Raw genomic sequence first — 68,002 nt, 5'->3', positions numbered from 1 at the left:
GATGAGGAGATTTCTTAAGAATTCAAATGGACACCCATTGAAGAGCCAAAAGATTCTTCAATCTAATGAATTATCATGTGATGCTTGCTCTCAAGAAAAATTAATCAATAAACCATCACTAGTTAAAGTGTGGACTGAATCACCTACATTTTTAGAATGAATTTATTGTAATATATGAAGACCTATTAACCAACTAAATAGACCATTTAGATATTTTATGGTATTTATAGACGCATCCAACAGATGATCATATGTGTGCTTATTATCAAGTCGAAATCTTGCATCTACAATATTGTTTGCTCAAATAATTAAGTTAAGAGCACAATTTCCTAATTATACAATGAAAACCATTCGTCTTGATAATGCTGATGAATTTACATCTCATGTTGTTGATAATTATTTGATAGGAAAAATATGCATAAAGTGGAAGTTAACATAATCAATAAGACCTCTAATTATACTTAATTTGAGTTACAAAACGTATTTAAACAGTCTTCATAAAAAGAGAGTTTCATTTGTGTATACATTTGTAGAAACACTCCAAATTCTTGTTGAATTCCACAAATTAGATCTCCAAAACTCTAATAGACCACCAAGAGAGTCTTCTCTACTATCCCAACCTTAGATTGAGAGGTAGAAACTCTAAACAGAGGGAGATTTAGAGAGTTTTTAAAGGGTTTGAGTGTAAAAGGATTTTTTTTCCAAAAATTTTCACTAATTTTCAATTGCATGAATCTCATAAATATGAATTATGAAGTATTTAACAAGCTTAAACATGTAAGCACTCATACATTCAACCAATTGACACCTCAGCTAACACTAAATGAGTGGGTAAGGTGTCAAAAAGTGGAAAACCCCACTACCAACATCAAATGTTGGATTTTTCCACTTTCAAATTCATTTTTCAAATTAAATTAAATTTAACTTAATTAAATTAAACTAAAATTCATTTTTCTAAAAATAAATTTTCTAAATTTGAATTTTGATTTAATTTAAATAAATAAAGAAATAAATTTAATTAATTAATTAATAATAATTTAATATCAAATTAATGAAACACTCAATTCAAACATGAATCTTATTCATGTGATTGATATTTAAAATACTTTAAAATCTCCAATTATGTTTATTTCGATATATTTAAACGTTTAATTATATCGAATATAATTATCCAAACTCTAAATTGAATTTGAACATTTCAAATTCAAACCCTAATTTCAAATTTGAACACTCCAAAATCGCTCAATTTTCTAATCCAAGGTGTAATGTTTTACAAGCTAGTAGATGGACCTTATGAACCTACAGATCATGAGCTTCAATGATTTAAGATTAGTCGGTTAAACTCTTTAACCTAAATTAATCAATATTTGTTAACCACCAAGACATACTACTATAACTCGATGGTTGCACTCTCCTCACTCCACTTGATTTAACCATAATCAATAAGTCGATTCTTCACAGGTTGTTCGTATTTACAATTGGGTCAAAGTTATCGTTTTACCCCTGTAAATACATTTTGCTCCTTAAGCTCCCACCGATCCTCTATTGAACAATTGGTTTATAGTCCAACCAGTAAACCATGTCCCTCTCAACCATGAGAGGACGTGACCCCTTTGTTCAAGACCACGAATCAATACTTAAGGGAACAACTTATCTGTTAACCCTAAAACCGGTAGGAGTGAATTCCAATTTCTAGGACTATGTCCCCAACTATCTATATGGTTTTATCCCCAAAATGGGGAGACTTGTTAAGCAGTGCTATTGAACTACTCTCACCTATGTAGATCAAAGGATAATCCTGAATAAACAAGAGTTCATACTTAGCTCAGGATTAAGATCGAGTTACCTTAGGTCATCGAATTGAAATAGTCAATTTTAACAGTAAACGATCGTTATAAAGAAAAAGTGACTATTTTGTGGTTCGATTTTATGCAAAACTCTTTTTCATATGATGCTTCTACTTGCATATCTCCACATGAACTATTCCGGGATCACGTCGTTTGTATTAGTATAAAAAGTAGGTTACATCCATAATGTCCCTAGAATGAGGTACCCAATCTCATCCATGTACTCACAGACCTTTTTGGCTATATACTATAACTTGATCCCCTTTTATGTCTTTACATAAAGTTATAGTATTCATACTATACCCATGGATTCGTTGATTGGATTTTTTAATGCAATTTCAATAACATTTTTATTGAATAAATGCTTCAATAATACTTTCATTTATAAAACAGAATATGTTTCCATGATTACGAACTGTGAGTTTTAGTACATTTCCAACATTATTATATGTCAATTGGGATAAGTGTTGAACATCTTGTAGCTCATGTGTCATACACAAAATGGTTTAGTAGAATCATTCATAAAACGTTTGCAGTTAATTGCTAGACCATTGAGAGCTAATCTTCCTACATCTGTATGAGGACATGTCATTTTGCATGCAGCGTCACTTGTACGCATTAGGCTAGTATCTTATCCTAAGTACTCCGACATTACAATTAGCTTATGGTCATAAGCCAAATATTCCCATTTAAGAATTTTTGGATGTGCCGTATATGTTCCAATTGCTCCACCACAACATATAAGATAGGTCCTCAAAGAAGGTTAGGAATATATGTTGGATATGATTCCCCATCAATTATTAAATATCTTGAGCCCCTAACGGGTAATGTATTTACTGCACGATTTGCTAATTGTCCTTTTAATGAGACAAATTTCCCAACATTAGAGGGAAGAATTAAGAAGTTAGAAAAAGATATTATATGGAATGCATCGTTACTGTCTCATTTAGATCCCCGTATAGATCAATGTAAACTTAAAATTCAGAAAAAAGGATCAAAATCTTTTATTCTTGAATATATAGCCTCTCCAAACAAAGGTGAAGGATCTCTTATCGAAGAGTTCCATGAGTGCGTTCGGATCGCTCCGATCTCACCGTGACTGAAATACATATTATACATTCAAATGCACAGTTATGCAAATAAACAGTAATTATCGGCATGCTATGAACAAGAAATAGACAAGGGAGAGAGTTGTCATACCAGTTGAAGATAATCTTCAATATTCAGAACTCAACGTAGCGGAAACCTCCACGCGATCTACCAACACCCAGTAGAAACGTCGACTGCAGCAATACACACAACCGCAAGATCACGAACGCAACGGGGACGATACCACCAGAAAAGAGCCTCGGGTATTCTCGGAGTGAGAACCCAAAGCGTGGTCTTTGGTGAATTTGGTAGAGGAAGGAGGAAGACAAGATCGTGTAGGCGATAAGCAAGTGGGAGGGAAAAAGGCGCTATCGTATATCAAAATGCTTATCGTTTAAGAGAAGCTACACGATCGTGTAGGTTTTACTGAACGATCGTTTAGGAAATTGTATAAAATCGTCTAGCAAACTCGAAACGAGGTTGGTCGGGTGCTTTACCGTTTCGATTCGTCACTCTTCCTTTCGAGGGTTGAGTTGTTCAAGAAGTTTGATTGCAATGAAGCGAGATTCGGAACTCCTGAACCTTTTGTTACAACGAAAAAATCCGGGTTTTTGCAATTTAACACGGACACACTACGATCATTTAGGGAAGTTATCCGATCGTGTAGGAACTAGTGTGCGATCGTTTAGGCACGAGGTGAACGATCGTTTAGGCGGAGAGTGACTATCGTATAGGCTCTCGAAATGCTTAAGCGATCGATTAGCTTTCACCAGTGCGTTCTCTATCTTTTTCCAGATGACTTGACGAACCATTCAAAAATGAAAACGATTTTCATTTTAATTCATCGGTTACAATAACCGACGCTGCCCCACTAACCCACGTCCGAACGTGAAAAATTGGTTTAATTATCATATAATTAACCAATTAATTAATAATAAATATAATCATATTATATTTTTATCCTATAGTTTGATATCACATATTTACTATAGTATTTTCTCCTCTACTTGATATAAATCATATTTATATATAATTTCCTCCAAAATAATGTATCTCATATATTTAGCTAATTATATCATATATAAATAACCAGTCTAATTATATCATATATAATCGAACTTCCTCTTGTCAATTTGAACATTTCAAATTAACCCAAACACTGGTTCTCGACTTTATCCAAGCTACCCAGGGGACCTATTGGACCTGTGGCTCGAATCTCTAACGGTCTGTGAATAGCTGACTAAACTCTTTAGCCACGAGATCCACCATCTGTTAACTGTCAGGCATTCCACTAAAGACCAACAACTGAACTCTTCTTATCACATATGTATTTCTGTGTCCATCGGATATAACCAATCATAAGTACGATGACCCTTCACAAATGCTCGTAAGTACAGTTGGGCCAAATTACCCTTTTACCCCTGTAGTTACATCTCACTTCTTAAGTACCACTGATTCCTCTAATGAACAATACAACATAGTCTAACTATGTGTGAACACCTCTCGGGCCAAGAGAAGGTGTGTGGCGCCACATCGTTCAAGCCCTAGAATCACCCTTAAGGGAGCTATCTATCTACTTACCCCTGCCTCAGGGAAAGAGTGAATTCCATCTTGTATAGCTGAGTTCCCAGCGTCCAAATTAGACGAATCCCCAAAATGGTAGGTTTGAATCGGCGACCTGACCACTCACACCCATACAAATCAAAGGACCACCCTCAATGGCAGGAATTCTCAACTCTCTCAGGATTGAGATCATGTTACCTATGGTCATCCTAGTGAAATGAAGTCTCTGTCATGAACGGTGTTATATAACGAGACGTTAACACTTCGTGGTCAGGTTTTATACAAACTCTTTGTATAGGACACCCCCGCTCATATGTCCCTAACACGAATGATCAGGATCAGACCATCTGTGACAAGTCACAACACTTGTCACCATTCCACAAAGTGGGCTGCATCTATAGCGTTACCATGATAAGGTTTCCCTCCTATATCCATATACTACAGACCATTTTGGTTTTCACTCAAGACATGATCCACTTGTATGTCACCACATGCTTGAGTCACATACAGATAACTAGGGATTTTATGTTTATTGATTTGTGGTAAAGCAAATAAAACAAGCAACTGAGCAAAAATACAAGATGTGAAGTAAATATCATATATTATACAACACAAGCATTCGTACAAACTGTTTACAAACTATAGGACACGAGACTTTAGGGCATCAACCCTAACAAAAGGTTCAAAATTTGTTCCAAGCTCCTTATGACCATTAAATGACTTCTTTTGACGTCGATATGGATGATTGCATGCTAGAAATTTTTGATGTCCAAGGTATGCCATTTTCTTCCCATATTTCAATCTTATAGAAGGCGTATTATCTCCACAAATTGGACATGCCTTATACCTTTTCACGCTACATCCACTAAGATTTCTGTATGCAGAAAAATCATTGATTGTCCATAACAAAACTGCCCTTAAATTGAATAGTTCTTCTTGATAAGTATCATAACATTCAACACCACCCATAAGAGTTTTAAATCTTCAATTAGTGGTGCTAAGTACGTGTTGATGTCATCCTCTAGTTGCTTTGGACCCGATATTAACATCGATAGCATCATGAACTTCCTTTTCATGCACAACCATGGGGGAAGATTATAAATAACTATCACTACAGGCCAACAACTATATAGAACTCATTCGCTGTATGGGTTTATTCCATAAGCTGACAATGCTAAACAAAGATTCCTAGGTTCATAACCAAAGTCTGACCATATAAAATCTACTAAATTCCAAGCTAGAAAGTCTACACGATGTTGTAATTTACCATCTACTTCTCCCTCATTAGCATGTCAAATCAAATTTTTTAGCACAGCCAATACTTCTAAACAACCTTTTAAATCTTGGAATTGGTGAAAAATACCATACAACTTTTGCAGGATTTTTTTTTCTTCTTTTGTTTGCATTCTTAGCATACTTCCACCTTATTTCACCACATTCAAAACATTCGATTACATTAGCATATTCTTTTCTATACAAACAACAATCGTTAGCGCATGTATGAGTCTTTTAATAATCCATTCCTAGTACACCTAATGTTTTCTTTGCATCATACATTGATGTTGGGAGTAGGCAAAATTTCCTTTAAAGTTTTGAGTAGTTCTGAAAAACTAATATTACTCCATCCATATCTAACTTTTAAATTATACAACTTGACCAATGTAGATAACTTGTTGAATTTTTGGCATCCTTCGTATAATGGTTTTTCAACATCATTAAGCAATTTCTCAAATTTATTTGGGTCTTTTGAATATTCCTCATGAACAACTTCAATTATTATTTTTATACTTCCAACATTGTTCTCTTCATACATGTAGGTGTCAAACTTGTAAGATTCCTGACGTAAGGATGAGGTAGGTAGTTGTTCATCATGCTAAAACCAAATCTTATAATTTCCATCAATTCCATTAACGTATAAATGATCTCTAAAACCATTGCGACTTTGGTTTTCACAATTCTCACATTTCAAACAAGGGCAATGAATAAAGACATTATTTGTATTAGAAAAATAAAAAATTGATGAAGTTTTCTACATCCAACTCATAACCTTTTGGCTAATCTACTCTTGTGCATCCACAATTTATCCATAATTGTAAATCTAGTAAGAAAATATACGACTAATGGTTAACTTTCGATAAAATTATATCATTTATATTAAAAAAATGACACTTATTAATTGTCCACAAATAAAGTGTGGATAACTAATTAGGTAACAAATTTGACCAAAGTCATGTCCCAGGTGATGACTACTATAGATAGTGAGATTTGTTTACCAAATCACATAGAAGTTAGAGATGTTTAAACAGATTGATCATTTACTAATTAATTTTCCATTCAAACATTTACATAAGTATCTCTGGGTCAAACATTCTATCAAGTTTTTAGCTTTCAATGGGTTCCCAACATAATATATGCATAATTCTAGTTAAGGGTGAATCTACAAACTACAATGTAAAGTTTGTAAAACTAATCAATTGAACACATTTTAGGACCAAACAAATATTCTAGTAAAAAATAGAGCAGAACAATGCCAAAAATCTCCAAATAAAACATCAAATAGGACCAAAATGTGATTCACATTTAAGAAGAACAACACCAAAAATCTCCAAATAATACCAGACCAACCAAGAAAACAATGACCAACAGTAGAAGAGAATCAGAAAAAACCACCAAGAAAATAGAAACAACCATCCGCCAAAGAGAGCATCATCTATTACAAAGAGCTGAAAACCCTAAATTACAGAGAGAGCACTGTCCATTTTAGGAAGAAGAAAACAAGTGGAATCGAAATATACGAATTGAACTTATAGGGGGTTTCCATCGGTAATGTCATCAATGCAGCAATGTGGAACCACCGACGGAAGCGTGAAGGGAACGATTGTATAGCAAACCCTAACTTTTGGGAAGAACTTTGAAGACGATGGGAAGATGAGCGCGCATGTGTGTGTACTCTCTGTCGATCAATATTCTTTCCGTAAACGAGGGAAGCTGAAATCGCACACAAAGATTTTTTAGTTTTTAAGAAAATTAGTTATACTTGACATTTTAAAAATGACAAGAAAACAAACTTAAACTCGATGTTTTTAAACTATCAAGTACTTAGTCGGCGTGAAAACAAAATCGAAAAAAATCGTCATCTTCCGCCTTTTTTTCATTATTTTTGACATTTTTACATATTAATTGACATTTTTTCATAAAAGAATTAAGCGTTAAGTACATCTAAATTGCAAACGTTAAATAATGTTGTTTTTGTAATAGTGATAGAACCTCCCTAAACCACTGCTCTGATACCATTTTAAATCAGCAATTGACTCAAAAGTTTAAGCTTACCGGCGAAGTTAGATTTAATCCTATATCATCTAATCGTTAGTTTATCGAAATTAATAATACAATGAAAATGATGATTCATAAATAGAATTTTCAAAAGTTTGAACAAAACACATCTAATGAGTATAAAATTTCTGAAGCTAAAGTGAGATTTAAATCTTATTTTTTAAAAACATTCCCATTTTTACTTGCCTATCAAAACATGATAACAAATCATAAGAAATTATTAGGAGAATAAAAAGTGTTTACAAACCTAAACCAAAAATTAAATGTAATTTAAACGGGATCTAAAAGAATGATTATTATTATTATTATTATTATTATTTTGGCAAATATCCTTGTAGATTGAACAAAAGGCATCAATAGGCAGCAAAAAAAAAAAAAAAAAAAAAAAAAAAAAAAAAAAAAAAAAATACAAAACCTTAATTTTTTTCTTTCAAAATAATAATTTTACCACATGCTTTATGTTAAAACAAAATGATTGTCATTTTACACATGTGAATTGAGAAAGAAGAGAGAAATGAAACATAATGACCAAATGAACCTCACTCTATCCTTCCTTATGTTTACAAAATTGACAACAAACCTTATATTATTTGATTTGATATGTCTTTCATCCATTTTGTTTCCCATCATCTATTTCACTCTCATTTCTACACTTCACACTCCTTTTTTTAATACCCAATTTTTTCTATCAACTCAATCATATTTTAACTCAAAATTTTCACATTTATGTTAATCGGTTACTTTAGTCTTTCAGATTTTCTTTTTTAACATATAAGAGAAGAAAACTAACTCTAATATGAAATAGACAAAAGTGTCATGTCATACTTCAACTTTATTTAGATCCGTCCCTGAATATTACGATGTTGATTTATTTTCATATTTCAACTATATTTAATACCAAATCATCCTTCAATCGTATTTTAAAAGTTTTCATTTATTTTCATAATTTTAGTTTAATTGTTTGTAAATTACTTAATTAATAAAAGTAATCAATCCCTTTTCAACTTTTATTTGAGGGGATGCACTCTAGGCTGTGAATTTTTTAAATTATCTTCTTCACATAGATTTGTGAACCTTTTTTTACGCAAGAGTCGAGAGAGTTTGAATTCCATAAAACAAATAAATAAATATAAAACAATTTCTTTCTTCTTCTTCTTTTTAATATGGAGGACAATAAGATATTTGTAAGAGAGTTTAGCTGCATAAAATGTCTCGAAATTGAAGAGTTGTATCGAGAACTAGAGTGTCCAATAAATTAATACAAGTGGAAGCATGTCTTCTTTAAAGACAACGTTCATCAACACGCCACAATCTAATAATTAACAAATTTTCTAAAATCTTATTCTACTAATTAGTAATTTTATATTTGTTGGTTGTTATTATTCCTTACCTATTTATTAATTTTTGCTTATTAGTCCAACAAGTAATAACTACATGAACATGTAAACTATATTATAAAATATAGATTAATGAATAAAACCGTACGCGTTGGTAGTAGTGGATGAATCAAAGATAATAATTAATAATTAGTTAAATTATAGAAAAATCGAAGTCAACCCTTGTAGTAGATGAATCGTGGGTCGTTGTACTCGTTTTCTGATTTATTATTTTTTTTTTATTTTTCTTTTTTATAAAACTTATTACTTTTTTTTATTTGTAATTGTATATTGTTTTCATTGACTTTATATATTATTTTTTCTTTATTCTTTTTTAATATAATTGGGTATAGAGATTCGAATTATAGATCTACACTCGTATGCCAATTGAGATATATTTTGTTTAACTTTTTCCTTATGCTATTTAATTCGATGACACGTAGATTTAAAATTTAAATCTTTAACCTTTGAATCGAAGATATATACCTAATTTCAAATATTCATATTGGATGAAAAAATTCTCTATTATTATAATTTAAGATAATACATTGCATTTTATAATATAAACTTTACAATTTTTACTCTAGTTATATCTCATAAGAAATTATTAGGAGAATAATAGATTGCATTTTATAATATAAATTCTCTATTATTATAATTTAAGATAATACATTGCATTTTTACTCTAGTCAATTTTAAATAAATTTATGTAAAAAAAAACTAATAATTAATATTTTAACTAATTGAGTTACGTAAAATGAACCCAATTATTATTATTATTATTTTTTTTTTGGGAGGTATGGAGAAAATTCATTCGACTAATAAGTTTTATTACCGAAGTTTTTGATGTCATATTTTGTTAAAGTATCTTAACCTGTTGTTAGGTGCTTCACACGATTGAGTACGAGATTTTGTTGAATTCGTATTTGGCATATTTAATTATTTATAATTTAATTACGATTATCAACCTAGGGTTTATAATGGTGCAATATATAAAATTTCTACGTTTAAAAACGTCTATTCTATAACATTATCTCTAATAAAATTGTTCTCTCTGTCTCGTTGACGTAACTTATACATTATTAATGAATCACGTATATTTATGTATCGATTCTCCCCATCTTACGTTTTCTATATTCTTTATTTGTCGATTTTCCAATATATTTTATCACAAGTTCAAATTGATTATTATTTTAAGATCTAACTACTTAAATCAATTACTATTTAAAGGAGGAAAAATAAAAATAGAAAGACACGTGATAACAGATTCATAAATCCATAACGAAATAGTGTCGATGTATTGTAACAAAAGGATGACACGTGGCATTGGCCTTGCTGTACCTTTGGAGTACCGCTTGGGGTCCACGTTGACAAATTTATCAGCATTTACTTTAAAAAAAAAAAAAAAAAACATTTTTTCATATTTTATTTTAAATGTTCTTTTAACTAATATTTCGAATTAATATATCGGGATTAAAATATATATACATTCGGTTGTCAAAAGAAAAAAAAAAAAACCTGCACAGTTTCATGAATTTTAAAAAATATAAAATGGATCAATAACATATTATACACAAAATTAAAAATTTGAAAATCTATTAATTAGAAAATTGAAAAGTATTAAACCCTTTTTCTTTTAATTTATAAATTCATTAGTCATCACCATACATTTTTTTTCTTAGTTTAGGATTTTATTCTCCATGACTAAATTTTTATTTAATCTAAAAGTTAAAATAATTTTTTTTAAAAATATATTTATGTGAAGTTTAAAGTAAAAATAAAATTTAAATAAATTGTGTAATTGTAGGGTAAAGAAAGTATTAAAAAAAAGAGGATTTTCAAAAAATAGAAAATTAAGAGAAAATATTTACACAAATAACAAAATTTAATTATAGAAATCTATCATCGTCTATCAGTGATAGAAACTGATAAAAATCTACCACTGATAGACGTTGATAGAAGTTTACGAGTGTCTATCAATGGTAGGAAGTGATAGAGACTGATATACATCTATTAATGTTTATCAGTGATAGAAACCGATAGAAGTCTATCATTGATACTATCAGTGATAGAAACTTATATAAGTTTATCTAAGATAGAAGTTAATAGAAGTATATCAATATTTTTATTTTATTTGTTATTTCTATAAATAGTTTGACGTTTTTCCTATATATGAAAATTTCTCTTAAAAAAATCTTGAATTGATTTTCTTTTAATGAATCTTTATATTTGTTCTATCTTTATCTTTAAACTTTCAATGTATCTATTTTAGTTATTGAACTTTTAAAAGACAACTCAATTCTTTGAGTCATGTATTTCATATGTTAATATGAACACGATTTAAAATTATATAGATTAGAAATGAACAATGAAAATTAGAGGAAAGAAATAATATAATAAAGATGAAAATTACAATTTTGGATTCTAAAGAAAAAAAGAACAAACATCAAACTTCATTAACTAAAATAGACTTTTTTTTTTAATTTATGAATGGTAATAGAACTAACTTAATTAAAATGAGATCTAAATCTTTATTTTTCTATTAAAATCTCATGTTAAAAATAAGTTATTCATCCCTGCACGCATTCAATCATAACTATAATTATTTATTTGTTTGGATTTTTTTTTTAAAAAAAAAAAGAGAGAGAGAGACATATCATTTTCAAATAAAATTCAATTTGATCAAAACAATTGCCTTTCTATGTGATGGTGATTTATTTCAAAAACAGTAAGAGCCGTGGAGAAATAAAATTGAGATTCTTCACTTTTTTAATAAAAAAGAAATTATATATAATCTTTTGGTCACAATGTTTCCTTTCTAATTTATAATAATTTTACAATAAAAAAAGGAAAATCATTTCAAATGGTAAAACTATTGAAAATTGTTGTGAAATCGATAATTAAAGGACACAAAAAAGGAAGGAAGATCGACACACAGATATGTGTGTTAGCTACATCCATGGGAGAGAACAATATTATTTGAGATAATATTTTCAAATTACATATGCCTCTAAGGTTAGAGAGTTTATATAGTCCACTACTCTAAACCCTAGGGTCAAAATCCTAAATAACTACAAATAAATAAATATGTTGAATACGAAATCTGAATAGGTTTTGGGGGCCCGTACTTGGTTGTTCGAAGTGCCAACAAACAGATTCAAGACATTTCAACAAAAATATTTATAAGATATAGCAAAATTTTAGAACTATCAATGATAGACGTTGATAGACACTGATAGAAGTCTATCGATATCTATCAATGTCACTGATATCTATCAATGTCACTGATAGTCTATCAGTGTCTATCTGCATCTAGCATTAATAGTTCTAAAATTTTGGTTCATTTTTTTATATTTAAAAATAATCATTAAAAAATTAGCGTTAATTCGAGCATTTTTAATTAAATAAGAAATCAATTATTATTTTAAAATTTTAATTTCTTTCACAATTGCTAAACCAAAAGAATTACACATCATGTAAACATCGAGTATGTATATTAATTAATAATTTGTATAATGATTCATTACAAGAATTTAAATAGTCTTTTGGGTATATTACATGAACTCAAATAAAAATATTTAATATTTTTTGAAAGTTTTAAGATACGTTTGGTAAGCAATTTAGATTATGTTTCATGTTTTCAGATTCACTGAATTTAGCAATGTGTTTGATTGGCGGTTTGTATTGTATTTCCTGAAACTGTTTCTGAATTTTATGATCTAAATGGTTCAAATTTTGAAACAACATTTTTGTATTTTCAGTGTATCTAGATTTTAAATTTAAAATTTTAAAATGCATAATTATATTTAAAATGATAAAACAATAACAATTGTACTATTTTCATATTATAAACTCAATTATTCTTGTTAAATTTAAAATACGTAATATATTATATATATTATATGATATTACAAAATAATGATTATACAAAAATTTAATACAAAACAAATTCAAAAATTAGTTATTAATGGTTTATATTCAAACTTGTATTTAGTGAATAACTAAATATATTTCCAATCACATTTTGAAAATTTGTTTAAATTAGAATTTAATTTCAAAATCGGCTACCAAACACATATCTGAAAACATGAAATACAACTCCATTTTTATTGAATTCCTTGTTTCCAAATTTCTGTTATCCGATTGTCTACCAAACATGTCCTTAGTGATTTAAAAAATCGAATAAGCATGAAAATGAGGAAGTGCAGTATTGACTGTACCTAAATCTCACGCTCCCCTTCCTCTACACTCACTAAAAAGTAATTTTTCAATAATTATTTTTTAAAAAATAAATTATCATGTGATTAATTTTTAATTGGGTGTGACATGGAGTGCACAATAGATTGGTGCAACTTAAATTACACCCTTTTTATTTAAAAAAAAAAAAAAAAAAAAAAAAAAAAAAAAAGTAAAAGTGAAATTAAATTAGCATATGATTATATTTTATTTATTTAGAGTACAATATGGATTCTATTTAAAGTTTGGCATTTTCTTCTCATTCTTCTCCTCTATCACTCTTTTTGGGAGAATATAAAAGACAATAGATTTATGGGTGTTGCTTGAAAATTGAGCAAAATGACAATGATGCATTTATGGAATTATGTATTTAATTCATATACCTTTCTTGTTTGCTACCCTTTTTCTTCTGTTGAAATGTTCAAAACCTATTAGATTTTGGAAGTTTCTAAGAGAGGTAGCAAATTTTACTCAATCTAATATCAAATATTTGGATCACTTTCTCTCATTTGTTCTTTTCCTTAACTTTTTGTCTTTGGCTAATTTTGTATAATGTGAATTTTTTCTAAAAAAAAAAAATTTAGGACTATACCCAAAACGTAAATATAAATACCAATTTAAGCATAGTTAAACGTTTAACTGCGGTAAAATTGAATTATCGGTTTTAAGATTAGATGTTCGATTTCTACTCTCACATATTGTCGGGAGAAAAAAAAACCTCATACGATAAACTTTAAAGACTAGGTTGTTGCTTGAAACTTCTTTTTCTTGACTTTTAATGAAATTATGTCAATTGAAAATTAAATTGTAAAAATGAATAAGAAAACTTTGTTGAGACTTTCGGGTATATTGTTATTTTTGTACTTTAATTATTGAAGTTCATGCTCAATTCGTGATACTTATTTTTTAATTAAAAACTTTCAAACGTCATAAACTTCAAATATTATATATATAAAAGTAAACTATTTGAATGGAATAGAATATCCTTACTTTTTAAGTTACTCTGTGATACTAATTAAGAAAATTTTGTGTTAATCTAAACTTCACATTTTTCTATATCTAAACTTATCAACAAAATTACTCAACTCGATCTAGTCATAAAATCAAGCACGTAAAACAACATTAGCTCAACACTAAATAATACTTAAATTAAACTAGAGAACATTGTTAATACAATTTAAAGATCTAACATCCACAAAGCGTCTAGAAAACTATAAATCTAATCAAGTAATTAAAAATTCAATTAATGATGTAACAAATTTATCTAAGATATACTAAAGTAAGTTTAGTTAAACGGTTATTAACATGACACGATTGAAGGTTCGTTTATTTGTAAATAAAATTATTGTAAATAATTTTTATTATTTAAAAAATTTGTCATGACATAGTGTGGATTGATTTGTCAATTGGGATGGGGGGTTAATAATTGTGACCAAAGGATAAAGCAAAGCCTATAATTAAAGAAAGAGAATGGCCTAAAGAAAAATTATGTTTCCTTACCAAAGTAGGGAGCAAATCTTATGGATGGTGATGGAGCTTTCAAAAAGATTTTATCCAAATTGTCTTTCATAAATATTAATAATAATTAATAATAAGAGTACCTATCAATATTTCATGCATATATATATATATATTATGATAATAATTGATACCATTTTTAGTTATTAAGAAAAAAAAAACCCTTTGTTTTCTTAATCAAAATTTAAATTAATACTCTTGGATAAATTAAATTAACTTCCATTTACTTCATCAAGAAAACTTAGGCAAGGGTAAAGAATTTTTTGTCTGAAATAAAAGTAATATATCCTCATAAAGGATATATATTTTGCCCTCAAAGCAACCTCTTTTTGGATTTGTATGGTGATTATAGTTTCTCAAAATATTTTCTTTTTTGCTTTTCTGATATAAATTAAATAATGTGAAACCATATTTAGATAATTTGTTGTATGACTTTGTTTTCACCAAATTGGGCACAAAATGGGCACAAAATCATTTTTAGAACAAAACCCCCAAATTGGGCACAAATTTTAATCCAATCAAGAAGAGAACAACTTCAAAAGAAACCCATGTTGCATTTTTTTTTCTTTTCTATACATTAATTGCAACATATATTTGTTCTTTGCTTCACTTTGCAATCAAGTTTGGAAAAATGGTATGACAAAAGAGAGCATAGAGTAAGATCTATAAGAGCATTATTAATGGATTAATTTACATTGGCTTTGGTCACACCTCCCCCACTCAACATATGATTTTGAGAATAATTTGCATGAAACCATAATAAGTCAAAAAAAGAGCCCCAACAAAAAAAACTTAAAGAAAAAGCAAACTTAAACATATATTGGCTTTTGAGTAACCTAATGAATCAAAATCACTTTCCACTAACCTTCTTCCCATTGTATTTAGGAGACTAAAGATGAGGAGTGCATATAGATATATTTATTTTCTTATGCTTCAAAGTCATAAAGATTTGTTCTCAGTCATTATGTTAAGCATAAATAATTTAATATGATTTCTAGAGAATTTAAAAATATATTAAACTATCTGATTAACAATAAAAGAAAATTAAAATTAAATTTGTTCAAATGTATTTCCATTTTTTAAAGTTAAGATAGTACAACGAACATGAATTTATTGAATTTGATAAGTTCTATGCATGTGATATTTATATTGACAAGATGATCGAGGTTTTAAGGAAGAACAACTATATATCCAATGGTATGAGATCTTTTAGATAAAATCAAAAGCAAAATCAAATGGACGTATCATATCATTGTGGGGATATTTGGAAGTTCGTTATCCCTAACAGATTTGTATCTTTTGATAATCAGGTGCATATTATTATTTAGGTATAGATTTGAAGATCTTATATTCAATGATGTATGAGATGACAACTAGAAACGTTGTCCTTAAATTTAGGGGTTTAGGTCCAAATTTTCTTGTTGTCACACCATGAGAGAAAAAATGCCAAAAGAGTTGAGTTGTGACTTGTGACTTGTGAAAGATAACATGTGAAGGTTTATGTTTGTTTATTACCAAATGGCACTTCACATATAGGGCTCCATTTGAACCTAATTTCTCTATTCAACCTTCAAAACTTGTAAAGAATCCCAATATTTTCTCTCTAAAAGGAAGGGGCTTATCATTATTTTTCCCATTGAATAATATGTAAACAAGGCTAGTGGAGCACTTTGATTTATGTGTCCTTTCTTTGACTTTCTTCCTTTAATATTAGCCCATATATGGCTAAGGCTAATGTTCCCCCTCCATGGGTAAAACTTTTCAAGGAAGACTTTTAAAAGGGTAACAATTGAAATCCTATGTGTCAATTAAAGTTGGGAGCTGTCTTAGGTTGATTAAAGCAATAAATTGAGAGCTTAAAAATCAATTTACGTCAATTTAATTTCTAAACGTAGATGATAGTATCTCAATATATAAAGATAGAGAGACCAAAATATTATTTTTAAGGGTTAAATTATCGGAAGTGCTCCTAAACTATGAGGTTTGTTTCAATTATTACCTTAAGCTCTGAATAGTTTAACTTTAACTCTTTAAGTTTGAAGTTTGTTTCAAAACGACCTTTCGCAAGCTTTTGTTGTTAAAATTCATAGACAGGAGAACTTTTATATGCTTATGTGAACAATTCTAAACGCATTCTTTGTCATCTTCCTCCTTTCAACTCCACACCTCCAATTTTCTATTATTTTTTCTTAACTTTTGCCGATAATCTTAACCCTAAAATTTACTTCCAGTATGTATTGGAATTTATCCACTTAAGTCATACATGAGCATATACAAACTTTTTTGTCCATGAATTTAACAATAAAGACCTTTGTGAAATATTTTAAAAATGAAAATGAAACTTTTCAAAGTTCTAAAAGTAAAATGAAACATATTTGAATATGTTTTATACTATTAAAAAGATAAATAATGTTTGAAAAGGGATTTACTCAATTACAATTCATAAGGTCAAAGAATGATGAAAACCTCAAAAGAAAGGGGGTATTAATCAAAGCATATGATAATATAAAAGGTTCCCATATGAAAGCCAAAGATGATGTTAAATTTGAAACAATTTGATGATTTAAAAATTAATTAAAGGAACCCAAAGAAAATAGAAATGGGAAAAGAAGAATCTAAATTGATAAATGGAAAAGTGGGTCCCTCATGAAATAGCTAGCTAGTGTGGCTAAAGAATCACTCTGTTTCTTTAACACTTGTCCCATTCCCATTGGTCAATGTGCTGCAACTATGAAATCCAATAACTTTTTTTTGAAAATCTATGTGTGAATGTTAGAAGATGAAAGGAATCCAATCATTCATTACTAAGAAATCCAAAATTCTATGATTTTTTAAATAAAGTGTTTGTCTTTGTTCTCATGATTTTCTTAGAACTTGAAAGAGATCGGAGAACAATTCCTCCACATGTTCATCAAATTTGAATTTTTAAGTTCATTTAACAAAATATCAAAATTATATGAGATTTTATACGCTAATGGAGATCTTTATGTTCAAATTTGACAATTTATGACAAAGATCACTTTTATAGACGTGTTCGTATGGTAATTTAGAGTGATATTCTATTTTCTTTCATCTTTCAAAGTTAGATAGTCTTACAAAAAAAAAAAATTATTTGTTACATAGAAACAACGGTATTTAGGAAATCAAAAAACCAAATAACTATTCTGTTGTTTTAAATAATTCACATTTACTTTTGCATAATTTACCGAATGAGCTATAATACGTTTGAGAGTGATTTTTCAACACGTTTTAGATCATTTTTAGATTAAATAATAAGTTTAACTCCCAAACTTTTGACTTTGCATCTATGCGATCCACTAACCTTAAAAAGTACCTAATGGGCATCTGAATTTTTAAAAATATCTAATACATTTTTAAACTTTTAACTTTGTGCCCAACGGGTTATTGACGAATTTACAGACCAACTATACACTAAATGAAAAATTTATGATTTGATTAAACATAAAATTCAATTTTATATATAATATACATCGATTAATTTCAAACTTCAATGACTTTTTTAAACGAAATTTAAAGTTTATAGATTTATTAAACACTTCTCAAAGTACGTTGATGAAACTTTTATCCAAAAGCTTCAAAGTTCAAGAACTAACCTTATAATTTAACATTTACTTTGATCAAACAAACTATTTTTATGATGACCTTTTGATTATTATATTAGAAGAAATTTTACAAAAACATCTATAAGAAACCCTTTGAAATAATGATGATTTTTTTTTAATCTCTATATAAGAAAACAAATTTTTTACGTCTTAACAATTCCTCTTTCTTTGCTCTAGAAATATATTTTTTTCATATAACGTTCTTCCTTTTATCATGATGATGAAGTTAGGGGATAATTGGTCGTGGTGTTTCTACTTAAGTTGGTGTCTTAAAAAAAATCTATAAATTTTATATCAAAATCAAAGTGATAGAGTCCCTAATTAGCATAATATATAACAATTATTATTATTATTATTATTATTATTATTATTATTATTATTGTCATTATCATTATTAAAAAAAAGAAAAAAAAAAAAGAAAAAAGAAAGAAAAGTTGTTGGTACTCAATGAACGATGTGCCGCAAAAAGGAATGAGAGAATATTATGGTTTTTGTGGGTTTTGTCAAATCCATCCCTTAGAATATAAAAACAAATTCCATAAACTGACATTCAATGGACAAAGGAATATTATTAGCATTGACTCATTATCCAAAATTATTGGGTGTTGAAAAAAAACATTGGTCTCACAAAGCCACAAATTCCTTCCAAGAAAATGATCCATTTTTTTCATGTTTTTTTTTTTTAAAAGGGAATTTTTAAAAATCAAAAAATAAGGAAAATTATTTGTACAAAATAACAAAATTTTAATTTTCTTTGATAGAAGTTGATGGAAATTTATAAATATCTATCAGTTAGTAAAGTCTATCGATGTTTTTTTTTATTATTTTTGTAAATAATTTACCATTTTTTCTATCTGTGATAATTTTGAAAACAGATTGATTGGTTTGTTTTTTCTTTTATCCAATTTCTTGAAGGCACTGTAAGACTTTGAAGAAGGTTTTGTTGCCTTTGTCATTGCTCCACTAGCAACCCTTATTGGTTTCTCACTGGTTTCAGTTCACTTTTCAAAGTTTTCAACTTTTTTTTCCCTTTCATTTCAAGTCATGATTTTTAAAATGGAGTTTTTGTTTATTTATTTATTTATTTAAGTTTTCAGTATTGACCCACTTTTGTGTACTCTTCTAAATTCCATTCACACAAACATTTGGCTTCATTTCTTCCCATTTGTCACTTCCTAAAATGTTTTGATACCAACTTCTATAGACTCTTATTCAAAAATTTCTATGAATTTCTAAGAAGGAACGGTGGTCGTTTTTCTAGTTTTGTTTAACCAACGTTCATTGTACCATACGTAGAATATTTTAGTTTTCTTTTCTTGGCATACGTCAGATTCATGGATAATTAACATGTATTCACTCCTTTTCAAGTGTTTGTAATCTTTTCATTGTATTTATGGTATTAAATTTTCGTTAAAATGTCGATATTTCCATGGCTCGATACCAACATGATGGGTGAATCGATATTTCCATTAATTTGTAAAAAAACACATGAAACACCAAAAATAATCATCAAAACGTCGCTAATATAAATATAATATAAATAATATACATATTATTTTGTTTAGAAATCATTAAATGTTTATTTATTTAAATTAATTTTTTGAAATTTTTTTTTATAGTTTTTTTTTTTCAGAAATATCCATCGAGATCAATATTTTATCGATATTTCTAACTAAATTTATGTAAAATTAAGACGATATTTCCATAGATATCGATATTTTAAACCTTGATTGTCCTAAAAGAAGAAAAAAAAAAGTGGCATGTGTCGAACATTTCAACTTCTGAAACCACTCTTTTATAAGCTATTTGATTGAAAATGTTCATATAGAAAGTTGATGGGCTAAGATATCACATTGAACATGAACATAGGCTAAGGAGCCCACCACATGTTTCTAAAATTAAGGCCAAGTATTGGGATAGGATAGGTATTGATGAATGGTCTTAATTAAAGTATAAAAATTTAAAGTAAAAAAATAAAATGAAAGCATACTTCTAAGATTATATTGATAATGATAAGATTGAAACCTTATTAAGGATCAATCAAAAAATGATTGGAATATAGTACAAGGAAACTCTGCATGCAAACTTCTGTGATAGGATATGCATAAAATAAGGCTCAATGTTTAGATAGAGTTGAGCTATATGCTCATATTGGCTGTTCAAAGTCTTCTCAAATTGATAAAATCAAGTGTAATAGATAAGTAGGTAACTCTAAAACAAAATTCCTTGTGCGTCCAAAAGTTGTTAAAGAATATATCTAACAAGAGGCATTGTTGAAAAATATGCCCATCTTAGACTACATAGAAGAGTTGGAGGGGAAAAAAACGAAACAAGTACAGAAATTTCTCAGATGAGAGGATCCATGCTTTCTGGGAGAAAATTTATGTGCCGTCTTCGAAAGTAAGTATTGGGGTTAGAAGATAATGTATTCTCCAACTCCATCCTACAAAGAATCTTATCGAGCCGTATATCTAATTAGAAGACACAAAATGCAACTAACATGTAAAATATGTCACTATGGTAAGAGCCATCAGTCTGGTATTTGAAAGCTGACAAAAGCAAACAATGGATTCTTTCATTTAAGGAGAAGACTAATAAATGCTAGATTTCCCTCAGAACATAGATCTCTCCATCTTCTATAGGCAGCTATAAATAAAGTAGGGAATGTAGTTGCAAGAATGTCGATGGACAAGTTTTAGGCAAGCACAACCTGGATCACAGTGAAAGATACCAGAAGATTATGCTATAGGGCAATTGGCTACTGTATAACACTCACAATGAAAGATACAAGAAGATTGTGATAGTGTGACAGGCCACGGTATAACAGTATGAGAAGCATCTCGAGTCGAGCTGTAGTCCAATTCCAAGCATAGCAAGCCATATGCTAGAGAGCTAGAGCTCCTGTAGCACAAATCAATTGTGATATTCAGATTAGCTCTGAAAAGACCATAGAGGAGGGTTTTTTCCCAAGGGTTGGTTGCCTTGAGAAGGAACAGTAGTCCCATTAAGCTTATGGGGGGTGGGGACATTGGTCAACAGCACATTCTCTTCTGTCAAATACAATACTACCATACAGGAATTAGCAACGTAATCGTAAGTGAAAACGTAAAAGTAGATGCATGTACCATGCGACAAATGCAAATTGAAACAAAAATCTTGTTGAATTTAGATTTGGAAATCGGCAGTGTTAAATATCCGAACCCATAAATTATATGAAAACACCATATTCAATATAACTATTTTGCAATATCTAAAGAAATTACAATATAAACAAGTGATTCAAGGTACTTGCATTTTTCCTCTTGAGATCTCTCCCCAAGTCCTAATTCACTCACCAAATGCCTAACTCCATCCCTTTCCACTCTCTCTATTTATAACTAATCTCCCTAACTACTTTCCTAACTAATTACTAACATACAATTGTAATATCCAAAATTGCATTCCTAACACAAGAGTCAATGGTCACACTTAGATTAACTAACCCTATCCTTGAACCGATATCTTTTTTTTTCTTCTTTTTTTCTTTTTTTTCTTTTTTTTTTTTTTTTTTTTTTTTTTGAGAAGAAACATCCTTGAACCAATATCATTCTGCATTTTCATGAAAGAAATTGAAATAAGTGGTAACTGCTGGGATTGCGTTAATTATACTCTATTTTGAGAAACTCTTTGCAATCAACTAGATAGAGAACAAGGAAAGAAGTGCTTACATGTTAACATATGGATCATTCAGAACCAAGACCACCAAGAAGCTTTACTTGTAGTGAAAGATATTCATTGCCCCATCACGAGACATAATTTTTTAAAGACGGGATCCAAAATGAGCCTGAATAAGCACAAACCTTTGGAGTTATAAAAGTGTTACCAAACAGGAAAATTGTTTTTCATAAAACAAGCAAGCAATAACAAAAGAAACAAGATGAAATTCTCAGTTTAAATTCGTAGTGTGACAAATTAATAAAGTCTACCTGAAGAATTGAGAAGAATGGCTTGCACTAATGAAGACAGAGATCCCTTGAAAAACCATGCTCCCAGTGGCAGCATTGTGAATATTCATTCTTCCACACGAGGGAAGTGTTTAAGCATCCTTGTCAAGCCAAGTTTCACTGCATCCAACCAATAGGATAAAAGGTATGTAAAAGGGACAAGTTTCAGTATATGACAACAACATAAAATCAACTGGAAGGAAAAAACACTAAAAAGCAAGAAATGTTTCCACAGAACCATATATAGGATAGAACAATGAGTGACATGACAACGCTATTTACTAGACCATTATATCACATTACATGTAATCTAAAAAATTAGTTGTAGGGGGATTCGAACCTACAACATCTTGGAAGAGATGGTAATGTCTTACATGCCAAGCTATGCTCATGGTGCTGATATGACAACATTATTATGATCAACTATTATGCAGAATCATAAATAAGCACCAATTTACCTCGTCGTCTCTACCGACAATCAACTTATTCTCCAATCTTTGAGCAGCCTCGGTCATGCCTTGAGCTTTTAAGGCACGAATCATTGTAGCAAATGTAATGCCATCAGGCTCACATTTATTCTCCTTCATTTCCAAGAACAAATCTCCCATCTTTCTCACATCACCAGCCTGGCCATACACATTGATTAGGCAGTTAAAAAGAGGGGTATCTGGTACCACATCAGAATTTTCAATTTGCCTCAAAATCGAATCAACTTTCTCAATATTACCAGATTTACCATAAGCATTAACAAGGGAACAGAAAGTCACAGAGTTGGGCTTCATTCCCTGAAATTTCATTTTTTTGAAGTATTCTTCCATCTCCTCAATATTTCCAGCTCTTCCAAACACATCAATGATTGTATTCATAGTAACAATTGTTGGAGAGAAAAAGCGCTTTTCCATGAAATTCAAAACAGACACCATTTTGTCATACATTCCAGCTTTCCCATATGATGTGATCATAGTATTGTATGTCCAAATGTCTGGCTCGATTCCCATCAGCTGAAATTCATTATACCACTTCTCCATCTTCTCAATCTGCTCACTATTTCCGTAAGCTCTGATAAAAGTATTGAATGTAATCAAATCTGGAGGGCAGCTATCACTTTCAATCATTTCAAGTAGCAAGCTTTCCATTTGCTCAAACATTTTAGCCTTTCCAAATCCATTAATAATAGTATTGTAAGTGACCGTATTACATGTAATCCCCAGATAGGACATATCAGCAAATATCTCCTTCAGAAGATCAAAACGACGGTGTCTTGTGCAACAATCAATGAGAATTGAATATGTACGTACATCTGGCTTGCAGTCAGAAACCGATTTCATTTCATCTACTGTTGAAATGGCCTTGTGAAGGAGGCCACTTTGACCATAAGCACTAACAAGAGCAGTATAAACATCAATAGAGGGTTTCAACCCCTCAGAAAACATGATCTGAAAGAGCAAGCTTGCTTGCTCGGGTTGCCTGCACTTACTAAGAAGCATCAACAATTTTGTGTATGTTTGGCATCTTGGTTCATACCATTGTTGCTGGCGAAGTAATCCAAAAATCTGAAGAGATACCAAATTATTTGGTCATAACTCTCATTGTCAAAATCCAAGGGCAAAATCAGTTCATTAGTCAAAAGTTTCTTCATTTTCAATATGGAAATGCTGTATCAAGATTTTTTTTTTTTTTCCAATTGACTTCACAAAATGAAGAAAATGAATTTCTGAAACCTATTTGAGCTAAATTTGGATTTTCGGTTGTTTGGTTAGCTGATACCTTAAAAGATTTTGTGATAACCCCCTTGAATGAGAACCTCTTCAGATGGTCCTTCTGCGAGAATTGTCTTACATGGGTTTAAAAGATCACTAACAAGACAGGGTGGAAGGGTTCTGATTAACAGAAATAAAGAAAACATCACAGTGAAGCAGTCTAGGAGTTGGAAATAGCAGATACAGAAATACTTCTTTTGAGTTTTAGGTAAGAAACCAAACTTTCATCGAGAAAAATGAAAGAATGTACAAGGCCATGCAAAAGAAAAAGCCAACAAAAAATGAGTCCAAACACTATCTAAGGGTGTGTTTGGCCCAAGGAGTTGAGAAATAGGAATAGGGAAGTAGGAGTTTGTGAACTCCACTCTTTGTTTGGCCCAAGGAGTTGGTGGGTCCCACACTAAAAACAACAATTTTATATCTTATCAATTCCTTACACTGTGGGTCTCAGGAGTTCACAACTTCCTATACTTCATAACTCTCTACTCCTCACTATTCCCCACTCCTTACCCCAAACACCTCCTAAAGAAATAGAGTTAAATATAAGAGGATTAAATCAAGCTTATAATTACAAAAATGAATCAAAGGACGCATTAAACCTACTCTACTACCTAGCAAACTCTCAAATTTCCTCCCAGGATCTCAAAACAATCGTAGAGGATCTTTCTTGGGGACAACACCCTACCATGACATATCATCTCAGATATAAAAGGGATTGATAGCCTTGATTTTTTCATCAGAGAAACTTCAGGTAGAAGAAGCTTTGGCAGTCATGTTGAAAATGCTAAAACTAGAGCTTTGTACAACTTCCAGTGCTAAATGATTCTGAAAGTATACTGACCACACTTAGAATTTTTCAGCATTCATGCATGTTTGAAACTAATTTTAAAATCATTAAAATCACTTTTATCATGCTTAAAATTACTACAAAATATAAATTTAATCATTCAAAATCAATTCGATGTTTAATTGTACACTTTTAAAGTACATTTTTCATATTATTAAAATTGATTTTGAATTATTAAAAATATTTTTAGAATGATTTTAACCATTTCAAAATCACTGCAAGCATCTCAAAACCTTTGAGGCATGGCGTTGGAGTTGGATGAGTGCTCATTCCTCAATGGCAGAGTGGAAATGGTTCGTTTTAGCCACAACTAAAATGGAATTTATAGGACATTCATGATGGGATTATCAAAGTATCGATAAAAGAATAAATTTACACTAACGCATTAAACTTAAACTTCTGGGTTGATTGATAATTTAATATGGTATATCGATATCTCCTAATTGTGTGCAAATTCAATAAGATAAACCAACCTTAAGAGCAGTTTCCCAGAGATTCTCCTGAATAGCCTCATCGAGAGCTTCCAAAACAGCTTTGGGCCAAAGATTATTGTACTTCTTGGAGTTGGCTTTCCTCTCTATAGCTTTAATAGCAGCGTCTTTCCTCAGAATCCGAGACAGACCCTTCTTCGGATCTCTCTGTAGGGCGTCGGAGGACTGGCCGGAACTCCGCTTAAGTGAGCGTGAGTGGGAAGAAGAGATGAAAGAAGGAGTGGAGCTCCTTATGGAAGCCATTGAAATGACAGTGGAGGTTAAGGAAGTTGGGGAGCAGGGGAAGATTGGGGCGTTCTGAGAGTGAAGGTAAGGCTCCATTGAAAGATACCAGAAGAACCGGTGACCTCCTTATCAACCCAATCCAAACTCTACCATTTGTGTTCGGATTTTTTTTTTTTAATTGTTATTATTATTTTGTTAAGTTTGTTTTTAACACTACATAATGGTTAAAATCACTTTGTTGGCTTTTAATTACTCCAAATTGATTCAATATTTAATTTTAAACTTCAAAATTAATTTAATATTTAATCTTAAACATTAAAATTGATTTTAAACAATTAAAAACATATTTTAAAGATTTTAAAAATGATAAAAATGATTCTATCTCTTTTAGAATTGCTCTCAAACATACCCTACATATGTTTGGAGTTATGCTCGTATTTGTGTTCGGTTTTTAATATTTTATTAAGAAAAAAATACATATTTTTAGCTAGCTTCGTTTGATTTTTATCTAGTGATAAGACTTGATTTTTAAGTTTTGAGTTTAGCTTCAATTTGATTTTTATGAATTCAAAATTTACACTTTTAACCTTGATTTTTATTTTTTATTTTTTTATCAATTATTCATTTTTTTTTTTCTTTGGTGCTTCTTTTTAAAAAGAGAGACGAAACTTTCAATCTTTTATGTTAATGTTCATTAATAAAATTTTATGATTGTTTTCAAATAAAGAAAAATGCATCAACTTGTTTACAAATGTAGTAAAATATCTTTGTCTATCAATTAGTGATAGACAAGGACATTTTGCTATATTTGAAAACATTTTCAACTATTTCATCATTTAAAACAATTACCCTAAATTTTATTAGTTTTTCATCACTATTTAAGTTAATTACAAAATTTCACATCACGGTAATTTAAATAAATTAGCTCAAAGTTAATGTCAAATAGCAATGTGAGCATTCATCCGAAATCAAGGGTAAAAATATAAATTATTGAAATTTAGAATTCAAATGAAAACTAAATTCAAAACTCATAAGTAAAAATATGACATTTTGATATCTATAGACCAAATAAAAATTAAACTCAAAAATCAGCGATAAAAGTATAGTATTTTCAAACATAAGAATCAAATGAAAATTAAAGTCAAAACCTATAAATAAAAACAGTAGTTTTTTTCAATAATAAGAGAGTATTTTTTTTTTTCCACTTGTTATTATTATTGAATATTAAAATTTGAGCTGCAACTTCGAGGTAGAGATTATTGTATTAATTTTGTCTTGCTCAATTATTAATTAAGGGTTCGACACTCGGCAAGTCAATCCAAAAGTACTTTAATAAAATTTAATCAATTCAAATTTATTACTAACTCTAAAAATAAAAATAAAAAGTTGAATTTTGATACATACATATATTTATTTTAATTTTATTCAATCTCATAACTCTTTCTTATAATATAAAAGTATAAATTAATTGAGTTGCAGTTTCAATTCAATATTTGAAAATAAATAAATAAACAATCATTTGTATATTAATATTTTACCTTTTTTTTAAAACAAAAAAATAAATAAATAACTCAAACATCTCAACCAAACTCAATTCAAATATTTTGTGATTACTTTCTCTCTCTTTTTTCCTAATAAAAGAAATGTGAAATCATTTTCTAATACAGTCTTATATTTTCTTAAAATACCATTAATAACCTTTCAGAAAAAAAAAAACTTTAATGAGTTAATTAACCTTATTGTTAAGTTCTAGATGGAAAATATTTTTTCTCCTTATCCCTCGCCCTATGCAAATTTATGACCCCTAAAACATGTTTAGGAGTGATTCTAAAATGGTTAAAATCGATTACCATTTTCAAAATCACTTTCAAAGACTTTTATAATCATTCAAAATCAATTTTAATAATATAAAAAATGTGATTAAAAGTATAAAAGTAAATCTTGAATTGATTTTTATTGATTAAAGGTGTGTTTTAGAGTTATTTTAAATCCGACAAAAAAATATTTTAATTATTTCAAAATCATTCTTAAATATATATTTCGTTTGGTTATTTATTGTGACACTTGTTTAAGAATCATTAATTGATACAATCCAACTGACCATGCCACCCCTCAAAGACAAGTCCTAGTTAACAACCAATTTCTTGACATGTAAAACAAATCACAATCTCTTCCTTCCCATTATACCCTCACTCTCCAAGTCTCATCATTTGTCAAATTTCATGTAACAACAAAATTATAATTGAGTATAGAAAAATGGAAAAATTACCTTTTTAATCTCCCAAGTTTTAAATAATATGTGAATTTGGTCCTTAAATTTTAAGAATATACTTTTTTAATCCCCAAATTTATAAGAATAGGTACATTTAGTCCTTCAATTTTCAAAATGTATCTTTTTAGTCCCCAAATTTTTAAAAATAGGTTAAAAAGGTATCTCAAATAATTTTTAAAATTAGTTTAAATAACTATATGAAATTTTAAATTAGAAGAATAATTTTTTTAAATCATCTCCTCTCTTAAACTATTTTTTTCTAATTTTAAATATCATACAATTATTTTTAAAAATGTTAAATAAAAAATAGTTAAAGGACCTTTTAAACCTATTTTAGAAAATTTAGAGGCTAAAAAGATAAAATTTGAAAACTGATGAACCAAAGACACCTCTCGGTAATTTTCTCAAGAAAAATAGAAGGATATTTGCATGTTTCATATTTGATGGGCTTTTACATGGGCCAGTGTTTGTATTAGGGAGGCCCGTTAGTGGCCCAAAACAAAATGAAAATTCTTTATTTGTAAATGCACGCCTGGTGGGATTCGAACCCACAATCGTCTGATTAGAAGTCAGACGCCTTGTCCATTAGGCCACAGGCGCTGTTGACGTTGACGGTAACTTTTCAACTAATTGATTCTTTACTGCATTAATTTATGTTTACAAACAGAAAATATTCATTTTTTTACCGATATAATTGCCAACTTAATTAAAAAGATATTTATTTCACTCTAAATTAAGAGAATTACTTAATAAGAATTAGGGAATTTTTTTTTTCTCTCTGAATTTTTAAGGATAGGTATGTTTGATTTATAATATTTTAAATCGATCATGAGTTTTCAAGAATATGTTTAAAAAGTTTTTTAACTAATAAAGTCATAAAATTTAAATTTAAAATTGATTAAATATAAGAGATGGTAAGATGCCTTGGAAAAAAATATTATTTTTAATATTTTCCTCTTGTCTCTACTATTTATCACCTCTTTCTTCTCTTCTCTGTTCTCTCTCATTCACTTCAATCTGCTCTATTTTGTATGTCATTTTTTAACTAAGAGGATGATGAAAAGATTTTATTAAATCATGAAAGTTGGTATAATTACAAAATTTTCAAATTTCTAAATAACTCCACCTTCGATTTCGAATACTCTCGGAGCACTGCCTGGTCTCCTTTGGTTCCTCAGTCTTACCAAAATTTGAAAATTTTGTAATTATACTAACTTTAATGCTTTAATAAATTTTTTTCATTATCCTCTTCGTTGAAAAATGACATACAAATTGAGTATATGAAGATGGCGGAGAGAGAACAAGAGAGAAGAGGAAGAAAGAAGAGAGAAAGAAGTGAATATTAAAAATAATATATTTTTTCCAAGTCATCTTGTCACATCTTATATTTAATAAATTTTAAATTTCATCAATTTATTAGTGGAGATAAACCTATTCTTAAAAATTCGCGGACTAAAATGACCAATTTGAAACATTAATGTAACAATCCAAATTTCATGAAATTTTATTTATTTATCTGAAATTATTCGGGATTGTAGATGGACCTTGTGACTATTCTGAAAACTCTTAAACATGATTTAAGATTGTGATTGTATGTTTATGACTATGTTAGATTGATAGTGATTGTTAGTGTTTTTATCGGACTATGCACATCGCATGTTGTGAGCTTTCGAGTTCACACCTTACATCTGTTGGGATTGATGCCTAAATCTAGTAGGGTTCTATAGTTTATAATTGTAGTGTACAAACATTTTATTTATGTAATAAAATATTTGATGTTTTATTACAAAATTAGTTGTATTAACCACAAACTAATAAACTATCCAAGATTATCTTGTAGCTTAAACATGTATGTAGAGGCATATGGGTGGATCATGTTTAAGTGACAATCTAAATGGTCTGTAGTAGATGAATAAGGTTGGATACCTTATCTTGGTGACACTACAAGTATGGTCTGTTTTGTAGATGTTACAATTGATGTAAAATGTTATAAATGATCTGATCTTGATCATTCATGTGGAGATATGTGAGCGGAGATATTTTATACAAAAGAGTTTATATAAGACTGGAGCACAAAATGTTTAGTCTCATTATATAACACCATTCATAATAAAGACTTACATTTCACCAAGATGACCATAAGTAACATAACCTGAATCCTGAGTGAGTTGTGAACTCCTAACTATGAAGGCGGTCATTTGATTTGTATGGGTGAGAGTGGTCAGATCGCCGACTCAACAAGCCTACCATTTTGGGGATTCGTTTGATTAGGGAGTTGAGAACACAACTACATAAGAAGGAATTCACTCATTCCCCAACGTCGGGATCAGTAGATAAATTGTTCCTTTAAGGGTTGATTCTGAGGCTTAAACAATGTGGTGTCATACCCTCTCCTAACCTGAGAAGAGTTCGATCATAGTTGGACTATGATTTATTGTTCATTAGAGGGATAAGTGGTACTTAAGGAGTCAGATGTAACTACAGGGGCAAAATGGTAATTTGGGCCTAACTGTACTTACAAGCAATTTTGAAAGGTAATCGTACTGTTGATTGGTTACATCTAATGGACACAGAAATATATTTGTAGTGCGAATAGTGCAGTTGACGGTCTTTAGTAGAGTGCCCGTCAGTTAACGAATGGTGAATAATTTAAATTAAATAGTTTAATTAATTATTCATGTACCGTTGGAGCTTCAAGCTACAAGTCTATGAGGTCCCCTCGGTAGCTCAACGGGATTTAATGAGAATAAGTTTTTAGATTAGTTTGAATTGTTCAAATTAATTGAGAGAATTAATTACATGTGATATAATTAATTTAATTTAATTATATATGATATAATTACTATAATGTATTTGATACATTATAATATTAAGTATTTATGAGAGGAAATAAATAGTTGAATATGATTCAAATATTAATTATATGAATTGGATTTATATGGTTAAAATTAATATAAATATGATTTATATTAAAAGCCATTGGTGAGAGAAAGGTATGTTATATTTGATATAACATATAGTAAGGTAGTTATCGTATGAATATATATTAAATAATTTATTAAATAAATAATTATTTTATTTATTTATTTATTTTTGAATTAATGTTCAACTCCCTCCTCTCTTTCTCTCCAGATTGTGTATGTGGGTTAGTTATATTTTCTTCTTCTTTGTGTGGTGAAAAAGAGAAAACACATAGAAAAATCTCACAAAGAGTTATAGATCTCAGGCTTTTCTTATTTTCTCATTTTCCAATCCCTTCCCTCACCAAAATAATCAGAGATCACTTTTCCTAGATTCTCATCCAGAGAATATCGAGGTTGCTTTTGTGGTAGTGCTTTTTTGGTGATTGTGATTTTCACAGTGAAGAGGAAACGTGGAGATTTCGTTCTACAAGGGTAAGTCTTCTATTCCCTTTTTTTCTTCTTAGTTTCTCAAGCATGTTGTATGTTTTGTTTAATTAAATGTATGATCTGTTCCGTTTCTCTGTAAAAACTGTGTTCTGTAAATTTGTTAGAATTGGGACGATCCGCTTCCGCTGTGCATACTTCATAAGGATCCTTTAACGTTTATGTTTCAGTGCTCCTTTGGGATTACCACTTATGCTTATGATTGTGTCCCTCTGAGGTCACTACTTATGAAAGCGTGCCTTCGGGTTCACCCCTTGTGTTTATGCCAAAGTATATGCCTATGCTTTCTATGCGTAATGTGCACTTAAGCCCCGACAGGAAGACTAATAATTTACCTAGAGGGCTTAGTAGAGGGTCGCTTATTGGGTATATTTAGAGATGTCCAAAAAACCCATGTCGGGGACCCGCCCCAAATGAGGTGGGGAATCCCTAAATACACGGGGAATAGGGAGAGAGTGGAATTTTTTTTTTCCCTGTTTGCAATTCGGGACCGGGGACGGGGAATATATTTCCCGACCCCGACCTCACCCCGTGTCCCTACCCCGCCCCGAATTTTGTATATAAATTATAAATTGATAATGTGTGTGTGTGTGTATATATATATATATATATTAATATTAATATTATAAACTTTGATAGGATGATTATGAAAGTTTTAATTATTTAAGTTTAAGACTTTATTACTTTAATTCCTTAGATGTTGTAATATTTGAAGATAAAATGTTCTATTTATTGAATTTTAATTTATAAAAATTATAAAAATTTAACATTTTAGTTATATCTTTTTAAATTGAATGCGTATTATTTTTTTAATTACCAAAATTGATAATATTTTATTTAAATGAAAATTGTTTCGGATACATTTAAGGAATTGTTGAAAATGTATATTTAATTGAAAAAATTATTAGAAAAAAATGATGGGGGGTGGGGGGGGAATTTCCCCGCGAAATCCCCACAAGGAATCCCTGCTCCCTTCCCCGCAGAAAAATTCGTGGGGACGAAGAATGGAATAGAGGGGTCGAAACGAGGACAGGGAGGACTTTTCCATCCTCGTCTCGCCCCGTGGACATCTCTAGGTATATTCATACTCATTCTTTTTCTCTTCATGTTCTCAGGTAAGGGAAAAGACCATATGGCGAATGGCAGGAAGAATCTGTGACCCGACCATCACTTACGCCCTTATTTCTTTGTTTAAATTTCACATGATTTGGTTTAGTAGTCTAATTTTTTTTTTTAAAAAAAAAAAAAAAAAACTCTTGGTTAATTTATTTATTCATTCGTTAATTTATTTATTTGCTTGATTTATTTTAAATGAGAGTAAGGATACCCCAAACAGTGTTATTTTTTCTATGAATTTATTATTTTAGAGTTTATTTAATGGATGAAAAATTTTATTTCTTTTAAAAAATTTTCCTTCAAGAAATACACTATCAAACTTATGCATGCATGTAGTAGCGTCCTGAAGGTATAATAGAAAGTTGGATTGTTATAATTAGGGACCAAATGTACTTATTTTTAAAAACTGAAGGACCAAAAGAGTTATTTTTCCTAATTATATAACTTATTCTTAAGATATATATATTTTTTTAAAATGATAATTTACATTTTTGGTTTTTGGAGTTTGGAATTTGTTTCAATTCAATCTCTAACGGTTGAAATTGAACAATCAAATGCTCCATTTTGATTCTTGCTATTAACCACGTCATTTTTTTTTATAAAAAAATCCTATTAACCACGTTTTTAGTCTTATAAATTTTAAATAAATAATAATGATCATAACTATTAAAATAAAAATATAATTATAACATTAAAAACATTTCTCTCACATTCTAAATTGTTTCTTTAGTACAATTGGAGGTAGGGGCATTCCGGCCACAGACCTTGTGAATTCTAATATTGGCTTTTTAACTCTTAATATCAAATTAATTATTTTTTCATTAATTAGTTAATAATTAATTAATTAATATTTTGATGATAACAAACATAAATTAATTTATTAACAATTTTAAGTATTTATTGCGTAGAGCTCGAAACAACAATTCTATCGCAATTTGAATCACTCAAATCGGAATTTAAAGAAAAAAGATATGACCGAAACAAGTCTAACAAAAATATCTTGAGCTGATGATGTGGCATAATTTTTTTAATCAAAGTAGACCAATTGAAAGGTACCACTTGGAGCAATGAAGGAGGGACACATGGTGACCTTTTGATTTTTGGATTGGTTTTAAAAAAATTAAATTTTAAAAAAAATTAATTTAATATTATTCTATGTTTGTGTCTAACGGTTAGTTTTGGACATATGGTGGACATTTATTTTTTTGTTGTATCTTAAAATAAATTATTTTAAAAAACATATATTGTTATATTATTTGTTTGTTTGTATCTAAAGACTAGTTTATTGTTTGTATCTAAAGACTAGTTTTAAATTTTCACCACCCAATTTTCTTTTACCAATATCCAATTGCCCAAATTTAATTTGGTTTTCACCTATCCCATCTCTTTTTAAACTCCCCATCTTCTCCAAAATTAAAATAACTTTATTAATCTTCAATCCTCAATAACTCATCAAACCACCATTGTTGCTCTCTCTCAAGCTTCAATTTTCTTATTTTTCATCTTATTCTTGACAAAGGTCTATGTATTGTGAGGTTTGATTTGTTATGAGCTCAAAATTTGTAAACCCACTTTTTAGAGAGTTTCTCAAGTGTGTTCTTTGATTTTTCCAAACATCTTGTAAGGATGCTTTTGATAAAAGAAAAAAAAAGTTATAATGGTTCGATTCTAATCTATGGAAAGGATTAAGTTTACTCATGAACTCGCAAAAATAGCAGTGTAGCGGTTGGGCTATAATCGGTAGAAAAAGCCTGTGAAATCCTTATTCAAAATTCTAATAGGTGCTTGGAAAAGTGAATGTAGGTCAAGTTTGACCGAACCACTATAAAAAAAATTTGGTGTTAATTTCTTTATCCCTATACTACTTTAATTTTGCAATTAATGTGTTATTATAGTTTATTACATGAAATTAGTTGCAATATCTATGGATGAAGTTAATTCCTCATATTTATATATTTTGATTGATAGTTTTAAATTTCTACATTCATCATTAATATTGTTATTAGAATCAAATTGGGTGTATTATTAACTTCTTGATTATTTTGGGTTAAATTTATTTGCATGAATTTGTTGTTTAAATTAATGATTAACAAAAAGTTTGTTAATTTATTTAATTGAGCTCACATTATTTTTTTAAAAAAAATTAGTTTAATTAAATCTTATTCACCCATCTAGGGTTGTCATACCGATCCTAAGGTTAGTATCAAATAGAGGAGCTCTTCTACATAAATCAATTTTAAATATTATTTTGATATTTAAAGTATCTTATTAATATTTTGAAAAATTAGTTAAAAGCTTAATTGCTAGAGTTATATGGCAACTTTAGAAGGTCAATGTGTCGATACACATTCTTTCTTTAATGATAAAAGTTTTGATATTTAAAAAAATAAAATGAAAACATTTTTACTTGCTATTGATTTAATATGTTGTACGTTTGTGAATATAATTTGTCAAAACTAAAACTGAATGATAAAATGCTCTCTTTTAATGTCCAAGCCGTAAATATCATATATAGTACTTTGGATAATCAAGTATGTGGTAAAATTGCACAATTTGATTATGCATATGATATTTGAAATTTTCTTGGCAATATGTAAAGCATAGAAAATTCTCCTTGTAACTAACAATTTATTTAATGTGAAGGAGAATTGTTATTTAAAAAATCAACAAAAATTCTATGAAGTGGAAAAAGAAAAACATGATGGATCCTCTTTGTGCATAATGACTCATTCAGATAAAGATTCCGGTGATGTGAGTGATGAAAATGAGGTAATCCATAAAACTGCTTTTTACGATGAATTATATGATGCATTTGAAAGCATGCAATGTAGTCTAAAAAAACTTGGTTCTAGATATGTGAAATTATCAAAAAAAATTAAAAGGATTGCCTACCAAGAATGAATCTTCGATAAATGAAAATGCATGCTTGAAAAATAGAGTTAATGATTTGTAGTTGTAAGATGAGTGTTGTAGTGAAAAAATATATTGAACGATAAGATTAAGATTCTTGAAAAAGAAAATGATGAACTTAAATCTTTATTATGTGAAATGAAAATTAATTTAAATGATTTGAGGAATGGGAATGAAAAACTTATAACTTTCTCTTTGGAATTAAGTGATGAAATTGCTAGTTTGCAAAATGAAATTGTTAAGTTGGAAACTAGTAATACTTCTTCAAAAAAAGAAAAAGTTTCTTTTATGGACAAAATTAAATTTCTTAAATATGATGTTGATGGGAAAAACAATTTTTTTTCATATGCTTAAAGAAAAAAAAAATTGTTTGCTACAAGAGAGCATGAAATTGCAAAAGAATCTATTAAGAAATTGACTATTGGTGCACAAACGCTAGATTATTGACATAGGGAAACCTTGTATGTGTCGAGATGCTTTGCCTGATGTATCTAATGTTGTTGAAGTTAAATTTGTGCCAAAGCATGAAAAAGTTAAATATATTCATGAAAATTCAAATTGAGTGCATAAACAATTTAATGCTAGATCAGAATGTGAAATTTATAAATAAGCATGAAAATATTAAACCTATGTTCGAAAAATCAAAGTTTGTAGCCCATCATTCCCATGTTAAAACTAATTGTATGCATAATGGTAAATGTGTGTCTAATCATGAAAATATTAGAAATATGTACGAAAAACCAAAATTTGGCCTACATGTTCTTTTTGTGAAATTAAAGGTCATATTAGACTAAATTGCTTTAAATTGAAAAATACTCTAAGAAAAAATTTATTTGACAAAAAATGTGTGAAAAAACAATTAATAAAAGTAAACTCTTGCCTAACGTTGTATGTTATTCTTGTGGTAAAATTGGTCATAAATATCATACTTATTATTTGCCAAAAATCAATGTTAGTAATGTTGGTACTAATTTAAAATAAGTTCCAAAATCTTTGCTCATTAACAATGAAGAACCCAAGAAATGGGTACCAAAATCTTTTGGTTGAGCTTTCTTTGTAGGTATGATTCAATAAGCAATTGTTGCTTGAACTTCAAATTTGAAATATATTCAATTGGAGCAACTTTTATGGCTTGCTTGAATCCAAGAAAAGAAATGGTCTATTTGGTAAGTTTTATTTTTTGAATTATTGAGATAAGTATTTATATTAGTATCTCTTATTTTTGAATTATTGAGATAAGTATTTATATTAGTATCTCTTATGGAAATTATATCTCTTTAATGGTTTTGAAATATTTGAATTTGAATTCTTGAATTTCAGTGTCATTTTATTTATATGTCATGACCTATCTATGTGGCATCTATCTTTATTGCTTATTATTTGACTTTTTGGTCAATTAGTTACTTGATCTATCCTTGTATTTTCTTGAAAAGTTTTGAGCAAAAGGATATTGAGTCTCGCAAAAGATTGTCGTTATTTTGTTGATTGATATATCTTGTTTATGCTTTTGGATAGAATAGATTAAACTTTTATTAAATGTTTTTTTTTTTTTTTTTTTTTTTGCATAAGTTATGCATATTCTATGGCTTACTTTGTTGAATGAAAATTAATTGTGGGCATGTTATATGTCATATGTTGAAAATAATATGATATTGCAATGTTTGGAAACGGTTGTTAAATTCCTTTTCATAAGGGAGTATTTGAATTGATTTACTTTCTTTGATCCCTCTTAGCATTTTATTCAAGATCGGTATAAATATATTTGTTATGCTCATGCTTATATTTGGTTGATAATGCTCTCTTTGTGATAGAATAGGTGATAATGTTGATTTGTTATTATTTGTTTTTTCAATAATTACTATTTGTATTATAATATTTGACATTTTGGTACCTCAATTGGTTAAATTACTTGAATGATTTTATGTTCTTGGAATTTATTGATTTCTTTAGAAGAAGAATACATATTTTTAGGTGGAGTTATACACTTTTACATAATGATATTGATCCTCCATATTCCTTTATTGTTATGTACTCCTATTATGCATATTGTCCAATTATCTTTTCAATGGGAGTAATTATCTTTGGAGTAAAATTATGGTTCATTTAAAAAATTATTTGATATTTCTACCCTCAGATTAAATTTGTGCAAAATATTTTTTTATCTCTTATTATTGAGGAGTGTTCAATTGATTTCAAAAGAGGGAGAAATTAGTGAAATTGTTCTTAAATAGAATCACCTTGAGCTTGATTGATTTCTTATGACGTCTCTTGAATTTACGTTGTTGTTGCTTACTTTTAGAAGACGGGTTGATGAGAGAAGAAATGCAAAATTATGTTTTCATGTTTTAAGGATAACCTTCATGTCTTTATATTATTTTTCTTAATTGTCTATTTTGATTGATTCCAAAAGGGGGAGAGGTAATAAGGAAAATAAAAGTATGTTGTTGTTGAATATATCATTTGTGTTCAAGTGACTTGAAATTATATGTGTGTTGACTGAGCATAAAAAATATATTACATATCACGCATCATTTTGGATTTCATTTTTCTTGAGTTATTTGTCATCATTAAAAAGGGAAAAATTGTTGGTTTTTTTGTTCTTAATCTTTAATTAATTAATTAATATTTTGATAATAACAAACCTGAATTAATTTATTAACATTTAAAGTGTTTTGAAGTATTTATTGTGTAGAGTTCAAAACATGATTCCATCGCAATTTGGATCATTCAAATCGGAGTTTAAACAAATAAGATGTGATCGAAACAAGCTTAATCCACGAAACGGGCCATCTTAGTGGATGTAAACAGAGGACCACACAGCGACCATCTTGCACTCATGGGAAAATGCCGATTTCGAGAATCGAGTATCTACATATTCTGAGAGGATGTAAATGCGGTTTAATCCTATTTTTTGGCCTTTGCTTTTGTTTCACTTTTACAAAGTAACTTTATGCTTTAATATGAAAGTCAACATGTGGAACACAAACACATACTCCGGAAAGAGCGAGGGCTTTCTAACTCTGGTTCACCTTCCCTGTATGGAAGAAAACTTGTAAAAAGTCTCTTCCATTGTCAAGAACTTATGACGTGGAAGAATTTTTCTCATCAAAGTAGAAAGATGTCACTTGGAGTAATGCAGTAGTGACACATGCTGAGCTTTGATTTTTGGATTGGTTTTAAAAAGAAAATAAATTTAATATTATTTTATGTTTGTGTCTAATGGCTAATTTTGTACACATGATGGACATTTGTTTTTTGTTGTGTTTTAAAACAAATGATTTTAAAATATATAAATTATTATATTATTTTTTGTTTGTGTCTAACGGCTAATTGAGTTTAAATCTCTACCATTCAATTTTGTTTTACTAATATCCAATAGCCCAAATTGAATTTGGTTTTCATCTACCTCATATCTTTTTAAACTCTTCATCTTCTCCAAAATTAAAATAGCTTTATTAATTTTCAATCCTCCATAACTCATCACGTCACCATTATTGCCCTTTCTCCAAACTTCAATTTTCTTCCTTCATCTTATTCTTGAGAAAGGTCCATGTATTGTTAGAATTGATTTGTTGGGAGCTTAAAATTTGTAAATCCACTATTTTAGAAAGTTTCTCGAGTGTGTTATTTAATTTTTCCAAACATCTTGTAAGAGTTGCTCTTGATCCCAAAAAAAGAGTCGTTGTAGAGGTTCGATCCTAATTTGTGAAAATGATTGATAATTTGTGAAAATGATTGAGTTTACTCTTGAACTCGCAAAAAGAGTGGTATAGCGTTTGGGCTCTAATCCGTAGAAATAGTCAGAGAGATCCTTATTCAAAATCAATAGGTGCTTGGAAAAATATATGTAGACCGAATTTGACCGAACCACTATAAAAGTTTCCCTATACTACTTTAATTTTGCAATTAGTATGTCATTATAGTTTATTATATGAAATTAATTGCAATATTTATTTTTTAAGTTAATTGCTCATATTTGTGTATTTTGACCAGTAGATTTTAAATTTCTACATTCTTCATCAATCTTATTATTAGAATCAAATTGGGTGCTTTAAAAGTAGTATTATTAACTTCTTGATTATTTTGGGTTAAATTTATTTGAAATGACTTTATTGTATTTCAAATAAATTGTTAGCAAAAAAAAAATATATTTTTTTTAATTGAACCCACATTAGGAAAAAGTTTTAATTAGTTTGATTAAACTCTATTCACTCCGTTCAAGGTTGTTATACCGATCCTACATCTAGTATATTCGGATGTCAATTGAATTATGTTTGATCTGACTAAGACTTTAAACTATTTTTTAAATATAATTTTCAAAATGGATGGACTAAAAGTGTAGTTAACATTAGGCTATTATTGAGCTAAAAAATGTTTTTCAAAGTGCTACTTTAAAAAAAACGAAAAACAAAACAAATTTTTTTATTGTATTTTCTCTATAACCTAAAAAGTAAGGGTATGTTTGGGGTGAAGATTATCATAAGATTATAATAACTACCTCTTAAGTAAATACTATTTTATATTCCCCAATTAACTACCGTCAATATTATTTCAAAACCCTCATTTGCTACCGTTTTTACTATTTTACCTTCATCATTTTTTTATTAATCATTATAGTGTTTATTATTTGCTTCTCAAACTAAAATAGTTTAGACCTTAAAACATATACTATTATAACTTAAACTAAAATAATCTATACCGCACGCTCACACTATTATAATCAACCTTAATAACCTATTATTATAATAACCAACTCATTGTCCCAAATGCTCCCTAAGTTGTGAGTTGACATTAGACCTAGACTCAACTGTAAGGGTTGTTTGGAGGCCCAACATGAGATAGTATATCCCCACATCCTATATCATCTCAGTGTTTGAAGGCCCATTATCTTATCTCACTGATTTTAATTGTTTGTGGACTCATTTTTTTTTTTTTGTATCTCACCGTCATTTTCCTTCCGTGTATCGTATACCATATCAATGCTTGGACATACTCGATCGTTCATATTTGATTAAAACTCTTCAGACATCAGAACTTCCCACATCGTATATGATCTCAACACTACAAACAATCCCTAAATATATACAAACTCATAGGGCAAAACAGGAAATGTCAACCACTTTCTTATTAAGCCCCACACCAACCCCAAAAATTACGACAATCTTTTCCCCGAACTTGTCGGTGTCATAACGCTCGTAGTTCTAATGCTACTCGACTTTTTGCCGCGTATTTGAGACACACGCGCTTCGCTCTTGGCCCACTTGAATAAATAAAGCAATTTAATTTGGCCGATACAATGTATTTATTCTTTTTGCATCAATGCCCTCCAACCTTTACTTTATTTCCATTTCTCCCCAAATTTAAGTGCATTTAATTTTACTATTGAAATAAGAAAATCCCTCGTCTCAAAAATTTCTAATGTGACCAATGAAATTAAATATATTTAAGTTTTTTATATAAACAAGTAGAAAATAAATATTCTTTATAAAAAAAAACAATGCATTTTCAACTCTATGCCTACCCAATATATTATATTTAATCGGTTGGCATGGGTAGAAGGATGAATACGTCATTATTTATTAATATCTTTTTATACTCGATTTGATTTTGAATTTTGACTTATTAAAAAAAACATTTATTACTATAAATTCATTCTCTGAATAAATTTGTTTACTTTAAGAAACTCGTTCAATTTGTCTATTTATTTAGTATATTTCATTTTAATCATCTATTTGTATTATTTTAACTTTTTTTTTTCAATGTCAATTTGTGAAAATGATATTTGCTATATTCATAACTTCAAGAAATTTAATGAACCGTCTAAATTCATGTAAATTTAAAATTTATTGATCTTTTGAAAAAATCAATAATTTATTTTAGTATGTTAATATGATTTTGAGTTGATTTTATATGGAATCAAATGAAAATATAAATTACTTAACCTATGACCTAAATTGATTCACTTATAAAAAATAAGTTTAGAATTTGAATCGGTGTAATTATTAGTTGAGAGATTTTAATGGTTAGTAAATTTTCATTCATTTGGTCTGAATATTATTTGCAACTTGGAAGATCAAATTGGTTTACAAATTTTCAATCTAGTTTATTTTAGACATCGGAAGGACATTGAGACATTTCCCTCCAATGTCTGTGGAAATAAATCATAATATTTGTAATTTTATATTTTTCTTTTTTTAATACCACTTGTGGAATAAGAGATTGAATCTCCAACCTCTAGAGATAGATATTGTACCATTAATACTTAACCAATCTCACTTTGATTTTTAACTGTATATTCAAATTTTATAAATATATGTTGATATATATTTGTTTGATTGATTTTAGAATTAAAGAATCACAAACATTTCAGTTTGGTTGATGTATCTGACACATCATATACTTAGACATTTCGATAATGAACGTGAACCAAACATTTGGTAGTATAGTAGATATAAATGTGTTAGGCATTAAAATGGTGCAAAATAGTGGCTGATGTATTCTACATGGGTACATAAACAAATGCAAAATAAGACATGACTTAATAAATTTTGCGTGTGAAATATATCACGTACTCATTCTTTAAAATTGTAAATTCATAAATTTATTGATTTTGAATTTTCATATCATATGGGAATGATACAAATTTTTTTCAAATGCATATTTTCATAAATGTTTTTTTTTTCAATTGGTTAGTAATCATAAACTTTATGATTCGAATCTCCCTACTTCAATTGTACCTACAAAAAAGTATTTCAAGATTTACAATCTTAACCTCTATTTTCACTAAATATTCACTTTTGGTCTTCGTAATTAAATTGTGTTAATAAATTAAAAATCCTTAAAAGAATTATAATTAATTAAATTTCAATATTTTTATCATTTTTAAAATCAAAGTTTTATTTTCTAATTATTTTAATTAATTTATAGAAGTTGACGTTAAAGATTAAAAATAAGTATTTAATGAAAGATTAAGATTAAAAAAGTAAAATCTTTAAATTTTGGGACCAAATTGAAACAAAATTCAAATATCAAGAATAAAATTGTAACATTTTGAAATTTATAGACTGTATTGAAACAAAACTCAAAACTTAAGTACTAAATGTGTTAACATTTTAAAACCTAAGAATCAAATATAAACTAGAGGTAAAACTTAAAAACAAAAAATGTATTACTCCCTGAGACTCCGTTTCATAACCATTTTGTTTTTTAAAATTAAATCTTTGAACACTAGTTCCATTCCAAATTTCTTCATTTATTATATACCTTTCATGATTGGTTTAAAAAATAAAGCCAAATTTTAGAACTAAAAAAATAGTTTTATCGTTTTTGTTTTTAGAATTTGTCGAAGAATTCAACATATTATAATTAAGAAAGGTGCAAAACATTCTAACAGGTATGGATGAGATAAGTTTAATTTCAAAAAATAAAATAATTATCAAACGAGACATAAATATTTTTTTTTTTTATAACAGTAACGTATTTATTGCTTGCCAAGGTTCTAAATAAATAAATAAATAAAGATAGTCGCGTTAGAAGGCAGACGAAACGAAAAGCGAGTAGGAGCGAGCAGCCTGAGGAAAATTCCAACAAAGCTGAGCGCAAAGCCAGCTGTTCCTATAAATACCAATCCCTCAACGTTCTTCTTCCGTTCCCCAACCATAAATTTTCTCTCTCTTCGTCTCTCTTCCTCTCTCCTCCATTTTTATGGGCTTTCTTTGGGACGTCTTCTGATTCTTCTTCAATCGCTAACTTCCATCTCTCTCTCATAAGAGAGATCCGTTTCTCTGTTTCACGTTCTGTTTCCCATTCCTATTCCGATCGTTGCAGAGATTTCTATTCCTTTCCATCGGCGTCTCCATGGGGAAGTTCGTCGAGATGCTTGACGCCGGTGTCAGGATTGTCGCCAGATTTCATTCGCATTGCCCTCAGACTGGCCGGATGTACTACCATCCGCCGGTTAACTCCGACGACAGCCACCATTCCGAGGAGTTTCGCCTCAGCGGCGGCGATGCGTCGTCTCATCAGATTGTTCGTTGCGGTGCCGAGCCCACGGCTGCGGTCGTAGTCGTCAGCGTTGAGAGTAATGAGTTCATTCTTTACTCTGTCTGATTGTGATTGTTTAAATGGAGAAGTTCTGGAATGTTCCTGAGAGATTTCTCTTCGATCGTGAAAATTTGAAAAATAATTTTCGATTCGTTTTTTCTTTTGCTATTCTTATTGTTGACGATGATTTCAATATTTTAATTATTTTCATGACGATGATGATTATCGAAATTGATGCTTTTACAAATCTACCGATTTCTGGCCAAGTGTTCTTGTTTTTTTCTTTTTCTTTTTTTGTTTTTTTTCCTGTCCCAATAAAGAAGGCGAGAAATTCTGGGGGAAAATGTTTATCTCGTTTGGTAACGTGGAAAAGAAAAGAAAAGAATCTGTATCGAATCAAAATTTCCATTTTTTTTCTTCTTTTTTCTTTTTCCTTTCACAAAGAGACTTTGCATTCAAGCTGGATATTATTAATATTTATAGCCATAACATTTAAATTTTGATTTGGATTTCAATTTAATCAATGTTATGATTTTATACTTACTCTTAAATTTTATTTCAATTTTGTTAAGTTTGAAGATTTATGATTTTTCACTACATATTAATATTCAGTCTATAGTTTTTTTTAATTTATTTTTTTTTTTTGATAATTTAGTGATAGTAGAATATACATTTGAATTTGATATTGATAGTACAAGCATTATGTCATCTATACTCATTTTATCAGTGTTTATTAATTATTAATGGCAAGGTTAAAAAATTATAATTAATTAAGTTTTTTTTCATCACTATTAAAATTAATTTTACAATTTCACTTTTTAATTATGCAAAATATTGATGTGAGTATTTAGTGAAAAACTGAGGTTAAAATTTTATCTTGAAATTTAGGACCAATTTAGAACAAGAATCAAATCTTAAGAGTATAACTGTAACATTGTCAAATTTATGAATTAAATTGAAATGAAAGATCGTAACATTTTAAAATCTAGCTACCAAATGGCTAGGCTTAAAACCTAGGGAACAATAAGGTTCTCCTTTAGTAAATCTTGAATTTAGTCTCTTGAAGTTAATTTTATTAAAATCGGTCAAGAAAATACAATATTCAAATATGTTTCTAAAATCTATAGTGAAAATTGAGTTGTTTTCAAATATAGAAAAATGAACCAAAATATTTATAAATTTAACAAAATGTCATGGTCTATCTGTGTTAGATATTAAAGTGACATTTGGATTATGAGAATTGAGATGGAAATAAGGGTCGGAATGTGCAAGGGATACACTTCCCTGTATTGGTACAAGTTTTGAAGTTCTAGGCATGATAATAAATTATTTTAATGCATTCCTTATATCCATAAAAAAGTGTAGCTTTTTTTAATGCACAGTCTTTCTCATACCAGGAGTAGTATGCTATAAAGTCGTTGTTGTTGCTCATTGGTTTCTAGTCTACTACGATCTTTCTCTCTCTACTCATATACTAAAAAATGCTTGCGAAAACCTTTTTTTCCAAACCCATTTTTTAAAATTGTTTTCCCTAAAACGGGGGTGGATGTTGCGAGAGGCATTCGATGGGCCATCGGCATTCCGTATTCGGATTGGCTGACTTGTTCGTGAGCGGAAACAAGTGCTGCACAATCGCTAAGAGAAACTTTCGAAAGTGCGATTGTGACAGTTGCTCTCTCTCCCCATTTTTAATACGTGATTTTATTATTTTATTTTATATTATTAAAATTAATTAATATATGAATATTAAATTTACATTTTAGAAAATTATATTAAATTTTTAATTATAATATTTGAATTTAACTATTCCAGATAAATTAATTATATAATAAACCGTAAAGAATTAGTATTGTTAATTCATTAATAAATCATATATATATAGTTAATTAAATATTATTATGATTAATTTTTTTTTATGAGATTATTTTTTAATAATTATAATTAATTTATCATTGATTAATTATAATTAATTATTTTTTAATCGTAAAATGTTATATTTATTTTTTAAACTGATTTCGATTGTTCTATTAATTAAACATTGTATTTATATAAATTCATCAAATTGATACATCAAAATATGTAATCAAGTAACTAGTCATAAATTATTCATTTTACAAGCACTTGTAATTAATAATTTAGTTAAAATTATTATTTGATAGTTAAATAATTCACTTTGCTCAAAATTTTGAGTTGAATTTATTGTTTATGAATTAAAATATCAAAGTTTTATAGAGACATCCACGATTAATTTTATAAATAAAATACAAAGCTAATTTGTTACCCTAATTTTTTTATAATATTCTCACGTACAACACAATCATCTTTAATTTTCAACGATCTTATTACCAAACTTTTAGTAGTTTATATGCGTCTATCACTAATAGACAATGATATTTTACTACATTTATAAATATTTTTAGTAGTTTGAGATTTAAAATAATTCATCGTGAAAATACTAATGGTTAATAACAAATTTTTTTTCTCTAAAAAAAACAACAACACAAAATAAAAACTAAATTTAAGGTTTAATAAAACGGTGACTAAATTTGAACCTTTGAAAATGGAAACTAAAATTGGATAATGATACTTTAACCCTTAAATAATTTAATCTGACATTTGGGTTCTCTGTCATTCCACCCGTGATCCCAAAGAAAAGTTAAATTGCCATTTGTGTCTTCATTGTTTGTGTTTATTTTATTTTAGCCTTCTAGTTTTGAAATTTTCAATTTGGATGTTATATGCTTCAATTTTAAGAATGTATTTGAAATATATTTTTAAGTATTTAATTTAAAAAAATATGTCATTTTAGAAAAAAATTGAAGTATTTGATAATTTCTCAAAATAGCTTTTAAGATTTTAAATAAACATGAGTTTTTTGAAAAACACTTTTTTATTAAGTGAATCCAAACGGACCATAATTTGTAGTTTTGTTGAATCTTTCTAAAATACACTATTTTGGTTTTTTAGTACAACAATTACAACGTGAGGGATTGAATTTTCAACTTCTTAAATTAGAGTACATGTCAATATCATTAAACTAATTTCAGCAGTACACTATTGTTATTTTGACCAAATTATTAAGATATAACGACAATAGAAGTGTTTTTTAAATTTAACCCAAGTTCAAGATTTGTATTGGAAAAACTAAAATCGTAGGGACTAAAATTACACTTATCAAAATAATATTCCAACTTAAATAAATCGTAGCCATGTTTGTTATATTTTTATTTATTGGTTTGTATTTTTGTCCCTTCAAATTTTACAACAGTAAAATGAGAAATGGATTTATGGATGAGAAAATAAAGTATATTGATTGAAAGTTATTTTGAAATGGTTTCATTTCAAAATATTATCTTTAATCGTTTAAAATCAATTTTAGGTTTAATTTTAATGTTTATGTTAGTATACTATTATAATTTATTTTGAATGATTAAAAACATTTTTGGAGTAATTTTAAAAATGACAAAACTGATTTTAACTATTTCAAAACCACTCCCAAACATGTCAAAATTATCACTAATATTAATATTAAAAGTGATAAAATCATGTTTCTCGTATTCAAAATCATTTTCAAACATACATTTACTTATTTAAATTCAATTTATTATGTGTATTTACACTTTTAAATACATTTTTATACCATAAAAAATAAATCAGTACGATTAAAAACATAGTTCAAATGAAACAATTTTAAAAACAACAAAAGTAATTTTAACAATTTTCAAACATTTTCCATACATGTTGCAAGTATGTGTATATTGTCCACACTTCTCTTTTAGTTATTCTCGTTTAAACATTATATTAAATTATTAAATTTTCATACTAACAAAGGGTGTAAAATATAAACATTAAGCCAGATTCTAAGAAGGTTTCTTTTAGTACAATCGAGGTAGGAAAATTCGAACCATAAACCTTGTAGTTTATAGCACACTCAAATATCTAATCGAACTATGTTCGGTTTGATTAAACTATTAGTTGATTATATAATTTGATGGAATATTCTTGAATATATGCTTATATGGACAATTATTATGAATAAAGAATAATTTAAGGTTGCGTAATTAATAGGAGCCACTCTTTTCAAACCTAGGTCGAAATTCCTACCTACTATATTATATATTATGTGGAATAAAGAAAAAAAAAAAGCCTTATTTGTTGGATGAGTTGATTATGTATTGTGGCAGAAAATTTTGACTTTACTAAAAAAATAATATGCATATACCCACTATAAGAAGCTCATAGGGCATGAGGGAAAAAAAAACCCTAAAATTTCTGCCACTAAATGTGGAAGAACTTAATTATGTATGAAAGGAATTTTAATATGGTCTTCTAGATGTTCATAAGTTTTTTTTTTTTTTTTTTTTTTTTTTTTTTTTTTTTTTTTTTTTTTTTTTAATATTGTAGAAGGCATTTAGGATTGATTTGGTGTAAAGAATCTCATACGAGGAAGATTATAAATTCATTTTGATTGAATTGAATTCTAAGGTACACTATTTTTTAAATTCTCTTTACTTGCTTTTAAAAATAAGTAAATGAATCTAGAATGCTGGTATTTTTGCTCCTCAAAATGGTACAATAACTCAAGTCAAATCAATGAAAATATTCCAAATCAGTCAAATTGACCACAATACAATTAACATATAAATATGTGAATAATCATAAGGTTTGTGGTTCTAATCTTATACTCCAGTTTTACTTTTAAAAAATGGAGCTGGATTAAATTATTTGGTTAAATCCTTTAATTTATAAAATATTCTCAATTTACAATTCAAACCACTACCAAATTAAAAGCCTATCCACCAATTAAATGCAAGTATATGTTGAAGAAAGAAAATATTTTTGAATTTATTTTTTTTTAAAAAATTACATTTTTATTTGAAGAGATGTTTTTAATGTTTGGTTTCTCGATTTTCTATAGGTATCTTTTAAGTCTGCAAAGATTTTAAAATAGGTTAAAAAAAGTTGAGAAATTGTCAAAAATAGTACGAATTGGTTTTCGTCTTACAAAATTAGTATACTTTTTGAAAACTTATAAAAATGGTTTTTCTCAATCCATCTCGGACAAGGTCGTCTGTGAGATTTTAGTTAAAAATTCAACTTTTCCAACTTATAGATTGTTTGAGGCTTTCTCGATACACTTTGTCAGATTATACACCCAGATTATGTGCATCGATGCTAATCTCAGGAAAAATAATATCGAGATTCTATATATTTGAGCTTTTTCAATAAAATCTCAGACATAATTAACACTAAAATTCATATATTTGAGCATTGTCAATGGAATCTCAGGCAAGATTAACATCGAGATTCTAAAATTTTGAAAAATTAGTAATAATTTGATATAATATTTAGTAACATAATCGACTTTGGAGAAAATCCAAAAATAATATAAGATTTTGGAAGATTACATTAAAAAAATAGCAAATTTCAGTGTATATCGAGAAGTCCAAAACAATCGATAAGTAAAAAAAAATATATATTTTTAATTAATTCTCGGTGGTCGATCTCATTCGAGATGAATCGAGAAAAACTATTTTTACGAATTTTCAAAAAGCATGATAGTTTTGTAAGGTGAAAACTTAACTGTGCTATTTTTGACAATTTCTTAAAAAGGTTACTAAACATTTTTATTTTTTTTAATATAATTAATTTAAATATAAAAAATATTTTAAAATATTTACACCGTTTAAAAAATGCTATTTATAAAATTAAAAATAATTTGAGAGAGGTGATAATTTCTTAAAATTGTTATTTTTAGTTAATACAATAAAAAAAATACTCCAAGAATTAAATATATCCTAAAAAATTTGAAAATTAAAAAGATATATTTTAAAAATGAACAACCAAATGTATTTATTTTAAAAATTCCAATAGCTAAAAAGTTACCTTCTAAAAATTTAAAAACTAAACACAAATTCTTTAAAACTCAAATCTAAAAAGACAAGTTTTCCAAATTTTTCTCTAGAAATTTGTAATTGTACTTAAAAACTTTACTCAAATAATGGTTTTATCGAGTAGAAATCACTAGCCTACTTCTATAAAGTAACAATTTAATTTCTAAACTTTAGAGTATAACGATTTAGTCTCTCGGTTTTTAATTTTGTAATAATTTAGTCCTTAAATTTTACTATGTAGCAATTTAATCTCTTGATTTTTAATTTTGTAACAATTTATAAATTTTACTGTGTAACAATTTAGTCCTTGTATTTGAAATTTGTAATAATTTAGTCCCTATTTTAAAAACTAGTAATAAGATTTAATGAAATCTTTTGTAATAAATAAACCAATAAAAATGTACATCATAAAATAATAAAAATTGATATATAATTTTGATAAATTTGTTTACGTTGGGGACTAAATTGTTACAAATTTAAAAATACAATGACTACATTATTACATACTAAAATCTAAGTACTAAATTGTTATAAAATTAAAAGTATAGAGACTAGATCATTACAAACTAAAGTCCAGGTCTAAATTATTATTTTTATAAAAATTTAGGGAGCAAAATTGATTTTTCATTTCTTTAAAGTCCAAAGAATATTAAGTCCCTGATATATTAAAAAAAAAAAAAAAAGAATATTAAGATGAAAAAAGGAAAAGACCAAAAAAAAAAAAAAAAAAAAAGAAAAGAAAGAAAACCTAACTACGGCAGCCGGTCATCAATTCTGTACGCAACATTCAACCATCCTTAATTCTTTTTTTGCTTTTTATAGACGAGATTGGGGATCTCGGATTCCGGCCAAAAGCTTTTACTGGATCGCCGGCGTTTCCACGGCCGATTCTAATTCAGTAAGTTTCTTGACATTTCTTCTAATGCATTGACATTTACGTTCTCTTCCTAATTTCAAGTTTGAATGTTAGAAATTATGTGGTTTTGCGTTCCCCTTTGCTTTCATTTCCGTTTCTGTTTTGTCAAGCGATTTGGGTAGCTTTACTTTTGATGTTTTTTGTCTCTCTGTTATGTCATGTTTTCGTTCTGAATTCTTTATTCATTCCTCTCGTGTGTTTTAGTTCTAAATCTCAACTAGTGTGAAACCTCTTAGTTCTCTTCTGATGCCGTGATTCCATTTTAGGGGTTTTACCATTTTGCTATTATATACGATCAAACGATAGTACTGGACGATTCGATAAAATTTGATTCAGAAATACGCTTTGAACCAGCCATTAGATGCTTTGTTTCAACTCACGCTGCGCAGTTCTGTATCGAGGAGTTTAACATCATGGTTTAGTTCACGTTAGTTGTGTTTAGGTGATAAATTGGTGCAGTTCACGAATCCAAAAGCTCTACCCCCTTCATTCCTATGATAAATGTTAAAGTGCCGATTTGGTTTTAGGACGGTTGACTTTCGAGAATCTCCATAGTTTACTGCATTTGTTAAGATTATTGCAAAAATGTTGGCCAATCGCGTGAGAAGGGTGCTTCCGTCAACATTATCTGAAATGCAAGGTGCTGTTATAGTTGGGAGACAGATATTGGATCAAGCTCTTGTGGCTAATGAAGCTATAGAGGAGTATAGGCAAAAACTGAAAGAGGGAGTGTTATTTAAGATTGTCTTCGAGAAGGCCTATGATCACGTGGATTGGGATTTCCTGGACAAAGTGATGGAAAAGAAGGACTTCGATTATAAATGGAGAATGTGGATGTGGGGCTGCATAAGAAACGTGACTTTCTCTTTTCTTATAAATGGCAGTCCTAGAGGTAAAGTGGTGGCCACTAAAGGTCTTAGGTAAGGAGACCATTTATCCCCTTTCCTTTTCCTTCTTGTGGTGGATATTATGAGTAGCTTGGTGAGGAAGTGTTTGAAAGATGTATTTTTATCCCTGTTGAGGTGGGGGTGGAAAAAACGATTCTTTCACATCTCCAATTTGCAGTTAACATGCTTTTCTTTTGCTCTAGTAATGAGAACTCATTTTTAACTTTGAATAACATTCTAGCTGTTTTTGAAGAAATCTCGGGTTTGAAGATCAACAATGGGAAGTATAACATCACAGGGATCAATTGTGAGGAGTAGAAGTTTAAGAGATGGTTGGAGTTGGTAGGGTGTGAGATTGGACAGCTTCCCTCTTCCTATCTTGGCATTCGTCTTGAGAGTAATCCCAAGGCGATTGCTCTTCGGGACTCGGTGGTGGATAAAGTTAGGAAGAGATTAGTATCTTGGAAAAAAGGGTATTTTTCTAAGGCTGGAAGACTTACACTAATAAGATCTGTTGTGTCTAGCCTCCTTGTTTATTTCTTCTCCCTTTTCAAAGCCCCTTGTAAGGTGTGTAAGGGTTTGGAGAAGTCAATGCGTGATTTTCTTTGGGAAGGGGTTGAGGAAAGAAAAGGAAAGAATTCACATTTGGTTATGGGAGGTCAGAATTCACATTTGATTAGGTGGGAGGTCACTGAGTAGCCTATTGAAAAAGGAGGTCTTGAGATTGGAAATGTTAGGTTACGGAACAAGGCTTTACTAGCTAAGTGGTTGTGGCGCTTTTTTTTTTTTTTTTCCTTTCTTTTCTTTTCTTGAAACGGAAACAAACTTTTCATTGATATAATGAAGAGAAACAAGTGTTTATATTACAAGGAAACAGAGAGTCATACAACTCAAGAGAACTAAGGATTAGTAGATGGACTAAATTATCTCAACTAGGTTGACACAATCTTAGCACCCTCATCATATCCTATTAAAAAAAAAAAAAAACCACAAAATGGAACATATAAGTCATTAACAAAGCATCACAAAGGCTTTAAATATAAGCAACATAATTAAGTATTAGAAATAAATAAGCAACATAATACGATGGATGCCTCAATATACTCTGCACTTTTTAGAGAAAAAATCTTTAGGATTTTCCTTCAAAATCTTGATCAAATTCACTTTCAAGCCTTCCATCATTTGGGATGATAAAGGGAGGGACTGTTTTTTTTCCACATCTTCCACGAAAAAGTCGGATTCCACTCGCCAAGAGCAAAAATGCTGATTATTGATGCTACAACTTTTGATTTCCATAGTAGAAGATCTTTGAATTTCTAGTGAAAAGAGTTGTTGGAGTTGCGGCTATTTAGATCTGAGGAGGCCGTCAGAGCTAAGGAAGGAGAGAGAGAGAGGAAGAGAGAGAAGGGAGGAGAGAGGAGAGAGTGACTTGTGGCATTTCTATTTCGAGCCCAACTCTTTATGGTGTAAGATTATTGTAGGCAAATACACCTCGTGGTTGTCCAAGCGGTTTAAAGGTTCTCACTGGAACTTATGGAAGGATATCTCAAAAAAGCTCCCGCCTTTTGCAGAGTTTATTCAGTGTGTGGTGGGAGAGGGGAGGGATACTTATTTATGGGAAAATCACTGGGTGGGTGAGAGACCTCTTTGTGCTTTATTTCCTAGGCTCTACCATTGGTTGATTCTTAAAAAGCACGTTGTTGCTGACTTTGTCGTGTGGTTTGGGAATTCACGTTCCTTCTCTTTTGGGTTTTGTTGTAACCAATCCGATAGGGAGGCGAAGGATGTTGCTTCTCTCCTTTCTCTGCTTGAGACTCACTCTTTTAGGCACGGGAGAAGGGATGTGAGGGTTTGGAGACCCAATCCTTTGGAGGGGTTCTCGTGTAAGTCCTTTTTTCAGAATCTTGTGGACCATTCTCCCTTAGATGTCTCAATCTTTTTGATCCTTTGGAGAATTAAGGTCCCCAGGAAAGTGAGGTTCTTCACTTGGCAAATTTTACATGGTCGTGTGAATATGATGGATCGTCTGAGGAAGCGCTCCTTGCTTGCTGGGCGGTTCTATTGCATTCTTTATCGGAAGGTGGAGGAAGATCTGGATGATATTCTTTGGTGTTGTGAGTTCACTAGCTCTGTTTGGGAGGGTTTTTTTTTTTTTTGTCAGGAGTTTGGCTTTTCGATTGCACGTTAGAGGGGAGCTATTGCTATGTTCCTCCTCGATCCACCTTGGGGAAGAAGAGTCGCTTTTTGTGGCTTTTGGAGGTGTGTGCAATTGGGTGGGTGTTGTGGGGGAGCGTAATAATAGGACTTTTTGGGGATGGATAAAGACCCTAGTGAGGTTTGATCTTTGGTTTGTTTTCATGTTTCTTTGTGGGCTTCGGTTTCGAAGACTTTTTGTAATTATCCTATAGGTATCATTTTGCAAAGTTGGACTCCTTTCTTTTAGGAGGTTTCGTTTGTGGCCGGGGTATTTTTGTTGCCCTTGTATTCTTTCATTTTTTCTCAATGAAAGTTGTTATTCTTATCGAAATAAAAAATAGTTTTCTGCATTTGTTCAATCTTCTTACCTTTACTTTCACAAGATAATGACAGTGTTTATATCCTTATAAGAGTAAGATCAATTTACTGAAGTTCTACAATGAGTTTAATGTGAACCATCATGGGATGGCCTAGTGGTAAAAAGGAGACATAGTCTCAACAAATGGCTAAGAAGTCAAGGGTTCAATCCATAGTAGCCACCTACTTAGGAATTAATTTCCTATGAGTTTCTTTGATACCCAAATGTTGTAGGATGAGGCGGGTTGTCTCATGAGATTAGTCAAGGTGCGCGTAAGCTGGCCCGGATACTCACAGATATAAAAAAAACAATGAATTTTAATGTGCTGATTTAGAAATAAGTTCACTAACACTAGTTAAATAAATTGCATTTCACCTTATTATTTGAAAACATATATCAAATTTAAATGACTTCTGATATTGTAATGCAGCAGAACAATTTCTTGAAGTTGTGGGTTGGAGAGAAGTTGCTTGAAATTTGAGAGTAAATAGGCTGCGATGGATTCTGAAGATGACTTCACATTTTGCCAGGCAAGTATAATTTTTATGCTATAAAATTAGGTTTTAAGTTTTCAACTCAATGACGTGCATTCTTCTTTCTATCTTTCACCTTCTACAGTCAGAAAAATGTTTTGTCTCCAACCTAAGTTATATTATGGTTACTGTCACGAATATATTAGTAGGTGGGTTTACCTGAAAGAAATAATAGAGAGGCAAAGGATCTTGCATCAGATATAGGTGATATTACCTTAAGGGATGAATTGGCAAATGGCACCGTTAGTAGGACTCACGTCATTTGGAATGACAAATTGTCGAACAATATCACTTCCAGAAAGCAGGCAACAGTTGGTTCCTTGGATTTCAACGTTATTGATATGTCGTCTTCAAAACAATCAAGTACGTTGTCAACAGAAGAGGTGCCAAAAGATGCTGGAAAGGTTGTGAAGAATTCAGGAAAACAGGGGATTGCTGTGCGTAAGCCTGCAGCTCGAACAAAGGTTCCTTTTGAGAAGGGGTATAGTCAAATGGATTGGCTTAAGCTTACTCGAACCCATCCTGATCTTGCAGGTATTTGTGGAAATGGTACCTTGTTAAACTGCCATGCATTTTGGTATTATGATTTGCTCGAGCATATCTAGCACCTCTTGTATTCTTCTTGTTGATTATGGCAATTTTGTATCTTTTGATTTGGTGAAGAACACTTTTAGTCCAAACCAACAATCCAACCCTTGAATTTAGTTTTTAATAATCTTGCTCCTTTAATTTAAAAATGGTAACAATTTAGTCATTGTACTTTTATATGTAACCTTTTAATCTCTTTTGTGACGAGTTCAGTCAAAATTAAGTGATAATGATGACCTAACCTTTGTAGTTTATAATTTCATTTGGTTTCCAATTTAGAAATCATATTAAACTTTAAAAATAATTTTCACAATAGGGATTAAAATCATTACTAAATTCTAACATACAAGGACTAAATTGTTACATTAAAAAAATTAGGGATTAAATTATTACAAAGTTGAAAGTATAGGGACTAACTTGTTGGAAATTGAAGTACAGAGGGCTTCAAATAGTTTTTAACCTTAAGTTTGTGACCCTGGCACATTGCTTTAAGTTGATGTTCATACAGAGGATCCACTGGCATTTTTGTTGTGCCTACATCAGAATTAATAGGATTGTTGTTATTTTTGTTGCAAAATAGGTCCGTTGTATTGTGTACATGATTACTGGTAGGCTAATGCTATTAATTTACCCCTTGAGAAATAATGCTATTAATTTTGAGCATTTGTTCCTGAGTGTGGATTAGGGTTGAAAGGCCAGTCAAATAAAAGGCTTATCCCTATGAGTGAAGTTAAAGAACATCGGACTGAGGGCTCTATGTGGACCGTTCTGAAAGGTCGTGTGTATAATATATCTCCTTATATGAAGTTTCACCCTGGAGGTATGAGCATTATGCAATTTTTTTTCCATGTTAAAATCGTTTTTAGTGAATTTTAATACATTTGATTGTAGTCGGTGTGCCTGAGAGGTCAGAGATGGTAGAGTAGCATGATTAGTTTGTAATCCATGTTATGGTGTCTCATGTTCATGAGTTACCACTCTTGCATATAACTCCTAATATTTTATGTTTAAGAGGGCAATTGGCTACAACATCATGTTATCCAAGTCTTTGAAGGATGATTACTCTTTTATTCATGACCTAGATAGGTAGCTCCTAGCTTTTAGTTCTACTTATATATTGCTGGTTGATTCTCATATGTATTTCTAGTTATTGTTTGTTATGATTCTTGAAATGCATTTTTAAATGATGGTTTAGAGTTATTAGAATTTAGAGTACATAGAGATTTTCTTGGGTAGACTGTCCGACTCGGAGTTCTTGACCTTTTGACAAACTTCTTTATTAGGTGCTGATATACTCATGAAGGCAGTGGGAAAAGATTGTACATCTTTATTCAGTATCCTTGGAATTTTGTTCAGTTTTTTGTTATAAAGTTTCACTTCTATTTTTATGGAATCAGGGAATGTTCATTCTCAATTTGTTAAAATAATTTATGTCATCTTCAAAATCACTTCAGAATATGCTTTTAATCATACAAAATCAGTTTTAATGACGTGAAAGTTACATTTAAAAGTGAAAAATTAAATATTAAATTAATTTGGAGTGATTAAATGTATTTTGAAGTGAGCTTGAATATGACAAAAGTGACTACAATAATTTCAGAATCATTCCCAAACATGCTCTTACTGCTGCCACCTACACCTGATTATATTTTCCGTGCTACTTCCATCCGTTTATATAATGAATCCTAATTGTGGTCGATAAGTTGGCCTTAAACAACAATCTATAGATAAATATCACGCTTGGGTGAATGCTGAATTTTTGCTGGAGAAGTGTCTAGTTGGCACTTTGGATGATAGCCATTGATAGTTTGTTGACATGTAGCCTTCGACCATGTTTATATGGTGTATTGTATTTGTCAAAAGAATAAATAATTTGGTATCATAATGAGTTTAGAGCTCACAAACCTACTTGAAGGTTTCGATGGAAGATACTATATACCTGGATTTTTATTCTCAATTAAGTTCCAAGATATATTTGTTATTCTTTTTTACTTTTGGTTGCATCATTTTAGGCATATAAAGTGATGAATTTTCTTGATTTTTGTTTCAATTGCTCGATTATTCTCATGAGAACTTGTTAGACGATATTTCAAGGCTCTCACATGATAGAAAATTCGATTATCTTGAGTTAATACAGAGAGGTTTAATCGGACAATGTGTTTATTTATATTGCAACTACTTAACACTTGATTTTATTCAGATATCTGAAAGGTTTGTAAGATTTTAATATTCTAGGTTGGTAGACCCTATGATATATTTACTCATTTTTAGAATATTAAGTTTGTAAGAATTAAGTATTTTTCCTAGGAAATAAATTCAAAAGAGCACTTATATATATAAGATTGGTAGTGGGATTATCATGTCCAAAATTTGTTATTTGACTACTCAATTGAAAATTATATATTATTTTCTTAAAAAAAAAAAAGATATATCGTTTGCTGGTTAATATATTTGAATCCAAAATAAAAATCAGCTAAGTATTACATTTTCTTGTTCAATTTTTACAAGTAAACAAGTTCAATCCTAAGTAAAAATTTAGAACTAACCAAGTTTTACTTCTGTTGAGCTTTCCCAAAGAGAAAATCTAGTTTTTATCAGTTTATATAGTTGAAATAAAAGAGAAAAGTTTAGGCTTCGTTTGATAACAATTTTATTTTTATATTTGTTTTTGAAAATTAAGTTTATAAATACTACTTTCACCATCAAGTTTCTTCCTTTGTTATCTATTTTCACCTATGATTTAAAAAATCAAATCAAATTTTGAGAACTAAAAAAAAGTAGCTTTCAAAAAGTTGTTTTTATTTTTGGAATTTAACTAAAAATTCATACTTACTTTTAAAAAAGATGTAAATCATTGTAAGAAATGTAGATGAAATAGGTTTAATTCTCAAAAAACAAAAATAAAAAATCAAATGATTACTAAATGGGATTTTAATTTTTATTGATTTATATAGTTAAATATAATTATAAGTATATAGTATCAATCTACAAATAGTTCAGCGAACAAAGCATCTAGTTCCAATGGTTAATAGTTCTATCCCTGGCATTATTGAACCAAAAGAAGCTGATTGTATCAAAACCTAATAACATTTTTTGATAACTAATATATTTTCCAATTAAGTGTGTGTTATTTTGTAAATAATGATAATGCATCATACATTTGTTCAAATACACATACAAAAAGTTTAGTATGAAATCATTTTGACTAAATTTAAAAGTGAAACAAGCATGTCGAAATCTAAAATTGACAAGGATAATCTTACTCAAGTTTAGATTCAAGTGAATTGGTGAATACATGTCACACCTACCCTATCAAATTTGGGACGTGACATGACGACAATAGATTACAATTAAACTATGAAATCTATTGTTAAACTCTAAAAAACATTTTTTAAAAATTCAATAAAAAGTTCGATAGAGTTTCCGTTGAAAATTGGATAATTCCCATCTGAAAAGAAAATACAATCCCAATTAATTTGTTTCCAAATTTAACTCCACCATAAGTGTCCCTCACCACGCGTTCATCAATATATTTCAGATCAGAACATTTGAAACAAAGGGTTAGTTAAAGTAAAAACATTTAGTAAAAATGAGATGAACAAACTTGGGCCATAAGCTATTTCAACCTCCGTTTAACCTTAGGTTTCAATAACATAAAATAGATGATAAATTATTTGTTTGTTTGTTTTTTTTTTTTTTTCTCTTTGGAATAAAATAAGTATTAATATCTCTAATCTATTTTTCAAACTTGAAATTATACACACTATCTCTCCTCCAGACAACATATATTTGACCGACTGATGCACATTCAAGTAACAAATAATATACACACTTTTGGTGTCTAATTATTCTTTTTTTTTTTTTCCAAATTAATTAGACACCATACACACAAGATATTTGGTCCTTACTGCCTGATTACTGTTGTGATGGTCAAGACATTTGGTTGACCGTTAGCCTTCTTATATGCTTCCATAGTGACATCAACCAGATCGTGTGTTGAAGTAGTTTGGTCTGCGACCAACGGTACCGTCATTGTGCTATACACTCTTGACACTATACTAGATTGATTTGAGAGGTAAGTACGAACAATACATGCACCAAATACATGCAAAATATATATCGTACGAGTATGCACGTCATAATCGTTGTGCACAAGGAGAAATAACAAACGGACTAGCTGCATCAGATGACTATTTTTTTTAGGTATGATTCAATCACGAGATGATTTGTCACACCTAATGGCGTTTACTATTACTTCATGGTAAGAGTTTTATTGTCTTACGTTTTCCAAAATGTATGATATGAACATTATTTAGTATTAATTTTTTTCATCATACAGACCAAGATGTACAACAATATTCAATACAAAGTTGGGTTCAATGTTTGACCAAACCTTGGTAAATATAGAAAGTATTTCAGCCAACAAGACGACTCAATGTTGTTGACACTGATCGAGGACGTATTCGTCGTAGATGGCAACGACAACTGGACAAAGTTATCTAAGGGCACGTGAAGACAATCACTATTTGAGCTAAAATAGGTGTCGTAAATTCTATCTTACCCAAAACAAATGAAATTTATAATACTCTAACTAAAACTAGCACATAGCAATAGTGGAGTGAGAGGTCGATCCCACAAAAACCTCTTGATTGGTCTAAAATAGATTAATTGAATTGCAAAATGCAAAGATTAAACGGGGGAGGTGTTTGTTTTAAAGAACTAAAAATTAAAGTGAAAAAGCAAGAATTGGTATAGGAAATTTAGTAATGAGAGAAGTAAGAGAGATTATGAGATAAGATTCAATTAAAAATGAAATCTTGGGGATTTTATGTAAATTAAATAATTCTAACAGACTTAACAAATAGTTGTGTAATTATATTATTCAATAGTTTATTAAGAATAAATTCCTAATGTCCTAATTAGCTAATTTGTTTAATTGCTTCCTAAGGACATTTCACAATTAATCCCTCAATAGGTTCCTTAAAAAAAAGGAAAAGAAGACCACATTTTCTATTAAGACGCAACCCTAATTACAAATTTGTTACAGAACTATGTAACTTTTGCATACAAAAATTAATTAATCTTGAGTTGTCAATTCATTCTTCATCAATTTTATTTTAAATCTCAGCAAGAATATTCAAAAGAAAGTAATTACATGAAAGAAATTTCAAGGAAAAGTCTCAAGAAAGTGCCAATTTACATAATTCCCCAAGGAAAAAGATTACCTACTCATAGATGATGAAATTCTTCAAGAAATCCATTGATAGTTCCATAATTGGTACAAGGATTGAATACAAATTGATTGAATCTCTCCAAAATTTACAAGAATAGCTTTGTAAATCCGAAGTCTCTCCCTAAAAGTTAGTTTTTCTTTCCTCCCTTGCTGAAAATGAAACAACGAAATTTATATCAGCAGGCATAGCGTCTTGACGCCAAAGCTAGCTTTTCAACAGTAAATCGTAGAAAAGCCAAGAAGCGTTAGGCTAGCATTGCAACCCTACGCTAACTCTTGGTTGTGCAAGGCATGCGCATGCGGGCTATTCGGAGCGTTGCGACCCTGGGTCAAGCATTGCGATATTGCCCTGTTTTGCAGCAAATAGATGCATTTTGTCTTCAAGCGTCGAGCTAGCGTCAGACTCAGTTTTGTAAGGAGCGTTACGACGCTGCAAACATTGCTGAAGTGTGTTGAACTGTTCCTCTTGAGGGACAAAGTGGTAGTTCATCATGGATCTTCTTGTTAAGTGATCTTTTGGTGTCAATTGGCTTGAATTAGCTCCAAATCTTCCAAAATAACTTTGTTGAGTCGGGATTGGAATTTACCTACAAAAATAGACATTTTAAACAAACAATGATAGAATTTAAGGTTTTATCATGGAAAAGATAGTCTTTTACGAGACCTAACAACCACCATGTGAAAAATTGAGTGACTTATAATTCAAACAACTTTTAGCTTCATGTGAACTTTTATCTTGAAATTAGTGAACCAATAAAATTACATTTTATCATGAGTACTAAATCTAGTAAATGAGTTTGATATAAAAGACCAAGAATAAAATAAGGAAGAAAATTGTTAGTTAAAATTTTTTTTTTTAAAAAAAAAATTGTGGATGGAGTCTAAGAGTTTGGTCCATTAACAAGTCCACCACATGGCAGCCATCTAGGGTCTATGATGTGGGTACACAATTTTTCCCATACAAAACTACTATATTTTTATTAATACTTTTCCCTTTAACCCTATTTTTGAATTTTTTTCCCCTATGTACCCCATTTTTATCATTACTATTAAAAATCACATTATTCTTGAACTTAACCCAAGAAAGAAATAAAGAAAAGCTTTAAAAATTAAAATAAAAAAATTGTAATCTATATTTTATTCAAACAAAGATTGATAGAATTATCGAATAAAAAAATTTCATAACAAAAGTAGTAATCATAAAAACAGATTATTTGGAATTAAAAAAACATATGAAGCTCAGACCAAATAACTCGATACCCCAAACAAAAAAACATATGAAGTCCACAAATAAATGATCTTTGAAGTCAGCCACTAAAAAACAATATTATCGAGTAAAAATTTAATTATAAAAAATTATGGCACATAGAAAAAGAGAATTGAAAGTTGTCTTTATAATGAACAAGAATAAAGGAAAATGAGTTCATAGAAAGTCTTAACTTCCCAAGTGAGCCCTTCATTAGAAATTCAAGAGAGTAATTTTCCATTCACAAATGTTTTTGTAACAATTTTCACGAGCTCGGCATCCGCAGACCTAAAAACACAAAATAAGAAAATCTATGCATGAAAATGAAGAATCTGATAATTTCATCTTATTGGTATTGCTTGAAAAATCGAGAAGAATGTGTATATGAATTTTGTTTTAGTTTCAAGATTTATGTTTAGAATTCATATCAAGCTTTACCAACTATTTATAAGAAACAAGATTGACAAACTAATTTTCAAAATGTTTGTTTAAATCTAAATCAAATTGATCCAACTTTCAGCAGCATGAAAATTCTTTAAATGTTCTTAAATGTTTGTTATTTTCTATCTTTTATGCACAATGTTTTGCATTTTCTGGATTTTGTGCATTTTCTGTAATTTGGGGATGAATGGATTTTGGTTAGTGCCGATTTTTTTTTAATTAATTTATTTTTTAACATAACAATCAAATTGAATGAAGGCTATGTATGTAATTGTGCTATGAAAGATCTTTTGAAACAGATTACACATATTTGTAAAATTAGAAAATTTTGAATACTTTTTGTAAAAGGATATTTGTAATAGATGGAACAATATGACAAAAAAAATCTAAAAATATAGTAAATCTTCAAAATATTATAAATATTGAATAATTGATGAATCAATTTTTGATTTTTTTTAAATTTCCAATTTTGTCATCCCTTGTGCATGCCTTCTTCTTCCCTTTTTTTTTTCTTTTTTTTTCCTTTCATTTTCTCCAATTTCTTTCATTTTTTTTTTATATCCCAAGACTTGAAAATATTTAAGTCATAAGTAACCTAATACCAACAAGCCAAACATCAAGTTTGATTACTATAATGAAACGTTAAATATAAATAGCAAATGAAAACGGATTTGAAAGAAACTACTTTTTTTAATCCTCAAGTTTGCACCATTTTTAAAAACATTTATTAAAAGTTTGAAATAAGAAACAATAATAGTTATTAAACAAGTTTATTTCTCAAAAAAATGAGAAATGATAAGCCAATAGTTTTTTCCCCTTTTTATAGGACTTTAAAAGATGAAGTCTATCAATACTATCATTGATAATATGTTATCATGGATAGCATGCTATCAGTGGTACTATGATATCATGGTATCAATGAAAACTTTTAGGCATAATCAAACAATCTCGAAGAGTCATTTCATCTCAAATACTACATTACATAATACATAAATACTATCAGTGATATCCCTTATATTATAGCAATATAAAGATATAACTGATAGTAGCTATCAATGATATACTTTATGACTATCAATGTAAAAGGATATCATTCTATACTTATATGCATCGATAACGATATACAAACACACTATATATATCAACAAATTAATCAAAAGACTCTGATTATTTACATACAAGTATAACATGATATTAAATTCAAAACAACAAAAAGCATCAAAACATTACCATTGATAGAAAAATATCAGCAATAGCCACTATTTGGCTATCATAGAAATATATAAGTGATAGCAACTAATAACTCATTTCTTAAATTGAAAACTATAACTAATACATCACTGACAACAACTATCATTGATAGGAACTAAAAGCACATTTTTCGAATTGATAGCTATCACTGATAGCAACAAAACTTTAAGATGAGCTTTGTTTAAAATAAATTGAACAAGATTGAGAGGAAAACAATAATTGGACCTTTAGCAGCCGAAATCTGAGTAGTTTCAATTTCATGCGGACATTTGGAATGAATTTCTTCTGGAATGACTTTAGAAGGAGGTTTGTTTAAATCAAGTTGAACAGGATTGAGAGGAGGAACAATAATAAGATCTTCAACGGTAGGAATTGCACTAGTTTCAATTTCATCCAGAGATTCAGATTAAATTTCTTCTGAAATGACTTCAGAAGGAGTTTTGTTTATTTCATATTTCTCCACTGCCATTGTTGTTTAGCTTTTCAAGCACGGATACCAATTTGTAAACTAAATTCACTCTGATTTGAAGAAAATTTTGAATACGTGTTGTAAATCTACACATGATGGCATCACATCATAAGACAACACATAAGTATAAAGAAAAAATGTTGAGGATAAGTTGTTCTGCTGATATGCGTTAATTGTCATGCGATGATCATGCGATGGTTTGAAGAATATGCGTTATGCGTCAAGTGAATATGCGATAATCAATCGTTCCCGTCACAAGTTTTCTCGCTCTTTCGCCAAGTATCACGAGATCGCAAGTTTCTCAAAATGATCTAAGGTCGAACACAGGGATTTGATGTGATGTTGTTGAAGTAAAGTGAATCATGCAAATGTGTAAATATGCGTTGTTTGTTGCAATGAAAATAAAATACATACAAATAATAAATTTCTAAATATCTGAGTGCTTAACAATCGTGAGGTTGAGATGAGTGAGTAAAGCCACAGACTAAATAAGAGTCTATATGGAGAAGGAAGGGATAGAGGGAAGGCACTAAAGAATCAATAAATCTCATTTTAGATACTACCACGGTTCTTATTCCCGATTGGTGCACACCTTTCGATGGTTGTCTCAATAGTCATATTTCTATGAGTTGTTAATGGGAATGCTGTAGAACACAATGTTGTTTCTATCTCTAGAAATACTTCTTGCTTCGCTTAACAGGTTCTCAACTTTTCTCTCTCGAGGAGCTGATTGTATGACTCAACTCTGCTCTCGCGGCAAGTATCTTTTGACATATGTTAAACGAACGTGGTGATATATTAAGATGCGATTTAAATCATAAAAGTGACCTTCCCCCTACTCTAAAGATTTAGTGATTCATGAGAGAAGAGATGATGAATGCATGAACATGGAATAAAGTAAAGATGAACATGATAATGTATTAAGATAAGAGAATCTTTCGAATACAAGTTGTTCAAGAGATCGATCAAGAAAATTCTACAAATCGTTAATACACAAAGAATGAAATGGATTCACGATCAATATCAATCTCTTGATACGATATGATAGTGGAAATGACCGCTGACTATATGTAATGGATGGAGTGATGAAAGCCCTTCTCAGAATCCTTCTCTAGTGAGCCTCCTAGAAAGGAATGGAATTTGGAATAGAATGTTCTCCGATTGTCAGCTCTCAGATTCCTCCACGAGTTGTCAATGCATGAAGATGTTGAGAATTTGATAATTTCATCTGACCATTCAACAACTTCAGCAGGAGATTTCCTTAAATCAAAAGGCACAGGATCTTCAAGGAGAGGAGGAGGTTGATCCTCAAAACTAGAAGATTCATTAATTGGATGTTCACCGGGCCGCAACCACATAAGTTTCAATTTCATCCGACCTTAGGACTTTAGGAGGAGATTTGTTTAAATCAAAACCAAGAGAATCTTCAATGACAGTGACTTCAGGAGGACTTTTGTTTAAATTGAATTGAATAGGATTGGGAGGAGGAATAATAATCCAACCTTCAATAGTAGTTTCAATTTGAATCTCTTCTGGAATGATTTCAAGAGGAGTTTTATTTAAATCAAATTGAATGGGATTGAGAGAAGGAACAATGATCAGAGCTTCAGCAGCTAGAAACGTAATAATTTCAATTTGATTTCAAGATTCAAAATGCATTTCTTCTAGAATGGCTTCAGGAGAAGTTTGAAGTTTCGTTTAAATCAAATTGAGAGAGAAGGAACAATAATTGGATCTGCAGCAGCTGGAATCACAATACTTTAAATTTCATTTGGAGATTCAGAATGAATTTCTTCTCGAAAAACTTTAGAACAATTTTTGTTTAAATCAAGTTGTAGAAGATTGAGGAGGAATAATAAATTAGACCTTCAGCAACCGAAACCGTCGTGATTTTAATTTCATATGGAGAATCATAATGATTTTTTTTGGAATGACTTAAGGGGAAGTATTGTTTAAATCAAATTGAACTAGATTGAGAAGAGAAATAATAATCGACAGCAGAAATCACAATAGTTTTAATTTCATCCAGAGATTCAGAATGCAGTGACTTTCAGAGGAGTCTCTGTTTAAATCAAATTGAATCAGATTTAGAGAAATGACAATAATCGAACCTTCAGTAGCTGAAATTTTAGTACTTTCAATTTTGTTCAGAGATTCAGAATGAATTTATTCTGGAATGACTTCAAGAGGAGGTGTTGTTTATATCAAGTTGAACATGATCGAGAGGAGGAACAATAATCGTAATTTCAATTTCAGAGATTCATAATGAATTTATTATGAAATGACTTTAAGAGGAGTTTTGTTTAAATCAAATTGAACGTGATTGAGAGAGGGACAATAATCGGAGATTCAGAAGGGTAAATCGCAGTAGTTTCAATTTCATTTTGATATTTAGAATGTATTTCTTCCGGAATGGTTTGTTATCTATGTTTTCAAAATCTTAGTTATATTTATAACGTCAGAATTTTGAAGAAATTTTTAAAACTTTATATTTTAAAAGTTTGGCCATACATACGTGTGTATGTATAGATTATACGTACAAATATTTTGGTCATAGGATACGTATGTAGGTTGGACATATACACATACGTACATTATGTTGACCAAAATTTTATAATTATTTAGATAATGTTATAACTTTAGTAAATTAAATTTTAAGGTTAAATATATTAGTTCATTAAATTTTATGGTTATATATTGGTATTTTCTTTTAATATTTATCATTTTGTGCTGAAAATAGAAAATCAAAGAGCTTAGAACCAGCTATTATAGCTCAATTTGATTTATACAAATCTGAACCAAATTCCAAATCTAGATGATGATTTTCATTATGAAAATGCACTTCATCTTCCACCTCCTCATTCCTTTCGATCTAAACAAAATCTCTAGCTCTAATGAGGATGAACTTCCTCCTCTCATTGAAGATCAATATGTCCTAGAACAAGATCAAGGTGATGAAGGCTTGAAGATCAAGCTGCAATTGCTGAAGATGATCCATTTATATTACTTAGTAGTGATGATGAGAGTCCTGATGAAGTGGGTTTACACATCTCTCCATGTAATAAGTTGAGTCTCATTGCCTTCTCCGATGCCGATTGAGCCTCTAATGTTAATGGCCGACGCCCGATGACTACTTACTGGGAGTATTTTGGGTCCATATTAGTTTCTTGGTTCTTTAAAAAGAAATTTGTAGTGGCTCGATTTGAATCTAAATATCGAGCATAGCTCATGCAACTGGTGAAATTTTTTGGTTGAAACAGCTTCTTCGGGAAATTGGTGTTCTTTCAGCCTCTACTCTAGTGTTGTGGTGTGATAATATGAGTGTATGTGCATTAGTTATTGAAGAAACTTTAACTCAAATACCTCATATTTCTGTTTGTTTATAACTAACACTTGTAACGGTCAGCTCGTATACTCTTATAAATACTACTGATTTTAAATTCATATTAACAGAGTTATCATTATTTTCTTAGTTTTCTGCAAACATCAAAATCTGTAAACAATCTTCATTAAGTACAAAAATTTCAGATCTTTCCGTGGACGTAGGCAACCTTGCCAAACCACGTAAATACTGTGTCTATTACTTCTTCCCTTATCTTTCTTGTTCAATCGAGTAATTCACATTTCAAATCGTATCAAGTAATCAGATTATCGAGTCAATCGTGCATCGGTTCTTCGCTATCAAGTAGCTCCGAGTACATCGTTTTCACCTCCGAGTCGCACCGAGTATCGTTGAAGAACCGTCGAGTACGATCGAGTACTAGTTCTGTTGTCATCGAATTGCATTGAGGATTTAACAGAGACTAGTCGTACGAAGAAGGGAATTCGATCGAGGATCGAGTAGCAAGTAGTCAAGCATCGGGTTCCGAGTATCGAGGATTTGGCATAATAGTTCTGAGTCATTTCTTCATCTCTCCAACGTTGATCTTGAATATTTAGGACTTGTGAAGAGTCATCAGCCCAATAGTTACAAATCCCCTTTTCCACGCTCACACAAAATATATTGTGATTGATATACAGTTCATTGGTTCATTGATGATCAGGTTCTTCAGGGGAATCTAGACATTTGTTGTGTTCCCCTCTCACATAATTTGGCTGATTATCTCACGAAATCCCTTACTCATCATCAATTTAGTACCTTAGTCCATACTGGGACTCGTTGAATTCCCGATTCATTTGAGGGGATGTTAAGGTGACAATTGACTCAGTTTCCAAAAATACAAACAAGGAGAAATTGTAAACAGCAAGTTTATGAGTCCATCTAAATCTTCAATTTTACCAAATCTGTGGCACAGCAATAATTGTTTTTAATTGTATTTTCTTAACTTACATGTATAAATTATTTTCTTAA

General features: G+C 29.7%; 2 protein-coding genes and 1 non-coding gene across 13 annotated transcripts; 1 reads left to right on the top strand and 2 right to left on the bottom strand.

The window, feature by feature from the left end:
* Positions 1 to 20,736: 20,736 nt before the first annotated feature.
* On the bottom strand, positions 20,737 to 26,049 carry LOC120086391 (LOW protein: PPR containing protein). Of its 8 annotated transcripts, none has more exons than XM_090317515.1 (7): positions 25,649 to 26,049; positions 24,336 to 24,389; positions 23,296 to 24,121; positions 23,027 to 23,194; positions 22,551 to 22,688; positions 22,293 to 22,408; positions 21,076 to 21,486 (listed from the first exon to the last, which is right to left on the bottom strand). In XM_090317515.1, the coding sequence occupies exons 1-4, from the start codon at positions 25,985 to 25,987 to the stop codon at positions 23,187 to 23,189; spliced, it is 1,227 nt and encodes a 408-aa protein (XP_090173641.1). In that variant the 5' UTR covers positions 25,988 to 26,049; the 3' UTR covers positions 21,076 to 21,486; positions 22,293 to 22,408; positions 22,551 to 22,688; positions 23,027 to 23,186. The 8 variants fall into 8 exon arrangements, with proteins under 8 accessions (XP_038898940.2, XP_090173641.1, XP_090173642.1 ...); XM_090317516.1 differs by having other exon boundaries at positions 23,305 to 24,121; XM_039043012.2 differs by having other exon boundaries at positions 20,737 to 21,486; positions 23,027 to 24,121.
* A 2,641-nt stretch (positions 26,050 to 28,690) lies between these two features.
* Positions 28,691 to 28,763, bottom strand: TRNAR-UCU (transfer RNA arginine (anticodon UCU)). Its single transcript has one exon. It is a non-coding gene; the product is annotated as a tRNA-Arg (tRNA).
* A 21,421-nt stretch (positions 28,764 to 50,184) lies between these two features.
* RLF (reduced lateral root formation) lies at positions 50,185 to 57,002 on the top strand. 4 transcript variants are annotated; one of them, XM_039043986.2, is made up of 6 exons: positions 50,185 to 50,431; positions 54,321 to 54,420; positions 54,573 to 54,957; positions 55,697 to 55,831; positions 56,295 to 56,345; positions 56,739 to 57,002. In XM_039043986.2, exons 2-6 carry the CDS (start codon positions 54,388 to 54,390, stop codon positions 56,813 to 56,815), a joined length of 681 nt encoding a protein of 226 aa, XP_038899914.1. In that variant the 5' UTR covers positions 50,185 to 50,431; positions 54,321 to 54,387; the 3' UTR covers positions 56,816 to 57,002. The 4 variants fall into 4 exon arrangements, with proteins under 4 accessions (XP_038899914.1, XP_090174153.1, XP_038899915.1 ...); XM_090318027.1 differs by having other exon boundaries at positions 50,217 to 50,431; positions 54,722 to 54,957; XM_039043987.2 differs by having other exon boundaries at positions 50,224 to 50,431; positions 54,324 to 54,420.
* Positions 57,003 to 68,002: the final 11,000 nt, after the last annotated feature.

This window comes from Benincasa hispida, chromosome 9, assembly GCF_027475165.1.
Source record: "Benincasa hispida cultivar pf3 chromosome 9, pf3_genome.v1.1, whole genome shotgun sequence".
NCBI lineage: Eukaryota > Viridiplantae > Streptophyta > Magnoliopsida > Cucurbitales > Cucurbitaceae > Benincasa > Benincasa hispida.
Note: the sequence above shows the minus strand (reverse complement) of the source record. Positions and strands in the feature narration are given on the sequence as shown.

What these genes read in the sequence shown, in the direction of transcription:
- LOC120086391 (XM_039043012.2), bottom strand. Translation starts at nt 25,987, where the DNA reads ATGGAGCCTTACCTTCACTCTCAGAACGCCCCAATCTTCCCCTGCTCC. An exon ending in TCTGGGAAACTGCTCTTAAG is followed by an intron (nt 24,390 to 25,648) that starts GTTGGTTTATCT and finishes CAATTCTCGCAG; the next exon opens with AAGGACCATCTGAAGAGGTT. An exon ending in TTATCACAAAATCTTTTAAG is followed by an intron (nt 24,122 to 24,335) that starts GTATCAGCTAAC and finishes GTATCTCTTCAG; the next exon opens with ATTTTTGGATTACTTCGCCA.
- RLF (XM_039043986.2), top strand. Translation starts at nt 54,388, where the DNA reads ATGGATTCTGAAGATGACTTCACATTTTGCCAG. An exon ending in ATGACTTCACATTTTGCCAG is followed by an intron (nt 54,421 to 54,572) that starts GCAAGTATAATT and finishes ATATATTAGTAG; the next exon opens with GTGGGTTTACCTGAAAGAAA. An exon ending in TATGAAGTTTCACCCTGGAG is followed by an intron (nt 55,832 to 56,294) that starts GTATGAGCATTA and finishes CTTCTTTATTAG; the next exon opens with GTGCTGATATACTCATGAAG.